The 72089-nt window shown below is 43.2% G+C and overlaps 2 protein-coding genes across 2 annotated transcripts; both read left to right on the forward strand.

The window, feature by feature from the left end:
* Positions 1 to 13231: 13231 nt before the first annotated feature.
* Positions 13232 to 18586, forward strand: ACTC1 (actin alpha cardiac muscle 1). Its single transcript, XM_043920624.1, has 7 exons — positions 13232 to 13412; positions 13989 to 14139; positions 15266 to 15590; positions 16283 to 16444; positions 16570 to 16761; positions 17540 to 17721; positions 18261 to 18586. The coding sequence occupies exons 2-7, from the start codon at positions 14011 to 14013 to the stop codon at positions 18402 to 18404; spliced, it is 1134 nt and encodes a 377-aa protein (XP_043776559.1). The 5' UTR covers positions 13232 to 13412; positions 13989 to 14010; the 3' UTR covers positions 18405 to 18586.
* A 30165-nt stretch (positions 18587 to 48751) lies between these two features.
* GJD2 (gap junction protein delta 2) lies at positions 48752 to 51866 on the forward strand. Its single transcript, XM_043920486.1, has 2 exons — positions 48752 to 49277; positions 50288 to 51866. Exons 1-2 carry the CDS (start codon positions 49207 to 49209, stop codon positions 51180 to 51182), a joined length of 966 nt encoding a protein of 321 aa, XP_043776421.1. The 5' UTR covers positions 48752 to 49206; the 3' UTR covers positions 51183 to 51866.
* Positions 51867 to 72089: the final 20223 nt, after the last annotated feature.

The raw sequence follows: 72089 nt of genomic DNA on the forward strand, positions 1-72089 counted from the left end.
TCAGACTGAATCAAAAACTGAAAACACTGGATTTTAGGGAGTGTACCTTGTGTTTTATTTTCAGCACTTTTATATTTTGAGATAATTGTAGATTCATATGCAACTATAGAAACAATCCAGAGATCCTGTATACCCTTCATTCAGACATAACTATGAAACCCTTCATTCTTGTATAACTATGAAACCATATCATAGCTAAGAAACGGGCACCGATGCAATCCATCAACAGCATTCAAATATCACCAGTTTTAGTTTTACATGCACTCATGTGTGTGTCTATGTGTGTATTTGTTGTTGTTTCCTCACTAAGTCATGTCCAATTCTTTTGCAACCTCCAGGGACTGTAGCCTGCCAGGCTCCTCTGTCCATGGGAATTCCCAGGCAAGAATACTGAAGTGGGTTGTCTTTTCCTTCTCCGGGGCATCTTTTCAACCCAGGGATTGAACCTGCCTCTCCTACATTGGCAGGGGGATTTTTTAACACTGAACCACCTGGGAAGAGCATGTGTATATTCAGTGCTATGTAATTTTATCACACGCAGAGATTCACATGGCCACCAAAACACAGAACAGTTCCCTCACAAGTATCCCTCATGCCTTCCTGATGACACCACCCTGGTGGGAGAATAGGAGCACTGCCTGTTGATAACAGGCAGGAAAAATTAGATCAGCTCCCAGATCATCCTACAATACCACCAGGCAAGAGAATTAGAGTACCACCACCTGCCTCTGCAGAGATGGGGCGGGGAGAAAGATCCACTCCCCATCCTGCCCCACTGAAATGAAGGGATATCAGGATGCAATTTCCTCAGTGTTTGGCTGGAGTGGGGTAGGTATTGCCGCAAAGGTTTTCCACTGTGAGGCCTCTCTTTTGTTGATTCCTTGACCAGAGCCCTGATGACTCAGATGGTAAAGAATCTGCCTGCAAAGCAGGAGACCTGGGTTTGATCCCTGGGTTGGAAAGATCCCCTGGTCTACCCACTCCAGTATTCTTGCCTGGGAAATCCCATGAATAGAGGAGCCTGGCAGGCTACAGTGCCTGGGCTCTCAAAAGAGTCAGACACAGCTCAGTGACTAAACAACAACTGCAGAGCTTTACTTCATGCTTCCTTTATCTGTGCCCATTGGCAGTTCCAGGATGGAGGCCACTAGAGTTCCTGTCTGGGGTCTATGGAAGGCGATAGGGGAAACTACAGAACTCATCACTGTCCCAAGGTCCCTATGAGTCCACCTCTTCTTTCCTCCTTTGAGTCTTCCTCTGTTTGCTTATTATATAATGTCAATAGTTATAAGAGGGAGGACCTGGGAGGAATAGTATGCTTTACCTTGGCCAGAACTAGAAGTCAGATCTATACTTGATTTTTTTTAAAGTCTTTATTGAATTTGTTACAATATTGCTTCTGTTTGATGCTTTGGTTTTTCAACTACAAAGCGTGTGGGATCTTAGCTTCCTGATCAGGGACGGAATCTGCACTCCCTGCATTGAAAGGCAAAGTCTTAACCACTGGACCACCAGGGAAGACCCTTGATTTTTAAGAGGAATAAATATTAATAGATAACAGGTATGTTGATACCAACAATTATTTCATATAAGCGACTTCTCATGGTTCCAGTTTTAGTTAAGCTCAATATTCCCCATGTGTCATATATATTATGCCATAGTATTTAACAAGAAGCATTTTCAAAATGAGACTATTCTATAAATAACTCCTGAAACATCAAAGAAAATTAAATTATTTTCTCTGTAGTTTTGTGTAGGTGTACTTAGATGAGTTTAATTCTCCAAACAATGGTTGTTTTCCACTTAACAAGAAACTCAGTACCTAACCAATTTAACTAAAAGAGATTTTATTGCACATGGAAAACTTGGAGCAAAGTGAGATAATTGACCAAATATGAGGACAGTTTTAAAAATAGCATTACTGGAGAAAAAGATCCTAAACAACACTCAGAGATGCAATATCTTTCTTCAAGTATGTGGAGGCTATTATGTAGAAATCTCCACTGGCTAAGCAAGACAAAAGCATTGATTGAATCAACAATCTCTTGATTTTAATGGCTAACCCCATTTAGCCACAAAATTGGACTCTTCCTCTTGTTCATGTCTATATTTGCAAAATAAGCATCATTCTTTTGATCTTGCTTAGTTAGAAATAATGCTTTTTCAAATCAGAGGGTTTATTCATTTAAAATATTTTGCTCAGTGACTTGCAAAATGACAGGCTAAGAACACATCTGAGCTTCCACATAGGTGAAAGCAAGCCTGAATCTCTCAGAGAAATTATTTGAAGCCCTTTGTTCAAAATCAGTCACTGAGAACTGAATATCTTCTTGGTTGATGCTGAGAATTTAAATAGTATTCAGAGACACTAGGAGGGTAAAAGATACTTTATTAGGAATGACACAAACTCTGAGAAGAGGGTACCAAATTTTCCTAGCATGACACTTTTTTTGGATAAAAGGTATATTGCCACACATCAGTCTCAGAGTAGTGACATTATGAAATGTTATCAGGCCCTTCTACTCCCACAAATATCTGAGGAAATAAAGAGCATTAGTTCATTCTTAGCCACTGCCCAACTCCAACCTTTTTAAAAATTTATTTTTTAAAATTGAAGTATAGTTGATCTACAATATTGTGTTAGTTTTAGAGGTATGGCAAAAAGATATAGTTATACACATATTCATCTTCAGATTCTTTTCCTTTATAAGTTATTACAAAGTATTGAATACAGATTCCGGTGCTATAATACAGTAGGTCCTTGTTTTTCTATTTTATATATAGTAGTGTGTATATGTTAATCCCAAATGCCTAATTTATCCCTCTCTGTCACCCTTTCCCCTTTGGTAACCTTACATTTGTTTTCTATGTTTGTGAGTCTATTTCTGTTTTGTGTATAACACCAACTTTCAAACAATTCTGTCTGTGTGATTGTGGCTAAAGCAGATGCTTTGGGAAGGTGTGCTGGGTCTCTCTACAGCAACCTTTTTATGAAATAGAGGAAACAGGAGCAAAAAGATCTGTACTCAGAGTCTCTCAGATTCACACAAATATGTTCCAGGTAAGCAAGTAGGCAAGCCTAACATTTAAGCTTTCATATTTTCCAGGCAGATCAAAGAACACTCTTGAGTACACAAAGATATAAACTATGAAACAATATTTTAGGATCTTTTCTTTAGGCCTGAGGGCCTTCCCTGGTGGCTCAGTGATAAAGAAGGTAAAGAACCTGCCTGTCAATGCAGGAGACCTGGGTTCAATCCCGACCCCCCTGGAGAAAGAAATGGCAATCCATTCCAGTACACTTGCCTGGAGAATCCCATGGACAGCAGAGCCTGGCGGGCTACAGTCCATGGGATTGCAAAGAGTTGGACACCATTTAGTGACTAAAGAACAGTAACTTCAGATCTGAAGTGTGGGTACTTCTAGAACATTGGAGCAGTTCTAATAAACATTTTCTGCCTCTTAGGCTCACTTTTGCCATTTCCATTACCATTCTGGGGTGCACATTCCTGAGCAGGACAAGATGAGCACAATTTACCTAAATTTTTCCACTGCCCAGTGTGAAAGCAAAGCATCACAGTATATACAATGCATTTCTGATTTATCATTTTTCATTTCCTACTCAGACAGAAACTAATGGGGAGGGTGGAGGGGACATAGGTCTGTACTCCCACCACCATCTCCCCACTCATTTCCCTCTTTTTCCACCACCACCTTTGTCAATCCTTGAGTGAACACAGAAGGAACTGGTTGTGCCTGTCTAAGGGATCCTTTTCTGCACCCTCAGGAGTAGGGCTCTGAGCAGAGGACACAGAGAGAAGATAGCTATACCCACAATGGAGAGGGGAGCTCAGCATAAATCTACAGATGTTGAGCTACAAAGTTATATAGCAACTGTGAACTCCCTGGAAAACAGCATATTTAAATAGAGTTTACAAAAGGGGTAACTGAACAGAGGGCATCCTTCCTGTTCACCCATAAAGAATATTTTCACTTGAGGGCTGTCTAGTCCTTGCAAGTGTTTCTTGGGTGACGTGATACTTTATGTGGTAACACCCTGTGGGTCATGCTCAAGATTGTTCTGATCACTTTTCAAAGTCACATCAGGGCTCAATGGTGGATTCTTTTCTCATCTCTCAAAGCCTGGCTCGTCTCTCTGAAATGCCATATGCGTGGAGACCTCGTTATGTGTGTGAGTGCCAGCATCTTCACTCAAGTAACAGCTCAAGGAGACTTTTCAACTGTGTTTTTAATTGAGTTGGCCAAAAAGTTCATGCATTTAGTGAATACATTGTTCAATAAAGTTCTTGGCAAAAATAAAGAGTATGTCTTTTATTTGTACTTAAAACCGAACAAATTTTTGGTCAGTCCAACATTTTGGAGGAACAACCTCAGTTTCCTATCTCTGGTGAACACAGGCTTTAGGCAAAGCCTTTATTTTTATTACTTTTTAATTTATGAAATTAAGTTAGAGGCTATAAAGAGAAGAGGAGTTGGTTATTTGTAGTCCTAAGAAGAGTTTGGAAATATTGATCATAATGTAGCTATAAATATGTTCCCTAAAAACAACTGTTTCCAGACTCTTCACAGAAGGACAAAGCCTTCAGCAGTATAGTTACACAGTTTAGTTTTATGTTTATGATAGACTCCTCTTTTTAGACTGTAATTTTGAAACAGTTCAACAGCTGGGTTGACAATGAAAACCCACCCTTGAAAATATAAAAGTGAAACATAGAATCTGTAATCCTAAGGGCAGAGCCTGTTCCCAGTTTGGCATTCTTTGGTTCCAGCTGTTGACCAGAGATAATTTAGATTAATATAGTAAAACCAAAAAATGCTTTTAATGCAAATTCCTTGCATTGCTTGTTTCTCTTTAAAGAGCAAGTGGACATTCTTACAAACGACCAGAATAGGAGGAATAGATATGGAAGCCAAGGCCTCATGAATTTTATGTCACATTTAATTTTATTTTAGGGAAGTTAAAATGGAGGGCTTTAAAAACCCAACCAGACATGTCATTTTCTTTGTCCTTCTCTGTTCAGTGTTTCCTAGTTTACCACAATAGGCACTTATTATTTTTATAGTGAGGGGAAGGTTATTTTAAATTGCTAAGTAGATTTACCATGATATTAAGAGCAAAATAAAAAAGATACAAACTCTCATAGGCAAAAGGTGTTTTCATGAAGCATATATGCTTGTATTTGGAAGGAAGAAACCAGCAGACATATGCAAGATATCTTGGATTCTTAGTTACTTGATCACCCCAATTTCAATTTCAAACATTCCCTCCATGGTCCCATGAGTTCATTTTTATTTATTTATCCATTCATCTTTTGCTATCTCTCATAAAAGATGCATGGCAGCTTACAAAGATAGATGGACATAGAAAATTTAAAGGTGGAAGAAAAAGAAAATGAAAAATAGAGGTGGGTGCACAAGACAGAACATAGTGGACAACTGGGCCACAAGTGTAGTTTTCTGAGGTTTTTCTTGTGCAGTGCTTAGTTGCTCAGTCATGTCCAACTCTTGGTGACCCCATGGACAGAGTCCATTCTCCAGGCAAGAATACTGGAGTGGGTGGCCATGCCCTCCTCCATGGGATCTTCCCAACCCAGGGATCAACCCAGGTCTCCCACACTGCAGGCGGATTCTTTACCATCTGAGTCACCAAGTCACCAAGCCCAAGATTACTGGGGTGGGTAGCCTATCCCTTCTCCAGTGGATCTTCCCGACCCAGGAATCAAACTGGGATCTCCTGCATTGCAGGGGGATTCTTTACCAGCTGAGCTTCCAGGGAAGCCCTGAGGGTTTTCTTGGCCACTACCAAAAGAAAAATCTGATCGGTCACTAGATTCAGGATCTACAGGATCAAAACACACCAGTTACTTGGTAGAAATCCTTTGTTCTTGGTACAAGAACCAGACAGTAAATTCTTCTAAGAGGCTCATAAAGAAGACCGTACTTTATGTATTATTGCTGATTTGCGTTGTTTAAGGCAGAAACCAACACAACATGGTAGAGCAATTTTCCTCCAATTAAAAAATAAATAAAAAAGAAGAATGCCCATGACGACATCCTTGCATCCTTGTAATAGACGTGTGACTTGTTTCCTACACAGCCTCTGCATGTAGGCTGCTGCTGCTGCTGCTGCTAAGTCGCTTCAGTCGTGTCCGACTCTGTGCGACCCCATAGACGGCAGCCCACCAGGCTCCGCCGTCCCTGGGATTTTCCAGGCAAGAACGCTGGAGTGGGTTGCCATTTCCCTCTCCAATGCATGAAAGTGAAAAGTGAAAGTGAAATCTCTCAGTCGTGTCTGACTCTTAGCGACCCCATGGACTGCAGCCTACCAGGCTCCTCTGTCCATGGGGTTTTCCAGGCAAGAGTACTGGAGTGGGGTGCCATTGCCTTCTCTGTCATATAGGCTAGTAACACCATATTAAAGAGCAGGTCTGTAAAAATGGATTCTGCAGCTAGCAGTCAGTCCAGCTTCACCTAGAAGCTTACAATGTTGATCATGTACACATATGAAGTCTCAGTATAGTGCATGGACCCAGTATGTACTTTAAAAATGTTAGCAATTAGTCTCACTGCTACTTCTGTTGCATGTCAGATGTGTGCCTATTTTTTAAAAAATTTTATTTGCAGTATAGGTGATTTACAATGTTGTGTTAGTTTCAGGTGTATAGTAAAGTGAATCTGTTATACATATACACGTATGTGTTAGAGAGCATTGAGTAGAGCTCTTTGTGCTATAAAGTTCTTATTAGTTACCTATTTTATATATAGTAGTGTGTTTATGTCAATTCCAGTCTCCCAATTTATTCCTCCCCTACTTATCCCCTGATAACTATAAGTCTGTTTTCTATATCTGTGACTCTATTTCTGTTTTGTATATAAGTTCATTCATACCCTATTTTTAAGATTCCACATATAAGCAATATCATAGGATATTTGTCTGTGTCTGACTTGTTTCACTCAATATGACAATCTCTAGATCATCCATGTTGCTGCAAATGGCACCATTTCATTCCTTTTGATGGCTGAGTAATATTCCATCGTATATGTACCACATCTTCTTGATAGATGTGAGTGTTGGACCATAAATAAAGCTGAGCACCAAAGAATTGATGCTTTTGAATTATGGTGTTTGAGAAGACTCTTGAGAGTCCCTTACACAGCAAGGAGATCAAACCAGTCAATCCTAAAGGAAATAAACCCTGAATATTCATTGGGAGGACTGATGCTGAAGCTGATGCTCTAATACTTTGACCACCTGATGCAAAGAACTGACTCATTGGAAAAGACCCTGATGCTGGGAAAGATTGAAGACAGGAGAAGGGGATGACAGAGGATGAGATGGTTGGATGGCATCACCAACTCCATGGACATGAGCAAGCTTCAAGAGCTGGTGATGGACAGAGAAGTTTGGTGTGCTGCAGTCCACGGGGTTGCAAAGAGTTGGACATGACTGAGCAACTAAACTGATGGATCACATCTTCTTTCTCCATTCCTGTACTGATGGATATTTAGGTTGCTGCCATGTTCTGGCTATTGTAAATAGTGCTGTAATGAACACTGGGGTGCATGTGTTTTTGAATTACAGCTTACTCTGAGTATATGCCCAGGAGTGGGATTTCTGGGTCATATGGTAGTTCTATTTTTATGTTTTAAGGAGCCTTCATACTGTTCTGCATAGTAACTATACCAATTTACAATCCTACCCAATTGTGCCTGCTTTTGACAAGGCAGAGATGGACTCCACACACACAGCTGAGGGAATGTGGCTGGCAGAAGGATGGCTGAGATCACAGCTCTCACCTCCCACACAGACCCCCTAGCTCTTGTGTGATCTCAAAACTTAGGCTTGGGTTTGGGTGATGCCACATTTGGGCTCTCTGGGGGAAGACAGGATTGCTCCAGGTAACACTTGAAAAGTCGAAACTCCATAAATAGTTACTGCCAGTGTGGGGAGGGAGCCAAATCTGAGCTAAGAGGAATACCTTCCAAGCAGAAACCTGCGAGCTTCAGCACTTCATTCTAGAAGGATTCAAACTCCTTTTAAGGAATTCAGATGAGAAATCCTTTGTGATTTCCCAGGAGAGAAGAGAGTAAAGATTTGGCTTTTCAAGCATTAGTCCCAGGTGACTCAGACCCAGAAGGATGCCCTTCTACATGATGCTCCTCTTCCCTCTTCCTCCTCGTCTTTTCTCTAAATCTCATTAAATGGTTCATCACAGTTGCTCCTATCATGTCAGAAGGCAGTGACTGCCAGAATCTGCCTAGAACAGAATCCATTTGGAGTTGAAATACCCTCCCCCTGGGTTAATCTTCTCGGCGGTTGCATGTAGAACATGGGGCAGCATGTGGCGGAGATTAGGCATGCCCTGGTATTGAATTCTGAGCGCCAGGATGTGTGGGGGCCTGCATCCCTCACAGCACGTCACTTTCCTCTTTTAATGAAAACTGAAGCCCAGCTCCTGCCAGAGGGCAGGGGGAGTGAACAAATGTGTAGGAAAAGAAAATAGAAATGGTTAGGAAGGGTGGCTCCCTGACCCCTGGTCTGGGCTAGAAAAAGCACCTCCCCACACTGCCTCCTAGCACGTGGAATGCAGGAGTGGCTACAGGAGGAGCTAGGAGAGCTCCTGGGGAGGAATTAAGTGTGGCTCAGTCTGTTTCTGGCTTCTCTGTAAATACTGTGACACCTCCGAATGGAGGAACAGCTGAGATAAGTGACTGCTAATCCCCCAGTGCCGGGAGGAGGCCGGCCGCTCCCTTACAGATCCCAGCAGATGGTGGATGAAACAGGCTTCCCTCGAGGCAAGGGCAGCGGGAACTGTCCCACCTTCTGTTCCTTCAGCCAGCCCTGCACGTCTCCCTCATGGCCTGTCCCTGCCCAGAAGGGCCTTGCTGGCCCTCGAGAGCCTGGGGACATGCTCAAGTTTGGCTTTTGCCATCCCACGGGGATGTTCAAGGTCAGCCAAGCTGGATTCAGGCCAGTGCTGGCAGCTTGGGCAGTCTTCAGCACAGCTCCTCGGGCCTGGGGAAGAAGAGCCAGTCAGTGCCTGCAAGTTTCTCTGAGAAGTACCTGGAGAATAGGGGTGGTGACTTATTTAAAATGCAGATTCACTCTTCCCGGGTGAAATCTGGGAATCTCCACTGCTATTAGGCAGTCCAGGTAATTTGGCTACAAGTGGTTGCAGCATTCCATTTGAAGAAAACAGCAGTCTGAGTGGACTGATTGGCGTTTGAGGTGGTGGTTAGGATCAGGGAGTGGTCTGGTGCCTAGATTTGAAGCCTCACTCTTCCATTTGCTCACCCACGTGACCTTGGGCAAAGCAGGCACAACAATGGTTCTCTACCATGTAAAAGACAGTCTTTCTCAAACTGCAGGGCACAGTCATTCCTGGATTTTGAAGTCAATTTAGTCACAAGTTGCATCAAAAACTGGGAGTTTGGCTGGCTGCACAGTAATGTGAATGTACTTAACACTACTGAACTGTGCAATTTTAGAGGGTTAAAGTGGTACATTTTGTGGTATGTATATTTTACCAAAATTTTTTTAAAAGTCCAGAATGCACCACAAAAGGTAAGTCACTTTTCTATACTTAAGTAGACACTATCAATTTTTAAATTAAATGAATCCCTGAAAAATGGTGTCAAAGGAAAATCAGTCTTGGAATCTTATATTCCCATCGACTTAAATTTTAAAATATATAAAAATAGGGTTTAAAGTTTTAAAATGTGGAAATTGAACAGTATTACAATGAACAAAGATCGAACCATCATGTCTTGAATGGGAAAAAGTGTTCTCACCATAAATATAATGAACAAGAAAATATGTTTTGTTCTAAATGGGAAAACATGAAATTGTTTTTTAAACATTTTAAGGGTGATGATTATGAAACTGGTTTCAGTACTCCACCGACCTACTCCAGGGCAGACTGATCCCTAGGTGGGTGGGCTGGAATTGGTGTTCTGAGCCCTGAAAGTATTTACAAAGGATTCAGAAATAACCATGGTGTTTGGTGATCTGCTAGACTTTCCAGGGGTTCCTTTTACACAAATAGCAGTGAATGGGGGAATGTGCCCTCAGCCACTCCCAAGGAGAAACTGTTTCTTTCACACAAATGGTCATGAACTTCAGTCCTACTCTACTTTAAAAATAATGAAATATTTCCTCAGGAAGCCTTTCTCTGAACTCTTTTTTTGATGGGGGAAGCATACCACGAGGCATGCAGAACTTTCCCTGTCCAGGAATTGAACCCTCACCCTCTGAAGTGGAAGTCTGTAGTCTTAACCACTGGACTACCAGGGAAGTCTTGAACCCTCTTTTCTTTTTTTTTTTTTTCCATTTATTTTTATTAGTTGGAGGCTAATTACTTTACAATATTGTAGTGGTTTTTGCCATACATTGACATGAATCAGCCATGGATTTACATGTATTCCCCATCTCGATCCCCACTCCCACCTCCCTCTCCACCCGATCCCTCTGGGTCTTCCCAGTGCACCAGGCCCGAGCACTTGTCTCATGCATCCAGCCTGGGCTGGTGATCTGTTTCACCCTTGATAATATACATGTTTCGATGCTGTTCTCTCGAAACATCCCACCCTTGCCTTCTCCCACAGAGTCCAAAAGTCTGTTCTGTACATCTGTGTCTCTTTTTCTGTTTTGCATATAGGGTTATCGTTACCATCTTTCTAAATTCCATATATATGCGTTAGTATACTGTATTGGTCTTTATCTTTCTGGCTTACTTCACTCTGTATAAGGGCTCCAGTTTCATCCATCTCATTAGAACTGATTCAAATGAATTCTTTTTAATAGCTGAGTAGTATTCCATGGTGTATATGTACCACAGCTTCCTTATCCATTCGTCTGCTGATGGACATCTATGTTGCTTCCATGTCCTGGTTATTATAAACAGTGCTGCGATGAACACTGGGGTGCACGTGTCTCTTTCAGATCTGGTTTCCTCAGTGTGTATGCCCAGAAGTGGGATTGCTGGGTCATATGGCAACTGAACCCTCTTTTGAATCTCCCTTTTTGTGACTATCCCAGTGATTCTCTCCCTGTCCTTCCCAGCATGTACCATAAATAACTGCCTCTGTCTCCTTTGCAGTTGCTCTGCTTTATTGCTCACATTTCCCAGTGACAAGCACAGTTCTTGTCCCAAAAATATTTGCTGAATCGATAAGTGAATGAAATTGACCCAAAATTTCAAAAGTGAGAACTACAGCTGCCTGTGTCATTATTACTGAATTGTAATAGTTCTTCTATGTGGCTTATATCACTTGTCTCTAATTATTACTATAGCTAGTAGCCCCTGCCGGAAAAGAGTTGTATCCTTTTGCAAAGGGTAAAATTGGGGCTTAGGACAGTGAAGTGATTTGCCCAAGAGCAAAACAGGTAGTAAGTGATAGAGGCAAGGGTCAAACCCAGGGATGTTGGGCTGTATCACTAGTTGCATTTCTGCTTTTTCTTGGTTCTTCTGCATCTGCCTGAGCCCAAGCAGCTCTGCTCTTTGCCTCCTGTCTATGGGCATTTTCACTGAAAAAGGCTTACCACATGGCAGAATGAGCCCAGCTGGCATGACCCTCACCTGGCTCCATCACCCAGCCGCCCTCAGGCTTTCTTCTCCAGACCAACCCAAACATGGTTGGGGAGCTCAGAGGGGAGGACCCAGCATTCCCCAGTCTGGACAAGTATCTAATCAGCAGGCCTCCTTAGCATATCAATCCAAGACCACTCCAGAGATGGATGCCTGTGCCCAGTTTTCTATTTTTAACTGGTGTGAACAGGAGGAAAAACACAAGCATTAAAAATCAAAGTGCCGGTCAAGAACTGAGAATACAGGGCAGGCCAGGGCAAACCAGGGATCTGTGTCCTTCTTCTATCTCTCTGTTCCTTTCTCCCCTCCTTGCTTCATGTCATCCCTTTCTTCAAAATCCCAAGATCCTCCACAAAGGAGCTGATTATTTATACCTGGGCTTTTTACACGTCGACATACATATGAATCAACTAAGCATCTTGCTAGAAAGCAGCCTCTGCTTCAGTAGTTTTGGGGTGGGGCCTGAGACTCTGCTTTTCTAATTCATGCCTGGTTATGATGATATCTCTGTGGTATGTTCATAGGGTTGAAGTTGCTGTTATCTTCTTGACAAGAATAGTTCTCTTTCAGTCTTATCTTCACCTGGAGTAAAGGCTTTGGCCCTCAGTTTATGGACGTTCCCCTGTGTGCGTGTATTAGGCACTTAGTGGTGTCCGACTCTTTGGGACCCCATGGACTGTAGCCTGCTAGGCTCCTCTGTCCATGGAATCTCCCAGCAAGAATACTGGAGTGGGCTGCCATTCCCTTCTCCAGGGGATCTTCCCAACCCAGGGATTGAACCCAGGTCTCCTGTATTGCAGGCCAACTCTTTACCACCTGAGCCACCAGGGAAACCCTCATCCACAAGCTAATGGACAAGCAGCCTTTGGTATTTGTTCTTTCATTCACTTTGACAACAAGAAGTCCTTTTCTGGCCTAAAGACAAGAGTCTGAGTTTGAGCAAAACCCTGGAGACATGGAGGAGAGCCCCCTTATGTCTGGGCCGGGGTACACCTGCTCTGTCCCCCAGCAAGACTGGGCAAGCTCTGTCTGGTCTCTTCCCTAACCAGCCCCTGGAACCAAGCATAAATCGCGGACCAAGGTGGCCTTGGTTAATCTCGGCTTTCTGCCACAGAAGAGTACAGATCTCTGAGCTGTCATGCAGGTTGGTGGGGACTAGCCCAGGAGGGTGTTCTGCACCACGCGCCCCTTTTCTGGCCCCCAATTGTGCTGCTGGGGTGCAGTTAGGGTGCATGAGGATTCCCAGGGCTCCGCTCCTCCAGCTCCCAGAGCGGGAGGATGAGAAGTTGCCGTCACTCCCCCGCTGCCCTGGCCCAGCTGTCAGGACCCCTCAGCAGAGGGCAGGGCGCCAAGCCTTCCCACTCGTATGTGGCTGATTGTCTCTGAGGCTGGCGGGGCTGCGGAGGAACCAGCCCGGGCACACCCAGGGAGCACCCCCACCCAGGAAGGGGGAGGGGGTGGCTGGCGTCACTCAGTCTTCCCCTGCCCCCTACTCTTCCCGGTCTGCGCCTCCCTACCTCCCTATTTGGCCATCCCCCTGGTTGCCCCCTCCCCTTCCTTACATGGTCTGGGGGCCCCCTGGCCGATACTCTCCCCTGCCCTTGGCTCCATGAATGGCCTCGGCGCTCCTCAGTGGTGCGAAGGCGACCAAATAAGGCAAGGTGGCCGACCGGGCCCCCCACCCCTGCCCCCGATCGCTCCAACTGACCCCGTCCATCAGGGCGCTATAAAGCCGCGCGCCGCGCGCGGGGCACCAGCGCCTGCCGCCGCCTGAGCGACCGAGCCGAGCCCGCCCCGCGGACAGTGAGTCGGCGCCGCCCGCCTCCGCGCCTCCCTCCGCCCCGCGCCCGGAGCGAGTGCCCAGCGCTCCCGCCGCTCCATCACTTTTCTTCTTTTTTCCTTAGGACCAAACTTTCCCTTTGGCTCTCTAACTTCTTTTGCCCAGGGTCTAGATCTTCACAGGAGAAGGGCTCGCAGAGGGGAAGCCTTGCGCCCCATGGGGGGTCCCTGTGGTCTTGTCCTTTTCTCTCCCCCGGGGCTGGAGCATGGATGGGAGTGTGGGTGAAGCCGTAGTGGGGTCCCAGTTTGTGAAAGGGAGCAAGTGTGAAGGGCTGGGGAGGACCTTCTAAGGGATGACTGTCCCTTTTGCCCTGGGGCAGAGGGTGAGCCTGCTGGCCGCGGAGCCTGCACGGGTCCCCGCCCCCCTGCTCCGCAGCTGCTTCTCACTTTTTCTGCCCCAGGGGAAGGGAGATGGCAGGCGCCCCCCGCCCCCTGTCTCCTGTCCGCGGAACCCCCTCTGCCCTGTGCCCTCCGGGGGAGCCGACCAGGCCAGCTCCGCAGACGCTGAACTTGGGCCGCCTTGCTCTGCTCTCCCCGCAGACCCCGCTGAAGCTGTGCCAAGATGTGCGACGACGAGGAGACCACCGCCCTGGTGTGCGACAACGGTTCCGGGCTGGTGAAGGCCGGCTTCGCGGGCGACGACGCGCCCCGCGCGGTCTTCCCTTCCATCGTGGGCCGCCCGCGCCACCAGGTAAGCTTCAGCCCGCTGCGCAGTCCCAGCCCCATTGCACACCCCTCTCCTGCCACCTCTTCAGCCCAGCAACCGAGGAGATGTCTCACTTGGCCCTCCTGTCTCGTGAACTCTTTAGGTCAGATAGGAAAAGATGAATTAGCTTCAAATCCGAGCTGACAAGTAACTTACACCCGCCAACATACCAGGAAATGTGCATTCCACTCTCCCACCCCAGTCCACTTCAAGGACACAGCTCGCCAAGGGTCCAGCTCGCTGGTGTGAAAAGCCAGCAGCATCTCTCTTTCAGTCTTCTCTTCCTCCTATACATTTCACCTTACTCCTTGGCCTTTTTTTTTTCAGTCCGGTTCAGAACTCATAATATTACAACTCCTCCCAGCCAACCAGGGGCCAAGCCACATTGCTCCCTCTTGTTCACAGCCAGTTTATAGGGCTCCCCAAAGATGTGACCTATCTTCTTCCTGGCTATTGCATTTTTAGAAGCCAGGCGTGACAGAGGCAGTAAGTGCATAGTGATAGTAACATACCACCTTGTTTATTAGAAGAGACACCACGCTCTCTGGCTGTGCCACAATGCCTGGTCAGACAGACTGCCAGGGAGGAGAGCAGTATTCCTCAGTGTGGGTGACCATGGGTACTCCAGGACACTCTGGGCAGGCTGGATTTCACAGACACAATGATAATGGCCTATCTGTCCTTCTTTTTAGGTTCACTTGATGAATGTAAAAATCTTTTCTGAGGAGACATGCAATGTGTCATTAATGCAGTCATTCCACAGTGTAGTCATTTATATTCCAGTTGACATAGGTGATAAGCTTAATAATTTCATGAAGATATTATAACAATTTAAAAATGAGATGACGCTCTGCTTCTTCAGTGAAATAGCTTCATTCCTCTTCACCTCCAGTTATATTCTAAACAATAGAATTACGCCTCCTGAGGGTGGGGTGGGGAAAAGGTACAAGACTGATTTTAAATGATATTTCTGAATTGGGGTAAACTATTGTTTATTATTTCTGGTATTATAAGATGCCCCTTGAATTGGGCAGTTAGACAAATTAATTAGGCATTGAATATATTCCTAACATGGAGGAAGCTTGATTTTCTAATCTCTTTCTTCTTGCAGGGAGTCATGGTGGGTATGGGTCAGAAGGATTCCTATGTAGGTGATGAAGCTCAGAGCAAGCGAGGTATCCTGACTCTCAAGTACCCCATTGAACATGGCATCATCACCAACTGGGATGACATGGAGAAGATCTGGCACCATACCTTCTACAATGAGCTCCGTGTAGCCCCGGAGGAGCACCCCACTCTGCTCACTGAGGCCCCACTGAACCCCAAGGCCAACCGTGAGAAGATGACTCAGATCATGTTTGAGACCTTCAACGTCCCCGCCATGTATGTGGCCATCCAGGCGGTGCTCTCCCTGTATGCTTCTGGCCGTACCACAGGTGTGTTTGGATTGTAAGGTGTGCGATTGTGAGATAGTCTCTGGTTAATTACACTCCCAAGTCACTGACCTTGCTGTGAATCAGTTTCCCCAATGAAAAAAGAATGATCTCTTTCCTCACACTCCCTGGGAAGGTGTCTGTGCCGAGAGAGAGGTAACAAGAGTACCCTGAGCACACTTATTTCTAAGAGCGGAAAGAATATGGAGTTAGAGCCTTTCCTTGCCTAAAATAGGTGATGTCAGATATTGAGGCTCTGCACAAACTAATAACCTGGAATGTAGCAGTTGTTGGTATGTGTTCACATTATCCCAGCCCCTGGGCAAACATCGCCAGTAGAGACGAACCCAGAGAGAATCTACATTCCTTACAAAGTCTGAGTCAAAAAAGAGAGAAACGTGTTAGTTAGATGTGAGGGAAAACAAAAAACAAAAAACATACCTGGATGCTTGCATAATGTGCAAATGACTGGTAAGAGGGATGGTCATTTGAAAGTCTCCTGGGGAAATTCTTCTACCACAATATTTAAAGAATGAGCTGTCGCTGGCTTTAGTCTTAGCATGCATTATACTCATTTTATCTGGATCTTTGCCCAGTGCTAGTATCTCTTAGCCAAGAGTGGAAGTAGGCTTTGACATGGCGAAAGCAGTGGTGTCCTCAGAGATTTACCTTGTTTTTGCCTATTCCTCTGACAGGCATTGTTCTGGACTCTGGGGATGGTGTGACCCACAACGTCCCCATCTATGAGGGCTATGCTTTGCCCCACGCCATCATGCGTCTGGATCTAGCTGGCCGGGATCTCACGGATTACCTCATGAAGATCCTCACTGAGCGTGGCTACTCCTTTGTCACCACCGGTGAGTCTGTGTGTGTTTCATCTGCCACAGTAGGTGTCTGGTTTTCTCCACCAGTGAACCCACCTACCTCTCCAAAGCTGATGTCATCCTTCAGAGCTTCCCTGTGACCCCTTTTATTTCTGCAGCTGAACGTGAGATTGTTCGTGACATTAAAGAGAAGCTGTGCTATGTCGCTCTGGATTTTGAGAATGAAATGGCTACGGCTGCTTCTTCCTCCTCCCTGGAGAAGAGCTATGAACTGCCTGATGGCCAAGTCATCACTATTGGCAACGAGCGCTTCCGCTGCCCTGAGACGCTCTTCCAGCCCTCCTTCATTGGTGAGTTGTATGGTCTGGTGCAGACACACAGCTTGGGGCTTCCAGAGAAAAATCTATTATAATCAACAATGATTAAGGGGCCCTTGTGTTGAAAGTAGTCACAGCTTGGAGACCCACACAGTTCAGCCTCAAGTCCCGATGGTTTTTGCAGGGATGGCCATTCCTCTTCTGCAGCAATGATATGATAAAGGATGACTTCATCGTATCACACTGGCTTCATCTTGAAACAAGGAATGAGATAGAGTAGTAACTGAATAATCCATATCTGCAAGGAAGAGACGATGACTCAAGAGTGCTGACTTATTCTGGTAGATTCCATCACCAAGTAGCTAGACCTTACTTCCAAGTCACTCATTATTAAGTGTGACAACAATCCTACTTATAGTAATAACTGGACACTCACATCTTTCCTAGGCAGGGATTTCCAAGAGGAAGCTTGTCAGTATCTTATTTCAGTCCATAAATAAGATGGCATTCATTTCACATGAATGTGTGTCTCATGCTTTTCTATTACATCTCCATAGGTCTGATGGGTACAGCGAGTGTTCCCTCTAAACAGGTGCTAAAAGCAGTTGTTTGGTCTTGGCAGTCTGTTTTAAATTACTCTCAGCACTTTTAAGACACCTGTTCCACAAAACTCTGCAGTGTATCTTATAGAGGAACATATGTTTCAGGGACAAATGGCAACAGTTTACCAACACAGAGGAGTCTTGTTATCTTACCTCCACCCTGGCCCCATGGCCTTAATGCACTGTGACTTTTTAAAACTTGTTCATAGGTATGGAATCTGCTGGCATCCATGAAACGACTTACAACAGCATCATGAAATGTGACATTGATATTCGCAAGGATCTGTATGCCAACAATGTCTTATCTGGAGGTACCACCATGTACCCTGGTATTGCTGATCGCATGCAAAAGGAAATCACTGCTCTGGCTCCCAGCACTATGAAAATCAAGGTAAAGAACTTCTGTGGTGGGGTGGGGGGAAACCAAGGCAGGTCTCCATAGACCAAGCAGAATTCCTAACTCCTTTCCCCTCACACAAATAGCTTCCTGTCTCACAGAAACCTTTTGCTTTTATTGCACCTTTTCTGATTTTTCTGGCACTTTTCCCAAGATAGGAGATTTTAAAACACTTTAAAGCAGTGGATAAAAATAAATCTTTGAGGAAAAAAATCTAAACCTTTGAACACATTTTAAAAGACCCCAACTTTCAGGCTAGGCTTCACCATGCCTATAGCTTATTGTCACATTATTCTCTGGTTCGGAGAAGTAGGGAACTTCTAGAGTCTTTAATCATGGAAATGATGAAATAAAGAAAATGCATTCGTCTTGAGTCAACCATATTCATTTGTAGGATTACTGGGATTGTTCATTTGTATCACATTACAGTGACTTGATCACCAGTGTATTTTCTGTGAATCTCCTCACCATGTTGCTTACTCTGTTGCTTGGAACCTCAGAGTTCACTGGCAGCTTTTGCTTTCCTTCTGCAGATTATTGCTCCCCCTGAGCGTAAGTACTCTGTCTGGATTGGGGGCTCCATCCTGGCCTCCCTGTCCACCTTCCAGCAGATGTGGATCAGCAAGCAAGAATATGATGAGGCAGGCCCCTCCATCGTCCACCGCAAGTGCTTCTAAGGTGCCTTCTCTCTTAGTCTACATTACATTCAGGATGATGGTATGATGCTTTTTGGAGTCTTCTGAACCACCCTCCCTCATCTCTCATCAATCATTGTACAGTTTGTTTACACACGTGCAATTTATTTGTGCTTCTAATATTTATTGCTTTATAAATAAACCAGACCAGGACTTGCAACCTACAAAAGCAAGCATTTCTTATTTCTGTTTGGGGTCTGGGGAAGGAGTGGGATGGGGCCAGTGTTTGCTTACTCAGTCTGTGAGCTCATATACTGATGGCCTTGACACCATGAGCTTTGTAATATCGCAGCACCACATCAGTTCATCAGTGTGACTTTCAGCTGGGAGTTACAATATTAAGTTTTGATTTTACCCTTTGGGACAGAATCATGAAGATAATTTATACCTGAAAAGCAGATTAGGTTTTCAGTTCAGTTCAGTCGCTCAGTCATGTCTGACTCTTTGCCACCCCATGGACTGCAGCATGCCAGGCTTCCCTGTCCATCACCAACTCCCAGAGCTTGCTCAAACTCATGTCCATCGAGTTGGTGATGCCATCCAACCATCTCATCCTTTGTCAGTTCATCAGTGTGATTAGGTTTAGGTCCACATAAGTGAAAAATGGATTGGAGAATACAGTCTGTGAAGATTAGTTTCTATGATAACACTGAAAATTGCGGTTTTAGCACATGTTCCAGTTATTTTTGTGACTTTGCCAAAGCCACATAGATATTGGTAATGAGAAAGTCAAAGGTTATTTTAAATAGATTAGTATAAATGCTCAATTCACAGCCTCTTCAGTTGTCTTCCTGAGGGCCATGCATGTTAACAGTGAAACAGTGAGGTCAGCTGACAGAAAAGCCCAGCCATACCCCATTCCAAATACTCCCTAAGCAAATCAAGACCACTGTGAATGTTCAAAACAAGTGTGAGGATGGGGAATTCTCTGGAGGTCCAGCAGTTAGGACTCTGAACTTTTACTGCTGTGGGTTCAGTCCTTGGAAATAAGATCACACAAGCCACATGGTGTGGGCAAAAAGAAACACAGAAAGAAATGTGAGGAAACAGGCAGCAGACACCTCTGCCTAACCAGTGGCTAAACTGGGGGACGGACATCTTCAGGCTCTTCAGGTCTTTGAAATCTTGGGATCTTGGGTTGAGTAGAGTGAAGTCCTGAGTGGTTAAGGAGGGCAGAAAGGCACAATATTCCCTTCACTCTGTGCTGTATTCTTTGCAAAAGACTTTGGGGATAGCACCTCTATCATACTCTGTCCTTGAGGGGTTCACATACACATGACTCAGAAGCTCCCAGTGTATGTGGTTTGGGAGGCTTCAAGGAAATGGACATATGTGTATGGGTCTTGAAAGGTGGTTAAGAATTAAAGAGGTGGGATGAGGAGGGAGAAAGCTTCAGCAGGAGACAGGGCAGAAGCCATCATACAAAGCACAAGGCAGGCTGGTGGGAACTGATGAATTTTAGGTCATCAGTTTGGAAAGGTAGATTTCAACCTGATTGCAGAGCTTTAAAAATTTTAACTTTCAACTTAATTGTTGATGAACTGTTAGGCCATTTGTATATGTGTGTGTATTTCCACTCAGTCGTGTCTGACTCTTTGCAACCCATGGACTGTAGCCCACCAGGCTCCTCTGTCCATGGAATTTTCCAGGCAAGAATATTGGATTGGGTTGTCATGCCCTTCTCCAAGGGATCTTCCCAACCCAGGAATCGAACCCAAGTGTCTTACGTCTCCTGCATTGGCAGGCGGATTCCTTACCACTAGTGCTACCTGGGAAGCCATGTAAGACCAATTGAATGAAGTTAATTAAACTTTTACCTATTGATGAGAGAATTACAACACAGATTAAGCAATGGGTGCAATGTTATATGGGCTTCCAGGTGGTGCTAGTGGTAAAGAACCACCTGCCCATTCGGGAGACATAAGAGACACAGGTTTGATGCCTGGGTCGGAAAGATCCCCTAGAGTTGGAGATGGCAGCTTACTCCAGTATTCTTGCCTGGAGAATCCCATGGTCGGAAAGACCCCCTAGAGTGGGAGATGGCAGCTTACTACAGTATCCTTGCCTGGAGAATCCCATGGATAGAGAAGCCTGGTGACCTACAGTCCATGGGTTGCAAAGAGCCAGACAAAACTGAGTGCACATGTCCCCCACCCCCACCCCCCCCACACACACACAATATATAGCTTGTTTGTGGAATACCCAAGTCAGGAACTCAGATTTTTTGACATCCAATCTAAAGATTCTTCTACAACAATCTTTTCTAACTTAGTCATAGTTTATTAAAAGTAACCACATTCTATCACACACCCTTTTGAGAGTCTGGGTTCAAAATTCGGAGTATTTATAGCTCATCAGGCAGTCTTAATAAGTTCCCAATGTCATTATCATTCCAGGTAGTAATTATGTCTTTATGTTCATTCATTCATAAAGACATCTCTTGACCCTTGATTTTGGGCCGGGCACAGTAGTAGGTGTGGGGGACACAAAGATGGAGGAGAGCACGTTGGCTGTGCTTAGAGCTCCATATTTGGCACAGCTAAATGGAAGTCTTTCTTTGCATTAGGGTTAAAGAAAAAATTAATTAGTGACATTTACATAAGATACCATTAACTTTCCTGTAGATTTTCTTTTCTTCCCCCAACTATTTCTTGTAGCACAGATAAATTGATTTAAAAGCTAAGTATCAGCCAGATACAGGTTTGGAGCATGTATGGGGAGACGATTTAGCCAGTCTCTGTGTCTCTTTTTTCTCAAATTTAATACATTGTAAATTATGAATTTTATTCTCTAAATATAGTATTAATACTTTAGGTTTAGGCAACTGGCTTCTGTATCACCAGTGGTTCTTTCTATGTGTGAATGTAAGTGGAATGGGTATTGTTTCTGCTTAAAAGTGGAAGTTTTTGGAATCAGTTTCTGATATTTGTAGCAAAAGTGGAAAGTACACAGGTTCTTGTTGAATTTTGAGGCTTCCTCAAAATTGCTTAATAGGGTGTAAGATATTAGAAAACTGACTCTTCTAATAATCATGCTTAAGAAAGGTATTAAGGCAATAGGATTTTTCTTAAGGCCACCCTCACATGTGTAAATTGAAATGTCTACAGTAAATAGATCTTGGTTAAGATGCAATGTAAAACAACCCATATTGATCATGATATTTTTCTCAGTTTAAAATGAAAGAAGTACTTTGATTTATTTCTAAGATCCTAAAACACTATGTCTTTATTTTCCTTAACAATGGTCACTTCTTAGCAATGGTTATTATGTAGATGTGCTTAAATCATTAGAGTGTAGAGTTAGAAAAGGATAATAACTGAAGAAAATGGAACAGAGAGGTAGGATCGGTTTAAATCATTAGAGTGTAGAGTTAGAAAAGGATAATAACTGAAGAAAATGGAACAGAGAGGTAGGATCGGTTTACTATACCCTGAGCCTAATACAATGTCCGGAGAAGGCATTGGCATTCCACTCCAGTACTCTTGCTTGGAAAATCCCATGGATGGAGGAGCCTGGTGGGCTGCAGTCTATGGGGTCGCACAGAGTTGGACAGGACTGAAGTGACTTAGCAGCAGCAGCAGCAGCAATACAATATCAGCCTAAAACTGGGTCTCCACCTTTTTCTCCACTTCTTCTATGGAATCTGTTAGGGCCTGAATTATGTATGCCACTCCCACCCCACTCCAACCTCTGCCACAATTGCAATTCATATGTTGAAACCCCAACCTCCGCAATGTGACTGTATTTGGAGACAGGACCTTTAAGGAGTCATTAAGGTTAAATGAGATATAAAGGTGGGGCCCTAATCCAACAGGCCTGGTGTTCTTATAAAAAGATGAGCCACCTGGAGTGTGCCCATATGCAGGAAAGGGCAGGTGAGGACACAGCAAGAAGGTGACTGTTTGCAAGCCACAGTGCAAAAAGAAAGAACACAGGATCCCTACACCTTTGTTCTTTATCTCTAACCCCTAACATCAAGCCCCAACTTGATTCTCCTAGATTCCCTATGGAGGGGAAACACAGTTCTTGAAGCCTGAGCCTACTGTGTTCTCTCCTTTACTGGTTTGAGGATTAAAGCCATTTTTCTATTTCCTCCAAACTGTCTCCATATTTTCTTACTTGGCTCTGGTGGGCAGAGAAAGCCAAGATTTTGGTGGCAACAGTCTCTCTAGACTCCACTGTGGCCTGGGGATCCAGAAACCCAACAATCTCTATAAGACCTAATTAGCCAGGTGTTGAAAAGGAAATAAAAAGTCAGACTCATTTTATGATTAAAATTACATAAATACTATAAATATTTCCTAGGAACTAATAGGTAGGGAAGAAATTTCAGGTCTTTTAGGCCTGAAATAGCCAAAGTTGTCTATATTCAACTTGAGCTCTTCCAGGCTCATTATAGAAGGAATCTCTCCTTCAGGCAGAGCTTGGCCATTGCTATGGCAACCAAGCTCATACTAGGAAGAAGGGGGAAAATGCAGAAGTCTGCCTCTGGTCACTGGTGAACTGATGCTAGAAGATAATTCCTGAAATTCACTCATCAGCTCTGCATGCAACAGATGTAATCAATCTTCCTCTGAGGCTCAATGGTAAAGAATCCCCTGCCATTGCAGGAGACTGGGGTTCAATCCCTGGGTTGGGAAGATCCCTTGGAGATGGAAATGGTAACCCTCTCCAGTATTCTTGCTGGGAAATCCCATGGACAGAGGAGCCTGAGGGGCTAGGGTCTATAGGGTTGCAAGAGTCAGACACGACTTAGCAACTAAACAGCAACAACAAAGATTGACTAGTGGGATAAAGAGCTTCAGTCAAGCATAGCTCTCTTGAGTCCTCTGATCCTGGGCCCTCTCTCCCACCAGGGAAAGGGAGATGAGTCAGAAGAGATGTAAGCAGGGGTGGTCTGCAGTTCCTCCACGGCATTGTTTGCTAATTGCTCTGCACTGTTTTACTGCAGCTTCCTTGGGAATCAGTGTTGGGGAACAGCTGCTGCTGCTGCTGCTGCTAAGTCACTTCAGTCGTGTCTGACTCTGTGCGACCCCATAGACGGCAGCCCACCAGGCTCCCCCCTCCCTGGGATTCTCCAGGCAAGAACACTGGAGTGGATTGCCATTTCCTTCTCCAATGTGTGAAAGTGGAAAGTGAAAGTGAAGTCACTCAGTCCTGTCCGACTTGTAGTGACCCCATGGACTGCAGCCCACCAGGCTCCTCCGTCCACGGGATTTTCTAGGCAAGAGTACTGGAGTGGGTTGCCATTGCCTTCTCCTTATTCTACCCTACTTCATTACAAAAGAATTGCCAGGTGGTATACCTATGACAAAAGTATTACTCACAGTATCCAAAAGGTGAAAGTGAACCAAGAGGACAATGATGAAAGAATGTACTAAAATGTGTACACACACACACATTAGAGTATTGTTTTGTTGTTTAGTAGCCAAGTCGTATCTGACTCCTTTGCTCCTTTCTGGACTGCAATGCAGCCTGCCAGGCTCCTCTGTCCATGGGATTTTCCATGCAAGAACACTGGAGTGGGTTGGCAGAGAGAAAACAGACCCAAGGGAAGAGTGCTGTAAAGCTGAACTAAAATGTGGCATCAATAGTAGATGAGAAGTGAACTCTGGAATCAAGGTAAGCAAGAGATTAAGTCAACAAGCTTAGTGCTAAACACAGAAAGATGATTTGAAGAACTCTGGAAATACTACTGGATGGTGACATCATATTGGGTAGGATATGATAGAGCAGGCAACGTGTGGGAAATTTAAAAGCAAACCTGCCTTAGGCAAAATACTGAAATTTTCCCAAGGCATCTTTAACTCTAGGATCTACCCTTTGGACTTCTTTTCTAGTGCCTTCGACCAAGGCTGGCCACCCAGGAAATTCGTCCTACTACTCACATGGTGATGACACTTGCCTGACCTTTATATGCAGTCCTCAAAAGCAGGCTATGCTAGTTAACATATTAGTTACCTAGTTACCTAATCTGTTCCTGGGGAAAAGTTAGAACATATATTCCCACTAGAAAACACACTCATAATTTTACAATAATTTTTGATGTTGCATGGGCTTTCAGTCAAAAAAGATTTGAATGCAAATCCTAGTTCTGCTATTGACTAGCTGCCAACTAGTTAAGTAAATTAATTACCTAAACTCTCTAAACTTTAGAACAGAAGGACTAACTAAAATCATGGTCCGCGAGTTGTCATGGGAATGTAATGGTATCATGCATTTAAGACACTAAACACAGTGCCCATCAGGAGGGCATTTGGGCTCCAGATAAACAGCAACAAGGTTTACTTCCCTCTCTCCCCTTTATTTTGTTTCTAGCATAGATTTTGGAGGCTTGGGTTGGGTGGTAGACAGGGAGTGAGCTGTAAATGTCTCTTTACACTGCAGTAGTTTCTCTATTTGTTGCTGTTTTGTCGCTCAGTCATGTCCAACTCTTGTGACCCCATGAACTGGAGCCTGCCAGGTTCCTCTGCCCATGGGATTCTCCAGGCAAGAATACTGGAGTGGGTTACCATGCCCTCCTCCAAGGGATCTTCCCGACCCAGGGATCGAACCCACGTCTCTTACATCTCCTGCGTTGACAGGTGGGTTCTTTACCACTAGTGCCATCTGGGAAGCCTGTGTTTCCCGGTAAGATCTTTTAATTCTATTGCTTAGAACTTTTCTTCATTCCTCTGACCTCCAGACTAGCTCCTGTATCTTTGAAACTCAGATCCAAAATTGCCCATATACTCATGTATCCGTTTTGGAAAACATATCATCAGTCATAGAGAGAGCATGGGGGTCAGGGGGTGTCTCTTCAGTGTTTTCATAGTGCCCTGTTTCTGACTCTACAAAGCATTTACAGCACATGACTACAAAGCTGGTGCACTTGTGAATCTCCTTAGACTGTAAGCTCAGGGGAGAGATCTATGTTATTAACGTGTGTGTGTGTGTTAGTCATTCAGTCGAGTCCAACTCTGCGAACCACTGTCTGGAGCCAGTCAGGCTCCTCTGTCTGTGAAATTCCCCAGGCAAGAATACTGGGGTGGATTGCCATTCCCTTCTCCAGAGGATCTTCCCAACCCAGGGATTGAACCTGGGTCTCCTGCATTGCAAGCAGATTCTTTACCATCTGAACCACCAGGGAAGTCCATGTTACTCACATGAGTATCCAGTCCTATGTACTCAAACAGGGATTGTTGATGATAAGACATTAAAGTTCTATTCATTAAAGACATTGAAAGTTTCTTTGATTTACACACTGCTCTGGGCTGCTCATCCTAATTAACCAAAAAATGTGATGATATTTTCTTTTTTGTAGTAAACTACGAATTTGGCTCTGTGCCCTCATCCTTGCCTTTGCATAAGGAAGAAATTACTCCATTCCCAGAGCTTATCAGGAGGCTGGCCAGACAGTTTTATCCCCTGAACAACTGCAAATAGAAAGCAAGAGGGGTCAGTCTCTGGCAGTGTGATGGTGGGTTGAAATGTCCTTTGACCCCAAACCTTTGGGGAAATATTTTCATCTCTAGCACCAGATACATGGTGCATATTCTTCCTTTGTTCCTCGCTACTGACTAGTTCCTACAAGCTATAAGAAGTCAGTGTTAGTCGCTAAGCCATGTCCAACTCTTTGCAACCCCATGAACTGTGTAGCCCACCAGGCTCCTCTGTCCATGGGATTCTCCAGGCAAGAGTACTAGAGTGGGTAGCCATTCCCTTTTCCAGGGGAATCTTCCTGACTCAGGGACGGAATCTGTGTCTCACACGTTGCAGGCAGATTCTTTACTGTCTGAGCCACCAAGGGACCCACTTATGGTGGCTCCAGTGGCTAAGTCCCCACAGCTGTTAGACCAGCCAGAGTGGATGAGAAAGCAGGCAGCTGCAGTGCGGTAGCAGCCTCCCACTGCCCTTCCCAACCCTCTTCCCGAACAATTGCTTGTACACGCTCTTCTGCAGCCAGTGGGTGTCCTTAGCAAGGAAAGCAGATATACAGGATGTACTTATGTTTTGTTGAACTAGGTTGGGTTAAAAACTTAGCTTATGTAGTGGGAATCCTTACTGCTTCCTGGAGGGAAGTAGACATGGCTTCTTCTTTTGGGAGGCAGCTTTTTATCTTTGCGCTTCTCACCTGAGACCAGAGCAACTTGACCTCACCAATAGGTTGGGTGCCTAAAATAATGATGAGGATACTAATGTTAATATTTAACAATGACTGAGCCCTTACCTGTGTCCTCCACTGCACTAAACCCTTCAAATCTATTATCTAATTTAACCAAACAATGAATTACTATCCCCCTCCACTTTCATGCATTGGAGAAGGAAATGGCAACCCACTCCAGTGTTCTTGCCTGGAGAATCCCAGGGACGGGGGAACCTGGCGGGTACCGTCTCTGGGGTTGCAAAGAGTCAGACACGACTGAAGTGACTTAGCAGCAGCAGCAGCAGCCCCACCCTTTTTGATGAAAATGAGAGCTGAAGAGGCTATTTGCCTTAGGTCAGGCTGCTGGTAAGTGGCGGAGCCGAGAATCAGCACTCTTGGGGCGCGGCTCCACGCTCCCTGTCAGCAGGCCAGAGGGTCTCAGTATCCGTGAGGATAGCTGGAAACCAGAGGACAACTTCTCTCAGCATGTGGTCAGATACTGGTCCAGTAAGGAGTTTCTGAGTTCCAGTCATACTCTATGTCAGAAAGGATTTTTTTTTTCTTTTTTTACAAAGGAGTTTTAAGGAGAAGGGGAAAAAATGGTGGGATGAACTGAGAGAGTAGCAGAGACATATATACACTACCACATGTAAAACAGATAGTGAGTGGGAAGCAGCTTTAAAAAACAAGGAGCTCAGCTCAGGGCTCTGTGATAACCTAGAGGGGTGGGGATGTGGGAGGTAGGCTCAAGAGGGAGAAGATATAGGTATATACTTACAGCTGATTCACATTGTTGTACAAAAGGAACTAATACAACATTGTAAAGCAACTATCCTCCAATTAAAAAAACATAACTTGTCAAACAGTTTAAATCTGGTTAGGGGAATTGATTGTTTGATTGACTAGTTGACTAGATCAACGTATACTCATTGAGATCCTTCTACTGGGTGCTGGGGACAAAACAGACATGGCCACTGTCCTCACGTGGCTTACAGTAGAGTGGTCCAGGGCGCATGTGTGTGTGCTGTGGGGGGAGGGGAGACAAGCAATAGATAAATCTTCAAATACGCAGATACGCAGATAGAACGTGATCTCAGCCCATGGAAGGAATAACAGAGTGCAGTGAAAGGAGATTCTAGTTGAGAGGAGGGTTTTACTTAGATAAGGCTATCAGGAAAAGCCTCTTTGAAAAGGTAACATTACATCTGAGAACTGAAGAAGGGACAAAGCAAGCAGGGAAAACAGCACCTGCAATGACCCGGGTGTAGGAAACTCTATCATGTTCAAAGATGTGGGAGAACCCAAGAGGATGGATAGTGATGGGGGGCTGTGGGGAGTGGGGTAAGTGATGCTAGAGAGGTGATCCAAACATCCATCAAGGACTTCCCTGGTGGTCCACTGGCCAAGACTCCATGCTCCTAATGCAGGGGGCCCAGGTTTGATCCCTGGTCAGGGAACTAGATCCCACAAGCTGCAACTAAGAGTTCACAGGCCACATCTAAAGATCTTGCAAGCAGCAAATTAAAAAAAGAAAAAAGGATCTTGCATGCCATAATTAAGACCTGGCACAGCCAAATAATAAAAGAACACCCATCATACAGGGCCTTTAACTACGCCAAAAGTTTAGATTCCAAGTGTAAAACAATGATTCTAAAAGGTTTAAAACATGGAATTAGGAAACATATATTTTAAAAGCTTGTTCTAGGTACCATAGGAGACAGGATTTGAGAAGCAAGAATAGAGACAAGTAAACCACTGGGAAGCTCTTTGATGCAGCTGGGATATTGTGGGTCTCGGACCCAGAGGAAGCTGTGAAGATGGAGATCAGTGTGGACAGAGTCCAGATGGATCTCCTAAGAAGCAATAACAGGATGTACTAGTGGGCTGGAGAGGGCCAGGCAAAAAGAGAGTGCCACGGAGGCTGCCCAGGCTGTGGCCTTGAGTGGACAATGCGTCTTCAGGGAAATTAAGATTTCAAGGTAATTCAAATGCAGTTTCAGCCCAGCATTGGAAAGGAAGGTTTTGCTCTCTCAAACCTCAAAAATGGGATTTGCTCTGGGTCTTGGAGCTGTTTTCTGGGAGAAAGGGAGGACGACTGAATGAGCAGGGAGTGGTTTTGGGGACAGGGAGGTGGAGAACTGAGCAGGGGGTGTGTGTTGGGATACAGGTGGATTGGGACCTGATAGGATGAGGGCCACAGCACGGATCTTACAGACACAGGTGGGCTGTGTTCTTGCCTGTAACACACAAATGATGATAGAGCTGTCCTTTGAAGTTGCTGGTATGGGATAAAGGCAGTACTATGCTCAGGCCTTGGCACATACTGGGAGTTTAATTAATGCTCAATAATTATAGTTATTGACATTGTTGTATTTGTATATATTTATATTTGGCACATATAATATATATTTTATGTTAATATACATGCATATGTATGTGTGTGTGTGTGTGTTGTAGAAGAACTGAAAGACAAATGTAGGAATTCAAATTTGATAAGAAGGTGTATGTGGTTCTGCTGGTGACACTTCCTAAGAGGTGGTTCATTGAATGATATTTGAATTCTGGCAGCTGGGCCCAGAGCAGTCTAGTGATTAGAGAAACTTACTGAACCACCCAATAGTCCAAGAGCAACTAGAGAGCACATATTCCAAAGACTGAGACTGTGGAGTTAGATTCTTCTTCATCTATCAAAGAGGAGACTGACCTAAAGAGCTTCAAGAAGTCAGGAAAGTATGGCTTCATGATACAGGATATAAAGAGCTTGATTAACAATCACCATGGCCTTACATTATAGGAACTGTTAAGAAAATCTAAATTGGCTTCCTGAATTCTCAGTGCAGGAAGAACTTTTTATACACTTCTGAGTCTCCTCTCAAGTTGAAGGAATTTATTTTAGAACTGTTTAAATCCTACAGCAAAGGGCAACCATATTCTCTTTTATACCAGCTACCCTAGAGTGTCAGTTCCATTGTGTTCTAATAACTGGTTTGATTTTAATACATAAAAGGAAACTCCAGCACTGAAATACAGTATGAGGATTCCAGTCTTTAAAAAGAAAAGTGTAGGTTGGTAGGGAAAAGGGATTCAGTAGGAAGAATTCGATTAGTGTTTACTCCAAACATAAATCTTAACTTGGAGAATATAAAGTATAAAAGTATGCCTCCAAACTCTGAGAATAAAGTACGATACTAGGAATCAAAAATCTACTGTAATGCTCACTTGCTGAATTGAAGCCTCCATCAGCCTGGGTCCTCACAAGATTAGAATGAGCAGCGCCCCCTGCAGACTGAAAGCATGAGTAAGACACGAACTGTTAAGGTAACCACTGAGATGGTGCTTGTACCATTGCACAACTCAGCTAGTTCTGACTGTTATCACCAGCTTTTCACTCACCTCTGGAAGATTTCACTTTGCTCTGGGGCTCTGAGGTGATTTAATGCCAGCTGAACAACACATTTCGAATAACAAATGTAATCCTGGATGGTTTTTATTTCAGTCGGGATGGCTGTTCATGGTGTCCAAAGTGCCACACTTGTCAGAAATGAGTTTAGTATTGGGTAATTTTATTCCACGTTTGGAGGGAGGGCATGGAATTTTGTTTTTCTTTGGCATGTGAATGAAATAGAAAATGTATCTGAAATTACCCCACATACCTCTTGTTGGTTCAACATGTGAGTAGGAGGCTAAAAATGAAGAGTTTCATCCAGGTTACTTTGCTTAATCTATGTTTAAAGTTTGCACCTGAACTGGCCTCATCATGGAATTATAAAATCTTATTGTTTCAAAATATCATTTGCATATACAATTCACTAAGATTTGGACATGCCTGAGCGACTGAACAACAAAAAATATACAATTCAACTGTTTTTTAGTAGTTTCACACGTAAGTGTTTCCATGGCCATAGCCAACTTTAGAATGTTTTCATCACCTTAAGAAGACTCAGTACTAAAAAATAAAAAGGGAAAAGAGAAGAAAAGAAAGATGCCTCAGACTCTATAGCTCTTACTCCATTGTAGCCCACCCCTCTGCTCTCGCCTCCGCAAGGAATTAGTGGGATGGTCTGCTTGCCAGGGGAGAGTAAAATTAGGATTCTTGTCTTAATAAAGTCCTCTATTACAAGAGACATAAAAGAATGATCAGGGTTTTTGCTCATGTGATTCTTTTTGCATCAGCCTCTTTCCTCCTGGTGGCCAAGAACCTCCTCTGCAGAGAAGCCTTCTTGAGACACCCTTCTCAGTTGCACTCCTGCTTCACGTCCACTCTTTGCTTGTTTTATATCCCATATTATGTTTGTTTCAGCTTAACTTGATTAACGTGTAATTTAAATAAAATAAAATGTGCTATTGTAAGCATGCAATTCATTTTGCCAAATGCTTATAATCCAGTAACCACCCCAATCAAAATATAGTACATTCCATCAGCCCCTAAATTCCCTCTCCTGCTCCAGATTTAACCCTCTCCGTCTCAACTCCAGAGAACCCTTTTTGTCACGATAGATTAGTTTTGTCTGTTCTCAAACTTCATAATAATCATAATTTAAATTGTTCATTTCTTTTCAGTTTCTACAACTAGATCTTTTTATACAATTCTTTTTTATTGAAGCATAGTTGATTTACAATGTGTTAGTTTCAAGTGTATAGCAAGGTGATTCAGATATATATATATGTATATATACACACATATATATATTCTTAAATATATATATTCTTTTTCAGATCCTTTCCCCTTATAATTTATTACAAAATTTTAAGTATAGTTATCTGTGCTACATAGTAGGTCCTCGTTGATCATCTATTTTTTTCTATAAATTGATATTAGAATATAGTTGCTTTACAACATAGATTAGTTTTTTACCCATAATTTTCTAGCACAAGGCCAGACTATGCCAGAATGAATAAATGCCAAATCATTCTATTTACCAGCTTTAACTTAAAAAATTGAAGCAGCTAAATATTTGAGAGTAACAGTGAGGATTAGATTGCAAGGGTTAGGAGCAGGAGTCTTATTCATCTTGTCTGCTTTCTTTCTTTCCCTGCCTTTCCCCTTTTCATCACAACAATGACAAAGGAAGCCTCAGATGGGAGAGAAAGCTGTGTCAGGAGTCACATTCCTTTGCCTTTGGGCAAAATGTATTACCATTTTGAATGAACAGGTAGAAATAGTTTCATTCGTTTTGTGACTTTCAGCTTTGAGCTTTCAACTTCCTTGATGATGACATTTTAAATCTGCGCCCTTGGTAAGATAGGAGATTCACTCAAATGGTATCTCAGTTTCTGAAAATACAGCTGAGATTTGTGTTCTATCAGCAAAATCATAGCAGCTCTGTTAATTTTTGGCAAGATATTTCTCTCACTACAATGTAATCAAGCCTCATCACATACCTGTAGCTGGCCTCGCTCACGCACAGGAGAGGAAGGGGTCATGTTCAGCATCTCTTCCTCAGAGGCGGGAGCTGAAGTAGAGACTCTCCTAAGAGCTGCTTTTCCTTGCTTCTTTGCGTGCATTCATTTCCGGTTTGGCAGTGTGTGCATCCCCCTTCAGCCCAAGTTCTAAATCTCTTTCTCTCTCACTATCTAGGACACATGAGAATTAACCTACTCATGTAGATTACAGGGCCCCAGCCCTCATTAACCTTAATATTTATTGAAAGAAATACAGCTTTTGCAGTAGGAGAAGTGAAAATGCCCTTCCTTTCAGCCTGAATAGTGGCACCAGTGTGAGCCAAGGAGACGGGCTTTTTAGGTGGTAGTTCAACCCACACACGCATTTGCGTCCAGTCATTGACAATTTCTCATGGGTGATATTTCTGGATTTGTGGGCACCTTGATACAGCATTGTAAAATTGCAGCCCTGAGGTGATTTTGGAGTAGCTCATGGTGCTATCTATTCTGTATTTTCTTTGTGTCCTTCGAATTATCAATTCTGTCCTGAAATTCTCATCTTCCTTCCCAGTGGGTACTCAACTGGTACCTACTGCAGGACTGAAGAGCTGACATTTCTCTCTTAAACACTGTAGTCAGTGTTCCCTTGACCTCTTCTCTTCCAGACATCAGGTGCTCTGTCTGTCCCCTGCTCGCCGGGCCTGACCTTTGCTTTAATGAGATTTGAGTGCTGAGTAGATCTTAGCCATGTCATCATCCCTCCTCTATGGAAGATGCCGCATTTGTTGATGACCCTTGAGTTTGGGGAAGACAGTAATCATTTGGGGATGGAGAAGGGGCAAGAGGGGACAGGATATAAATTCATAACCCAGACAAGGTTAGAGGGATGCTGGGGATGGGCTTGAACCTCAGAGAAGGCAAAACCAGGAAACAGGTGGAATGAAAAGCTGTTCAGAGCAGTCCAGGCCATGACCTCTGGCTAGCAGTCCAGTTTCTGGAATCAAATAGAGAAGTTGGGCAATGGGCTGATGTACAAAGAAGTGGGGTCTTGTGAAACTCTTTCATTTCTAAGCCCGATGACACCAGAAGAGGGTCAGGCTTTCCCAAGAACACTGGGCAAATTTTCATTCATTCTCTTCCATTGCTCCCACTTTTCTCTTGATTTAGGCCAACAGGAAAATATTGAATTGCCTCCAGAACGATCTAATACCATTTAGAACTGTATTCTTCAAACTGTGAATCAAGATCTATTAAATGAGTTTTGAATCAGTTGAGTAGGTTTCAGCTAGCACACACACACAAAACAAGCAGGGCAGAGAACAGAAAATATCAGAGTGACAGTAAATAATATTTTGTGAAACTGTTTTAGTCTCTAGGTATATGTATTAAGTTGTAATATGGAATGTATTTTGTGGATCATGGTAAAAAAAAGTTTAAAATCAATGGTTTATAATGATCAATTTTCATATATTATTAAAAAACTTTTTATTAGAAAAATATAGATAAATAATAACAATAGCAAATATACCTAAAATAGCAATATAGTAAGATAGACCCTGTACATCATCATCTAGTTTCCAAATTGTCTTTTGTAGATAGTACAATTCTATTTATTTCCTTCAGTAATTTAAAAAAGTTTTTTCTCCACCCTACTAAATTCAGGGGAGATTTTGGGTAGAACTGAAGTTATTCTTCCTAAAGGTTCAAGCTGTGAATATTTCAAGTCAATTGGGAGCCTTCCTGAGAGGCTACAGGAAATTACTGTGGAAAATGAGTTTGGAAGAAAAACTGAGGCAAATCTCACAGATGCTGCTTGTACCCAGGGTTCTGTGCATTTTCTAGAGGGAGTCAGTGATGTCTCCTGGTTTAGTTCAATGTTCTCCTTTGTCCCCAGCCCCCTTACAGAATAGAGAAAAGTAGAGGTGGGTGGGACTGGAGAACACTCAGTCCAACTTTTGTGTCTTAAGGATGAAAAAACTGCACTCTAGGAGTGGGAACTGGGTTATTACACAAGAGAGCCTCTCATCTCAAGGCCCTTATCCCCCATGCCAGGAGCCATGTATATTTCAGATACAATGAAAAGTTTTTTTTTTTTTATACTCAGCCTTAACCCCCTTCTCTGTTTTTCCTCCAATCTCCTGAAATGGGTTCTTACTCTTCTAATCCATGAATCAGTACTCTTTATACATTTGCCAACTATCCATATACCTACTAAAATATCCATGTAGAAAGTATAGGCTATTGCTTCCTGTGTTTTACATTTATACAAATGGAGTTATAGTCTACTTACTATACAGCATCTTGCTTTTTTCACTCAATATTTAGTTTTTGAAATCTATCTTTGTTGAGATATATAGATCAATTTCATTCATTTTTCACTTCTGAGTATTATGCCGTGAGATGAATAAATCACATTTTGATACTTCTATCACTGAATTTTGTGTTTTTCACTTACTGTTTTTTGTTTTGCTTTATTTCCTTTTCTTCTTTAACTGACAGTTATGGGTTGAATGTATCTTCACAAAATTCATATGTTGAAGCCTTTAACTTCACTGTGATTGAGGCTGGGCCTTTGTGAATAATTAGAGTTAGATGAGCTCATGAGAGTGGGACCTTTATGATAAGATTGACTCAGACAGTAAAGATTCTTTAATCTGCCTGCAATGCAGGAGACACCAGTTCAATTCCTAGGTCAGGAAGTTTCTCTTCAGAAGGAAATGACAACCCATTCAAGTATTATTGCCCACAAATCCCATGGACAGAGGAGCCTGGTGACTACAGTCCATGGGATTGCAAAGAATCAGACATGACTGAGTGATTAACACTTTCACTTTCAAGAAGAGACAACAGAAATCTTGCTTTCTCTTTTCTCTATTTGAGGACATGGCAAGAAGGTGGCCATCTGCAATTCCAGGAATGCAGGAAAAGATCCCTCAGAGAAATCAGCTGGCATCTTGATCTTAGACTTTCAAAAACTGTGAGAAAATACATTTCCGTTGTTTAAGACTAAAACACTGACCTCTACTGAGTTGATGTTTTCTCTACTAGTCTGGAAGTTTTTACATTCCATTTCTATTCTTTCTTAAATTTTCCCTAGAATTTTTAATATACATTAAAATAAACACAACCTAAAATTAATTTATATGTCTCTCCTATTATGTGCTCATTCTTAGTCACTCAACTGTGTCCGACTCTTTGAAACCCCGTGGACTGTAGCCCACCAGGCTCCTCTGGCCCCGGAATTTTCCAGGCAAGAATACTGGAGTGGGTTGTAATGCTCTCCTCCAGGGATCTTCCCAACCCAGGGATCAAATCCAGGTCTCCCGCATTTCAGGCAGTTTCTTTACCATCTGAGCCACCAGGGAAGACCCTCCCGCCTTGATTTATCCCCGTTCTGCCGGCATTAACAGTGGATACTTACCTTTATAAGCAAAACTATCTTTCTTTTTTCATATTTTTTTTTCTAATACCCTGCTCTGGGTTTAATTTTTTTCTTGACTGATAGTCCTTCACTATTCTTTCAGTGCAGATGTGTGTATCAGAAACTCCTTCATTCTTTGTCTGAAAAAAATATTTTGCTCTCCCTCTTTAAGATAGTCGGTCATAAAGGCAAAGAAAAATAACTGCAAGGTAGTGCTTATATCTGAATGGAAAAACCACTGGCAGTTTTCTTCAGTTACTTGCGCATTCTAATTTTTCTAGGTTGAATATTTGTGTAATTTCTCAAAAGTTAAAAAGTACACACCAAGATGCAGTAGGATGTGAAAATCCTTTGATTGATGCCTCACCCAATCAATGCCAAATCTTCAAGTATTCTGATCCTGTTTCTGCAAGATTTTCTTCAGGAGAACTATTGAAGGTGATACTGTTGCCATGGCACCATAGAAGTCGTCCCCAGAGATATTGAAATGGAGGAGTCTCCTCATTCTAGGCTCAGGTTTCAGCTGCTCTGGGCTGCTTTTATTTGCATACCTTCAATGCAAATGTGCCTTTAATCTTGCTTTCTACTTGACATTAGAAATTCTTCTTCACAGTGATGGAATTTAATGTCTGTCTTCATGCAAGACTTGAAGCTAGAGTGTAAAAGAACTCAGACCAGCACCCACTATACCTGGAAAGTGTGGCTACATGCCCTCTGCTTTCAAAGTAGCTTTTTGTTTGTTTGTTTTTAATGCAAATGATGCTCCATTTGGCCTTGAGAGCAGCATCTGTGCATGAGATGGAAATCCAGAGCACAATCCAGGTCCTCTCCAAAGTCACCAAATTTCAAAGGACAATAGTGAAAATTAGATTTCTAGAGAGCAACACATCTTGAGTGACCTTGAGCTAAGATCATTTGCCAGCTGCTCAAGGAGCTGGTCAGCTGGAGAAATCTGAATTCTTTTCACACAGAACTTCAGCTAGTCAATTAGTCCACACTGCTATTTTATTTTTAGTAAATTATGTTTGGATTCTTGTTTTCTCTTGGGTTTAGGTTTAAAAAAATGTTTTTTCCTGGCTCCTATCACACTGCATCCTGCAGATTAAATGGGCTCCAAATTAGCTTCTCCTCATATTTAGTCAGTAGATTTATTTAAGAAAGAAACCACATGCATTTACTTTCATTTGCTCTCTGTCCCTTCGGAAGTCTCACTAATAAGATACTAACAGGACTTTTAAGAAGTCATAGTCTATAAAGGCAAAGAGAATAGGAAACTGGAAAGCAGATACATAGTGATAATAATTAAGCTCAGATATAGAAAAAGCTGAGCAACAAGTATTTTGCTTAGTAGAAACCCACCTCTGCCCCCAGTGAAGATTTAGAAACTGGGCATGAAGGGGAGGTAAGAATGTAGCTAAAATCAGGATGATTGCTTAAAAATCTATTTAAGAAACTAAAATTCTGTTTCCATTTCCCCTTTCATACAGCCAAGTAACTCCCTTTCCTTCACCCTAGAAGAAAACGGGATGCTTAGCCTCTGGAGGGGGGTTCTCTGGATTGGGGGAACAGTGGGTATAGTTGATGATAAAGAGACAATGTTGTCAACAGAGTGATTGCCCACCAACTGTTAAAACCATAAGCCCACCACTCCTGGTTTTTGGAATCCTGGAAGACTGGGCTATCCCCACCAGGCAGGGGGCTGGTAGGTTCTTATCTGCAGAATCTAACCAGACCAAGAGGAAAAAAAAACAAAACAAAACAATCAGGAATTTTCCTAACTAATTGGTCCAATGAGATACTCTATATTAGGATTTCTCAAACAAAACTAGACATTCAGGACAGGGAAACTCTTTGTTGCGGAGGCAGTCCTGGGCATTACAGGGTGTTTAAGAGCATCCCTGGCCTCCACCCACCACAGGCTAAAAGCACCATCTGCACTCAAGCCCACAGCAGGCCCAACTCATGCACTTGGTCTTCCATCACTTCCTTAGTGATTCATTCACTTTCCAATGTGAGCTGACGATCAAAAGTCAGAAGACACCTGGAGAGGAAAGCCTCTGATGTGAAATATGGACATGAAAACAATGGAAATGTTTTTCCACTGGAGGACGGTGCATTGAGGAAGTGCACAGAGATCTGCAGGGATGGAATGCAGACGTTGTGTGGGAAGAGGACAGGCCTTTAAACTAGAGAGGCGGGCACAGAGCAGATCTGAGGAACTCGCGTGGGTTTGTGTATGGTCAGGCCGCTAAGACGGCTGTCCTCTTGCTCTCTGTACATCCCCTACTTGACCAGTGCCTTCTTCACCTGCACCCTATTCACGTGAACGTGTTTACCCCCAGCTCCAGCGAGCGATTGTTCTAATCCTTAGGCCAGGATGGTTCTACCAGCTAATTTATTAAAGGGAAATATTTGCCCTTGTGATGACTGTTAATCTGAGGGGCTGTGCAGGTTTCCCTGACCCAGCTGCTGGTTTCCTTGGTAACAGATAAACCAACCTGAGGTCATGCTACGTGCTCAGATGCTTCCGTAGTGTCCGACTCTTTGTGATGCTACAGACTGTAGCCCGCCAGTCTCCTCTGTCCATAGGATTCTCCAGGCAAGGATACTGGAGTGGGTTGCCGTGCCCTCCTCCAGGGGATCTTCTTAACCCAGAGATCGAACTTGCATCTCTTATGTCTCTTGCACTGGCAGGCAGTTCTCTACCACTAGCGCCAGTTGGTAAGCCCAACCTGAAGTCAAGTCCTGCTAACAACAGGGGCTTCACTCTCTCCAAGGAGTGAAGACTGTTGTCACGTCCCGCCTGCATTTGCCATAACTGGTGGGGTGTCATCCAGGACTATTTCAGACATGTGAAATCCCCTCTCTGATGCACCACTTAGGTCACCATCACCACATCCAGGCTTTTTCTTTGGACTTGAGGCTGGGTGATTGCAAGGCTTGCAGGCCTACAGGGTGGAACCCAAGAGTTTGCTAAAAAGTCTGACCTACCCAGAAGGCCACAAGAAGCACTGTAGAACTGTCAGTAAGTTGGGTTGTTACTGTAATAATATTCCCAGTAAACACACGTTGAGTGAAAGGTTAATCTATCCACTATGACCTATCCATTCACCAAAAAGCTACGCAGTCTCTCACCTCGTATTATCAACACACAAACTTGACAGTGTGAACCGCAACATATTTCAAAGTAGCTCCTCTGTACACTACTTGGAAGGTCCCACATATGCTTCACAGCATGCCCCCAGTACACAGAATATTTCAGGAACTTGCTTGATGTTATTTGCTCTGGAGCTGGCAAATATGTGTATGAATATTTTCAGAGATGGCAAACTCACACTTCGAAACCTTCTAACTTGAATGCTGAAGAAGCAGAAGGAACCTGAATTCCAGCTCACAGCTGGCAAGAAACTCTATATGATGCAGGTGCAAATCATTTTGTCTCCCTCTTTTAAATTTCACTTATTAAAGTATGTATTTTAGAAGCTACTAGTGAAAATAAACTGGGTAATCAAAGTGGCTCTTATACCTTGTAGTATAAAACAAGGGGTGGTTTTTCAAATAATGAGGGTTTTCTTACATGTTAACAAGGGGAAGATTCAAGCACGTTACATTTATTGTGCACTTTTATTATTACCTCAGCTCCACCTCAGACCATCAGGCATTAGATCCTGGAGGCTGGGGTCCCTTGTCTTAGATCATTTCACTGAGAGCAGATGGGCTTAGATACTGGAGGCGCTTCCTTGGTATAGCCACCCAGTCCCATAGGAAGGCAGGCAAATGCATATGGGTGTTACTGAGTGTAGCCCATCAGCAGTGGTGGTGTGGTCACTGGTTTTCCTGCATCCAGCCTTGCCCAGCCCCTCCAAACTATTCTGTCCACGATGCAAACAGACTGAGCTTTCAAAAACAAGCCTAATTATGTCAGTCTCCTCTTAAGCCTTCAAAAGCGGCACATTATTTTTATGGAAAAAGGCAACTGCTTTGCCCTGGCCTGTTACCCTGACCTGTGGGTCTTTCTTGGTGGCTCAGAGAGTAAGCAATCTGTCTGCAATGCAGGAGACCTGGGTTCGATCCCTGGGTCGGGAAGATCCCCTGGAGAAGGAAATGGCAACCCACTCCAGTCTTCTTGCTTGGGAAATCCCATGGACAAAGGAGCCTGGCGGGCCACAGTAGACGGGATCACAAAGAATCGGACATGCCAGAGTAACTAACAACAACCTTACTCTGGCCAAAAGAATCGGACATGCCAGAGTAACTAACAACAACCTTACTGTGGCCTGTAAGGCTCTGCTTGATCAGGTTCCTGCCAGTTTCCCCCGCCTCCCCACTCCCCAGCCTCTTGCTCCCTGAACCACCATGTTAGCTCTTGCAGTTCCTTGAACATGCTACTTTTCTCCCGCTCCAGGGCCTGTTCACTCCTGTTCCCCCAGCTCAGAAGCAACTCTTTCACCCTTTGCACTTGCTTTACTCCTCCTCCTTTAGATCTCAGCTATGGAATACCTTTTACCCCTACCCTTTACCACAAAGTAGGTCAGCCCCTCCCTGCTCCATTCTTTTTTTTAAAAATTATTTATTTATTTGACTATTTGAGATCTTCATTGAGGCACTCAGGATCTTCATTGCTATGCTCCAGCTCAGATGTTCTGTGGCCTGTAGGATCTTAGTTCCCCAATCAGGGATTGAACCTGTGTCCTAAGCATTGCAAGGTGGATTCTTAACCACTGGACCACCAGGGAAGTCCCCCTGCCCCATTCTTTACTCAGGGCTACAGATCTATCTCAGAGTTATCCACCAATAGCACTTAGCTCAATTGTAAAATTATACACTAGTATTTGAGATTATTTGATTAATTAGTTTGTCTCTCCTAATAAACTTTAAATTCCATGAGGTCAAAGTCCATGTTGTTCTACTCACTTTTGTATCCCCCTGGCACAGAGCAGGAAATGAATAAATCTTCACTCAAATGACAGAGCCAAGAGTCTATGTGCAAATAAAAAAAAAGAATCTATGTGCAAAGATGAAATGTAATGGGTTGGTAGAATTTGGTTGTAGCATAGCATATATTGCTACATGGTAGATACACTTGCATCTCTGTCAATTTTTAAAATGTATGTTCTAGGAAGGTAAAGGGGCAGGCGAGGACATGACTAGTTAATACAGAATGAAGTGAAAAGTAAAAGTGTTAGTCGCTCAGTCAGGTCCAACTCTTTGCGACCCCATGGACTGCAGTCTAGCAGGTTTTTCTGTTCATGGAATTCTCCAGGCAAGAATACTGGAATGACTAGTCATCCAGAGGATCTTCCCAACACAGGCATCAACCTTGAGTCTCCTGCATTGCGGGCAGATTCTTTACTGACTGAGCCACCAGACAAGCCCAATAAAGAGTGAGTAGCATGTTAATTAATCCATTCATTCACATTTCATTCATTTTTGTTCATTCTGATGTCACAAGATGGAAAGACTTCCTTTTTATTTGAACAGTTGGCACTCTGATTTCCCTTTGGAAAAGAACTGTCTTGATTGCAACAACACAAAAGACTACAGTAAGTATTCAGGTTAAGTTGGTCCCCCCACTCTCCACAACCTGCAACCCTTTCCTCCTCAACTGAGAAGGCAAAAACATAGAGTCCAGGCATGTGACTTTCTGACCATCTGTACTGTTGCAGAGACAAAGCCTAAACAAACTAAGAAAAAGTTATTAACTTAGCTCTGAGGTGATCCTTCTTGTGTACCAAATGTCACAAGTTGGTTATTAATATGAACTATATGATGGACATTTATAAACAGAGACTAATAACAAGTAGTTTATGCTTTTCACTGAAATACCTATATCACAGATACCAGGCAGCAAAATTAAAAGTTTATTGAAAGCACAATGTTATTTGATTTATACTCTTACCTTAATGGAAGACCATGTCACCTCTGCCTGAAGTAGAAAGAATAACTTAATTACTGACATCATGACAGAAGCAGTGATGCTGGAGAAAACACACAGACTCTTCTTGTGCTCTGAATAAAAGATGTAATCGGATGCAATCATTTCATTAATACACACATGGCTCTCTAATGGGAAGACAGGGGACCAGATGGCCAGGGATGGACTGAGATGAAATGAGATGGGTGCCTGCAGTTTAGCAACTAACTACTTAGCCTGTGTGGATTATACTAAGTCCTTACAGAACCACAGGAACACATTTTCAGAATGAAATTCTGGCTTTGTCTCCAGAAGCACCATTCCCAGCACAAGGAGAAAGCCCATCTTACGGGATTCCTACAGGGCTGCTGTGTATAAGTCGTTGATGGTGGTTATAATTGCACTAGTGCGCTAGTGCTCAAACTTAACTGCATGTTAGAATCACCTGTAGAGTTCTTTAAAAAAAATATACCAATACTTGGAGCTTATCTCCAGAGATGCTGGTTTAATTGGTTTGGGGTCCAGCCCAGGCACTGGAACTTTTCAAAGCTCCCCAGGTGATTCAAAGGTGCAGTAAAATTTAAGAACTACTGCATTAATGTAATTCCTGTATTTATACAAGTAGGCCCACTTCATAGATCAATAAAAGAAGCCAGTGCTTGCATAGTATGATTTGGGACAGCACAGAACATCTCTGGCCCTCAAAGAGCTATTCTCTCCTTCAGTGTTTGGAAAACTCCCTAGAAAAATTCATTTCTTTGAATGAAAGCTTTGCAACTTAAATGAGGATAATTCCTCTGAGAAGGATAATACATTAAGTGGTTATCAGTTATTAACACCCTGGTGTGCCTGTTTATCGGATTACTTTCCTTAATGGTGGGGGAATCAGGGGGCAGGGAATGAGTGAAGCATGATGGTGGGAAGCTCAAAGGTCAATAGGATGTGGTTTCAAGGTGAGTTCCATTGCTGGGGGATATGACCAAAGGCAATCTATAGGCAAGGGGGAAGGATGAGTTTAGACCAAAAAGATAAATCTTTGTGTGAGATTCTGAAGGTCAGAGAAGACTGTGAACCAAATCCAATGGACAAGTGGGAGAGTTGCTCTTGACAAACCCTTGGCTGACTATCCAAACACTGCAACCAGGGAGCTGAACATGTCAGTGGCAAGAAAGTAGAAGCCCCTTTCCAGTCTCGCCCATCTCCAGAAACAGGAGGCTCTCTGGACCAGACTTGGACATTCAAGAGGGATCAGAAGGCAGGTAGATTGACAAGAACTGGAACATCACAAAGGCCTCTGGGTTGATCATGCCTGAGTTGCCAGAATTCAGACAAAAATGGGAACTGGCTAAATTTCAGGAGGTCAAGATACCAGGCAGCCAGGAGCATCCATGCATGATTGATTGAAGAACCTTGAAAATCAGCTCCAGGTCTTAGAGAGGATTCCTTTGGGGACAAATATCAATTCAGCATAATTATCTTGGCTGTAGATATGAGGCAACAGGATGAATCCAGCTTTTAGCAGCATACTCTGATGTGGCAAAAGTGCAGGAAGGGCGTCTATGGGAACTAACATATATTCTCTCAGCTTAACGATTCTGTCCAGGGTAGGTCCTACCCATGTGCATTTCCCCTACAATTTCCTCATCTCTTCTATACAGACTGGAAAGGTACTCAGCAGGAAGCCCAGCTATATCCCTTGTGACAGGGACTCTATCTGGACCATGACAATGACAGTATAAAGAGGAGGATGTTCACCACCCAGGCAGGCTCGTCTGCACTGTAGCTGAATGACTTTTCAACAGCGTTGACTTAAAAGAAATCTCTTCCTGCAGGTTTAATGAGCCCCCCTGGGAAGTTCCTGATGTGAATGGGGATCACGACTTGACATAAACATGAAAGATTATGTGTCAGCAGGCCTGATTTGATTCTTAATGAGTGTTAATTTATTTGCTGTGATTTCACACATCTGCTTTGGCCACAATGTCATATTACATTAATCCCTGAGCTATTACTACACATACTATATTTTCTATACACAAGGTAGGGAATGGGAAATTTGTACATGTGATGTTTCTTAAAGGGATACACACCCTTTAATTCAAAGGACTAGCAGGCAGATGTTCGATGTCCCCACTATTTGGATATACAATCTCTTGAGGCTAAAACATAACTTGGCGTTTGTGTCCGTGACATTGCAGAATAGTTTCCATGGTAACAGGCTCAGGGGAATCCTAAGGTACACAGTAAGCTACCATATTTAGGGTTACTTATGATTGGTGGATCGGACAGTTCTATTTCTGTACGGAATATTATTCTCTATTACTTTGTCTGGACAATAAAAACCAAAAGGTGTGTCCCTAAACATTTAAGCCAGGGCTTAAACAGAGGGAAGGAAACATACACAAAAGAGGAGAAAAATCACTTTGTGGTATAAAAAGAGTCTGTTTAACCTGCCACTTATGTTCTTTCAAGTCTCACAAGACAGGTTGGGTTTGTTCTGTCAGAAGACAAATTTGATGGTTTCATTAGTAAACAGATGTATGTAGGCCACTGGGGGAGATAAAGCTCAGCTAATCCTAGCTGTTTGTGAATGAAATGTGGAGGACTTTAACACAGAGAACAATCCCAAACCGAATGCAGTCCCTCACAAATCCCAGAGGCTACAGATGCTGGCGCTTCCCAGAGGCTGTGTATCCAGAACTGAGATCAGCTTTCCGAGGCTGCCTCTCGGATGCTGAAGCCCAAATCTTGCACACTCAGCAGCATTTTCTGGGTTAGTTCAGTGGGTGTTGGGATCACAGTGAGTAAAAGCAGCACAAAGGTGAGAGCAGGGGGCTAGTGGTCAGCAAGAAAGCTTTTTAGTGAGGGGTCTGGCTGCCCTAAGTGTGTGGGATTTTCACTGAACAAAGGGAGCTTCTTTCTTTTCTTGATATGAATGTAATCTCTAGTTGTGCAGGAGCCAGGATCCGCCTCTGTTCAAAGGACATGCAGTTTTCCCAGGTTTACGGTAAGAGAGAGCCAGAATAGCTACCCTACTCCTCCAACAAACTTTAAGTTTCCACAATGCTAGTTTCCACAACACTATGGAAAGCGCTGTGAGGTATAATGCATGCCCTCTGCTCTCCAAGAATTTATGATCCAGGAGGGGACAGATCAGTGGATTCACTATCATTCTTATACCTTACAAAGTTCCTAGGGGGTTTCATTTACCAAGTATTTGAAGCTACTAAGCTAAGCTACTAAGCTACTATACCTGGGAATCTGAGTTGAAAAGAGAATGAAACTAGATGAAGGTGGTCAAAAGCTACAGACCTCCAACTGTAAGATAAAAGTACTAGGGATATAATGTACCTGATCAATTTAATTAACACTGCTGTATGTAATATATGAAAGTTGTTTAAGAGAGTAAATCCTAAGAGTTCCCATCACCAGGAATAAATTGTTTCTATTTCCTTTATTTTGTATCTATATGAGATGACGGATGTTCACTAAACTTGTGAAAACTATTTCATGATGTATGTAAAGTCAAATCATTATGCTCTACACCTTAAATTTATACAGAGCTGTATGTCAATTATATTTGTAAAAAACTAGAAGAAAAAGAATAAAATTCTAAGCATATATAAGGATAAGAGCAAATCCAGATATATCCATGTAGAAAATTGGATTATTCTTGGTAACTCTTCATTTCCACCCTGTATTAGAATATTTAACTAGGCCCTTTGCTATGTGTCTTTACAGTTTTTTTTCTCACTAGACATGGAGAGTCTTTCCCTGACCTACCAAGGGAAATTTCTGCTTGGAAAGACCTAGCTTCAGAAAGCCAACAATCCAGGTATTATTTTACTTTAGATGCTTGCAGGTGGTTATGTCCCCATGACCCAAACCATGTTTAATTTCTTCTTCTTTCTTAAAAGTCCCCTTTTTTCATCTTTTGAAATTATTTGTTCCTCCTCTCTAGGACCCTTAAATAGTACTTTGTTCATAGCTTTTTCCTTAACTACTTGCATGACTTTAGGTACCTAATCTTTGGATCACTTTTAACATCTATCAGAGCTACTGGTGAGAACTTGTTAAAAATGTAGGTACCTAAACCTCACTTCTATAGATTTTAATTTATCAGATGTGGGAGAGGACCTCAGCATCTGTATTTGTATTGAGTATCCTTAGACGGGCTAAGATACACCAAAGTTTATTCGTCAAGTTCTGTTTTTTTCATGCAAAGCTATTATTTTAATAGAGTAGAATGAGTTTTAAAGAAGAATTAAAGAACTTCCCAGCTGTCTTAAAAAGGGATCTTCAATCAGATGGGAATAGAGTCAGAATCCAGTGGGTTGAGACAATGTACAGAGGAAACAGAGATTCCCAGCTCTATATAGAAACTTTTCATATAATTTCAGCACAACCAGGACAATTTATTAATTAAGAGTATTGGGCTCAAAAAAAAAAAGAAATATATAAAAAAAGAATGAAATGTTATTTGCATTGACAGGGATACACTTGGAGGACTTTATGCTAAGTGAAATAAATCAGAGAAAGATATACTGTATGACAGGGGTCCCCAACCTCTGGGACCTAATGCCTGATGATCTGAGGTGGAGCTGATGTAATAATAATATAAATGAAGTGCACAGTAAATGGAATGCCCTTGAATCATCCTGAAACCAACCTCTCCCACCCCACTCTGTCCATGGAAAAACTGTCTTCCACAAAACTGCTCTCTGGTGCCAAAAAGGTTGGAGACCGCTGCTGTATGATATCACTTACGTGTGGAATCTAAAAAATACAACAGACTAGTGAGTATAATGTAAAAAGAGACAGATTCACAGGTACAGAGAACAAGTTAGTGGTTACCAATAGGGAGTGGGGAAATGGGATAAGAGATTAAGAGGTACAAACTATTAGATATAAAATAAATTATAAAGATATGCTGTACAACAAGCAATGTAGTCAATATTTTATAGTAACTATAAAGGAAGTATAATCTTTAAAAATTGTGAATCATTATATCATATACCTGTAATGTATATATTGTATATCAACTATATGTCAAAAAAATTTTTTAAGGTTAAAAAAAGGAAAAAAAGCATAGTAATGTAAAATATTATTTAAAAAAAAAGAGTTCATTTTTTCAAGGTGTAGTGGGGAGAATAAGGTTTTTATCTAAAAGCAAGCTACTGAATCTAATAAATGAGTCTTTAAAAAATACAGATTCTGTATATAGGTGTTTCTGTGTGTTTACACACGTCATGTATACATGCGTGCTCATGCATTAAATCTATATGTCATGTTAATGTAATTTTAAAACAATTAATTAAATGATAAGCAATTTAGTCATAGCCCAGTACTTCAAAACTGCACTGTGAGAATGTTTGAAATGTCTTTCCTGTGATCTATGTCTTTAGGATCACCATCTTAAAGGGTTTGGGAAAGCCACATGTATAGAACATAATGATTTTGAATCATGCAGCCTAATTTTGGGGCATTTAAATATGTGAAACAGATTTCCTTAGGGACTTTCTCATTCATTCACTCCTTGTCTGAGACCCTTCATCCCAAAGAGTCTGCTAGGGAAGGAGGAACTACAGGGAGCTAGAGCCAAAGGGAGCAGACCGAAGTCCGAGCAAACACCAAGTCTGAGTTGGGGGTCACCATTCCATCTGGAGGCAGATTAGGTAACAGGCTATCCAACCACTCCCATCTTTGTTTCTCTTCTCTGCCCTGCGGGAAATAAGGGCACTTGCCATAGCCCTAATGTTCCATTTTTACCCTACACCTTTCTCCATTTTCAGTGGACTCTTCCCTCCGTTGCATTGAAAACCAACTTCCTTGGTCTAAAGGTGTCAGGTCTAGGGGAGATCTCACTGATCCCTCTCTCACTGAAGCTTAGGTTGTGCCTTTAAATGTCATTTTATGTAGAGGTGCACTGTGAGTAGACTCAAGCCCGTGCCCTGTACCCAATTCTTCCCAGTCTCTGGGCCACCAACAAGCCAACTAACTTGTGTGGTCACAAACTGAAGGCTCATCATGATGTAGCTTATATAATACATACATAATATGTGCGATGATTCCTGTGGATAATTAAGGCAGCATTACCTGCCTAGAAGGGAGCTAGCAGCTCTTTCACAGCTGTGTTTTCTAAAAGGGTGACAACCACTTACTGAGCTTTTCATACCCAATATGAAAGAGTCTCTACTACGTCCCCTCATACCTAGCTCTGTGCAGGCTCGCTCAGTCACTCAGTCCTGTTGGGCTCTTTGTGACCCCACGGATTGTAGCCCACCAGTCTCCTCTGTCTGTGAAATTCTCCAGGCAAGAAATAGTGGAGTAGGTTGCCATTTCCTTCTCCCCAGAGACTGAACTCACATCTCCCGCGACTTCTGCATTGGCCGGCAAGGCAGATTCTTTACCCCTTAAGCCACCTGGGAAGCCCCTCCTAATACTGACCCCTGAGCTAATTAGTATCAGTGTGATTGTCTTCATTTTCTAGCTACCAATTAAGCAGTTGCTCCAGAGAGGACTGTCAGCAATATGTAAATTTAAAAACAGAAGCCAGGAGCTGCTGGTTGACAGTATAGAAAGCCGAGGTTGGAAAACAAAAGTGATGGTGGAGTGAGATTGTGAGTGGCCGTTCTAGCTAGTTGAATACTGAGCTTCCTTACGATCCGATTAGCTCACAGTTTACCCGAGAAGTACCCATTCCTCCAAATAAATAAGTAAAAGATAGATATAGAATAGCAGAGCGTCTGGGTTTGCGCTGGGGAAGCGAGTCCTTTAACCATGGCCACCCACTCGCTCAAACTAGGCACCTATTTGGTAGAGAGTCTTGTGCTCAAACCCCCATCCTCAGAGACAGCTTCACTCCTACTTTTAAGCTTCAGCCTAAATGGACACTCATCGAGCTTTCCTCATTCCTGTATCGGATTCACGATGGCACCGACCGCAGACTCACTCTTAAGCCACGCAGTCCTCTCTTATGAGAGACTGAAAACGTCCTATTGTTGCCCCCGCTCTCCTTTCCCCAACCAGCATCTCCATTTAGAGAGGGAATTTCAGTTGCATCACCAAACACAAAAAGCAAAAGGTGAGGGATGCAGGGAGAGACGCCAAACTCCCTACTCACACCCCTCCCCACTCACCCACGCGTCGGCTCCCGGCTCCCCCTCCTCCTGCCCCGGGTTGGCGGTCAGGTGAGGTTACCTGGGCGCCCCGAGAAGCCTCGAGGGGCGCTGCGATCCTTCCTCTCGAAGTCGCCCCACTCCCCACCGGGCCCCCAAGACTCTGGCCCCTTCTCCCCCTGCGCGCGTCCCCTGCCCCTCGGGCTCCGGCGCGCAGCGACAGCCGCACGCAGCGCTCGGCTCCCCTCCGCCGACCTGGCGTGACGCAGGCGGAGACTACTTAAGGCCGGATTAGAGGCGGCGGCCGCGGATTGCCGAGCCCTGCAACCGGCTCCGCGCGCTCCGCCCCGGCTTCGCAGGCGGCAGCGCGGGAGCGCCCGGTGCCCGCTGAAGTGCCAGGCGCGGGGATTGGTGCCCGGACCTTTCCTCGGCCCCTAACCCCCGGGAGTGAGTGACGCTCAAACACCTCGCTCGGGCGGGCGAGAGCTCGCGGACCTGCACGCGGCCACCCTCGCTCCGCCCCGCCCCTCGCCCGGCCGTCCCCCGGCTCCAGACCCTACCCCCGGACGGCGCCCGAGGTTCGTGCCCGCTCTCCGGACCGCGCCAGCTGCCCATCAGTTGGACGCGCTTGGGTTTCCTTCCCCATTTCCCCTGTTTTAAGTACAATAAAAGGGAGAGGGGGATCTTGGATTTTTAAACAATTTTGATTCTTTAACCGGGGGGCATTTCGCTCCCAGTCGGGAGGTGCGGCCCGGGGAGGGGCCCGAAGCGGGAAGGTGCCCGGTGCTGCCCAGTCTTTGTCTGCTGCCTCCGGATGCACAGCGATGGGGGAATGGACCATCTTGGAGAGGCTGCTGGAAGCCGCGGTGCAGCAGCACTCCACTATGATCGGGAGGTAAGGGCGACGAGCCGGCCATCAGCGGGCCCCGTCGGGCGGCCCCCGGGAGTCCTTTCTAACGTCCAGACCGAGCCCCAGCAGCCCTCAGACCCTCCTCTGCCTCCTTCCCATCATCCTTGGTCCTTGCGCCTGTGTTCCCAGCATTGAGGGATTGCCTGACGCCCAGGGATGCCCCCCTCCTCCAGCTGCTCCTCATCAGGAATCCATCCCTTCCCTATGAAGCACCACCGGGGGATTCACTTTTCTTCCATTAGCAAAGGAGTTATTGGCTCAGTCGTGGTACCCCCACTCTCCAGAGTCAGAGCCAATCTTCATCCGGTTCCCTAAATAGAATCTACAAAGAAGGCAGGATTGTATTTGGACAGAGAAGGGCAAATGGGGAGATGGATTTGCTCTTCCGAGCAGATATATCTTTCCCCAACCAATATTTAACAAGCTAAACTGATTTGCCTGTTAAGACCTACAGTGCCAGAAACCCACACACCCAGTTGACATATTTTGTCTCTATATATACTATATATATTTGTGTTTATATGTGTATATATAGTTATAACTATCTGTTTATGTAAAGCTTAAGTTCAATATTCATATTGAGAATAAACTAAATATCCAGTTGGAGTGCTTACATTTACATACTCTGTGTGTAGACTTTGTATTTGCTGTATTCAGCTATTCCATGTGCATTTGCCATATCCAGAGAGCAGTTATATTTTGTGCCTCTCTACATTCCATGTATACAGATGAAATCGATCTGTTGCAAATACACCATGTCCAGTGTATGGAAATGCACATGCTTAAGATCCCTGTAGTATGAAGTGTTCCCAGCCTACCAACACCCAACAGAGAGGGAAGAGACCTAAATGTTTGCTGAATTCCCAGTTCAGGACCACTCTGGATGGATAGCTCCCCAGTCAAGGACAGAGCTGGGAACTGAGCAATAGGGCTCTTCTACTGAGTCAGTGACTCAACCCTTGAGAACCTCTCTCCCTCCTTTTCCCCCTGCTCAGGATCCTCTTGACTGTGGTGGTGATCTTCCGGATCCTCATTGTGGCCATTGTGGGGGAGACGGTGTACGATGATGAGCAGACCATGTTTGTATGCAACACACTGCAGCCCGGCTGTAACCAGGCCTGCTATGACCGCGCCTTCCCCATCTCCCACATACGTTACTGGGTCTTCCAGATCATAATGGTGTGTACCCCCAGTCTCTGCTTCATCACTTACTCTGTGCACCAGTCTGCCAAGCAACGAGAACGCCGCTACTCAACTGTCTTCCTGGCTCTGGACAGAGATCCTCCTGAGTCCATGGGGGGTCCTGGAGGAACTGGGGGTGGGGGCAGCGGTGGTGGCAAACGAGAAGATAAGAAGTTGCAAAATGCCATTGTCAATGGAGTGCTACAGAACACAGAAAACACGAGCAAGGAGACGGAGCCAGATTGTTTAGAGGTGAAGGAGCTGACCCCACACCCGTCAGGGTTGCGCACTGCAGCTCGATCCAAGCTCCGAAGGCAGGAAGGCATCTCCCGCTTCTACATTATCCAAGTGGTATTCCGAAATGCCCTGGAGATTGGGTTTCTGGTGGGCCAGTACTTTCTCTATGGCTTCAGTGTCCCGGGGTTGTATGAATGTGACCGCTACCCCTGTATCAAGGAGGTGGAATGTTATGTGTCCCGGCCTACTGAGAAGACTGTTTTTCTAGTGTTCATGTTTGCGGTGAGCGGCATCTGTGTTGTGCTCAACCTGGCTGAACTCAACCACCTGGGATGGCGCAAGATCAAGCTGGCTGTGCGGGGAGCCCAGGCCAAGAGAAAGTCAGTCTATGAGATCCGCAACAAGGACCTGCCCCGGGTCAGCGTTCCCAACTTCGGCAGGACTCAGTCCAGTGACTCTGCCTATGTGTGAAAGGGCAGGTTTGGGGAAGGCCTAGGGGGTGACAAGAAGCCCCAAGGCAGATGGCTATGGAGGGTGGCTCTATCTGCCCTCATTTATGTGACTGTCATCACTGAGATATAGAATAAGGCTGGTTAAGAGAAGATCTTGCATCAATTGGAGAGGAGAGAAAGTAGGACCGTTACCACATCACACCGCTGGTTCCAGAGACAGCTGGACAGAGTGACGAGATGGATGAGTTGGACTCCTTTGGGCCCTTTTCTTTTGTGGTCCAGTTTGATCCTGATCATAGTGGACTCGAACAGCTCCCAAGTAGGACTTAGCTCTGCTAAGCTCTGTATTCTGGTGAATGGCATGAGTCAACTATTTTACTGTTACAAAATTTGTGACCTATCTCAACACATCCCTTCATCCTGGGCTGCAGGACAAACATCCTTGAGGCATCCTTCATGTACCTATCCCATCAGCATGCCCCTCTCCCTCAACCCGGGACAGCATGCCAGCTTTCTCCTCAATCTGGCCTTACAGTAGACCTAATATGGTTTATCTGCAAGCTAGAGGGAATTCTGTGGGGTGCTTTTTAGAGAATGGCCATGGCATAGGTTTGTATCACAGCCCCATCTGATTGGCCCTTAGTCATTATGAAAACCTTAGGAATGTCTCAATATTTCCAGTTTTCTAACTCAAACTGCACTGGTGCTGTTTATTAGGGGCAGGGGTTGGGTGGGAGGGAGGGGATTGCAATATGCAACTATTAACAGTCCTATGGGATGGTTGTTGCACTGTTAGGCATGTGGTTATGAGCTTTGGGATATTTCTGCCTTCCAGATTGTGGACTTTGGACAGCATTAAAAATATTTTTGTTGATATTGTTAATATCAAGGGTGTCTACCCAAGCCACAGAATCTCTAACTGGTGTATTTCATTCATTTTCTTATATAGTTTTGTCGTGCAACACAGCTGCACTTCATTTTGCCATGGTTTGAATTTACCTGTGTGCTCACACCAGAGACCTTAATCAGCCCATGTCAATCCTGATTTATTATTTTATCAGTTATTTTTGAAACACATACAATCACTGGTTTAAGAAACCTGAAACTAAACCCTATTGGCTAACACGCGTTTACGGATACTTATTTGAGACATATACATATACCAAAGGTTCAAAAATCTGTTGCTTTGGACTGTGAATATGTTTCCTTCTCTTTGCTCTTATTTAATTAAGTGCCATACTGTACCTTTCATATCCACTGTTTGTTTAGTTAAAGCATTGGCCAAGAGTAATATTTGGATAATGTGCTTTTATGAAGCCCTCCATTTCCTTTGCATTATCATTATAATTTTTGGTTTAGATAACAACTGAAGATATGTTTAAAATAAAGTTCTTGCCTTTTTTTTTTAATGGGAAGAAGAGTCTGCAATTTTATGTTTTGATTTGGATTCTATTTATTTAAATGTATGTTCAAAAATGTTTTGTTACATATTTAAAAATCAGAACTGTGAGGGTAGGAAGTGATGGATGGTTGAATAGTACTTGGGGGATGACTGATAACGTCCAGTCACTAACAGATGAGACAAGACTGGTACATTTTGTGAAAGTTTAGAAGACTGTGACGAGGTATTCAAATAGTGATGTTTACTAACTCCTTTCCATTTTAGTCCAAGATTTCTCTGCTTGTCTAAGGATATGTCTTGTAATAAAATGTCAATGCTACAACATATTAGTTTATTCCAGGAGTGGAATTATTTTTCCCATTTTCCCATACTTTCCTGCTCTCACCTGTCACAATTGGCAGCAGGCCGTGCTCCCTGTGCTGGTCTATTCGAGACCTGATGTTTAAATGATGCTAATCCAGTAGTCAAACAGAACCTTCTAGACCAGCACTGTCCAATATAACTTGGTGTCATGATGGAAACTTCTGTTATTTTTGGTGCTTAATACGACAATTGACTATTGAGCTCTTAAAATGTCACTAGTACAATTGAATAACTGAATTTCTAATTTTATTTGATTTTAATTAATTTAAATAACCATATATGGTTAGTTGCTACTGTATCATAAAGCACAATTATAGACTTTTAATCAAGCACTTCTTATTGGGTTCTTCCAAAAGAGGTTAATCCTTTGCTTATGTGTCCTAAGATATTACTTTTTAGCAACACATTTTACTAACATATTTGGCATTTTTCTTTCTTTTTTAGTTTCTTTTAAAAAAAACCCAAAAGCTTCTTATTTTATATTGGAGTATAGTTGATAAACAGTGTTTGTGACAGTTTCAGGTGTACAACAAAGTGATTCAGTTATAGATATACACATATCTGTTCATGTTTGGCATTTTCTGTCTACATGAATTAATGGTCCCATTAGTTCAGTAAACTAATGTTCTTCCCCAGTTCTTAAATGCTATTCACCTTCTAATTCCAATATGCCCTTCATCTGAATATTGCAAAGTAATGTGAAATTTCTTGGATGATTGTTTTTCAAACACGATTGTTGCGTCCTTTAACTATGACAGTGTGGATGCCAATTTTAGAATGAAAATCTGTTTATTTCAATCTATAGGTTTCCATCTGCAGTATAAATAGGCAGTTGAAAAGGACTATTCTTGAGTAAAGAAACAGATCCTCCTCTGTTTTGTGTTTGGTGAGCTAAAAATGTTTTAAGATGCCTCCCAGAGATGGAGGAAGAGTGTTGCTTGAGAGCTCCTAGCATATGCTTGGGTGTGAAAGAAGTAGGAAGCTGTGTGGAAAACAAGGGCTGTTGTATTTATGCCACAATGTGAGATTGGGAGAACGGTAGTGTTTCCTGGTAGAAATGCATCCCGTATCAGTGGAGCCCTTTGATGTTTCCAAACACCTGCAAACGCAAGATTAATTCACTTGTTGGTAGTGGAGAAGGGAACACACCTTCCTCTCGGCTTGTAGAGTCATTCCTCAGATTTACTAATATGTGTCAGTCTGATTCTTTTGCTTTCTATTTAATGAAGGAGATACACTGATGATTTGATGGTTCACATAGCTATGTGATGGGTATGATCTTAATCTGTACTTTTGAGAGGACAGCACCAATCTCTTCTTATAAATTTAAGAGCCCTATAGTGAAGCACAGGGCTTCCCTGATAGCTCAGTTGTTAAAGAGTCTGCCTGCAATGCAGGAGACCTTGTTTGATTCCTGGATCGAGAAGATCCACTGGAGAAGGGATAAACTACCCACTCCAGTATTCTTGGGCTTCCCTCATGGCTCAGCTGGTAAAGAATCTGCTTTCAATGCAGGAGACCTGGGTTCAATCCCTGGGTTGGGAAGATCCCCTGGAGAAGGGAACGGCTACCCACTCCAGTCTTCTGGCCCGGAGAATCCCATGGACTGTATAGTCCATGGGATCACAGAGAGTTGGACATGACTGAGAGACTTTCACACACTCACTAGTGAACCACAGGCCCTTTTGACCTATGTGTGCATAATGTGTGTGTGTGTGTATGTGTGTGTGTGTGTGTGTGTGTGTGCGCGCGCGTGCGTGCGTGCACGTGCATGTTGGTGGGGGGGGGGTGGGTGCTAAGGCATAAACTGAGTCTAAAAGTTTGAAGAATAGCCTGGAGAGACTGAAGTTACTTAGCCTGGGGAAAGGAAAGCCTAAAGTACAAAATTTGTCATTTTTAAGTCCTCAAATATTTAAAGGGTTAAAAAGTATAGGGGATAACAGCTGTACTTGCTGACCTCTGAGAGCAGAGGAAAAAGACTGGATTCAAAATCAAGGGTGTAGAAAATTAATAAAGTACCAGAAAGAACATGGTTTCTCTTTCACCTCTGCTTTTCTTTCTTTTATTTTTAATGCTATTTCTTCTGCTGGGAATACCTGTCCCACCACCTCCTTTAACTAGGTGTGTTCCTCTTCACTCCCTAAAAGTCGGTTTGACTCTCTGCTCACACAGGAACCTATGCTAAACTCTCCTCCAGGCTGGCTTAGTGTGCCTGTGCTGAGCTCCGTAAAAGTCTCTCTGTCCCTTACTGCTTGGAGGTGAGATGTTTCTAGATCAGTGCGTGGGTCCTTGAGGCTAGGAACTGTGCCTTACCCACTGTAACCACATGTGACATTTGTTATCATCACTACATCTACTACAAGAGACATGGACGCCTCAGTGTTCCATCTGGCGACAGTCTTACAGACTCAGTGTATGGAAGCTAAAAGTACCTTACGAACACATTAAGTCAAACTCTTTATTATATGGCTGAGAAAACTGAAAGATCTACAATTAGGACACTGAGCTTCTTGGAAAATGATGTAACCGTTCATCTTGGAGAATTGTAATATTTAGGAAATCAATATTTATGTTGGTTTTACTTACTTCGTGTTTTACAAAGTGTATTCATCTGCTTGGGGTGCCGTAACAAAATATCATGAATGGGACGGCTTGAAAAAGAGGAATTTGTCTTCTTACCACTCTGCAATCTGCAAGTCGAAGATCAAGGTGCTGGCAGGATTAGTTTCTTCTGAGGCTTTTGCTGGTTTTGCAGATGGTCACCTTCTCTCTGTGCCCTCCCATGGTCACCCCTCTGTCCATGTGCATTCTTAGTGTCTCTCTGTGTGTCTTAATCTGCTCTTCTTATGAGGACATGAGTCACATTGAATTAGGGCCGACCCTAATGGCCTCCTTTTAACATAATCACTTCTTGAAAGACCTTGTCTTTAAATACAGTCACATTTTGATACAAGGGACACAGTTTAGCCCATAATACTAAATATTTTCAAACCTCTAGGTACCCTTATGCTTGGGGGTGGTTACATAATTTACTGTACAAAGTGGGTTATATTTGAGAATAAAAGGGGCAGAATATCTAATTGAATGGAACACCAGACCTGTGAGTGTAAATTGGATCTGTCCTTAAGCAAACCAAGTTGTGTGGCTGCTTTACTTAAGACAATCAACGATCATTGAGGTCTTGCTCCAGGGTCTGGAACCCTGGAAATAATGAAACCTAAGTCTCAGCTCTTGAGAAGGGCTATGAACTGCTGTCAGACAGAGATAAAAATATATGTCAGTAATAATCAGGTGGCACTAGTGGTAAAGAACCTGCTTGCCAATGCAGGAGACATAAGAGTTGTGGGTTCAATCCCTGGGTCAGGAAGATTCCCTGGAGGAGCGCATGGCAACCCACTCCAGTATTCTTGCCTAGAGAACCCCATGGACAAAAGAGCCTGGTGGCTACAGTCCAAGTGTCTCGAAGAGTTGGACATGACTGATGCGACTTAGCACTCAATAATGGGAAAATAATATTTTTAAAATGCATATGTCTTTGCCCTCCAGACAGCCTAACTTGGACTCTCTGATGCTGTAGCCTGGGCATTTCTTTCCCTATTTCTAGGGGATCAAATGTGTAGTCAGGATGGAGGGCCACGACGTCAGAGACATACATTAGCATAAAATAATGAGAATCAAATATTTGGAGAAGTTAGGAAAGGAGGAGAAGAGAAGTGTGAAGTTCTCAATGCTGCCCTTGCTTATGTCATGTGAAAAGCTAGTGATGAGAAGCTCTAGGTAGAGGACTCACAGCAATTCTCAGAGCTTTAAGAGTAGAAAGAGTGGCCTTGGCGATAAGAGAGGCTAACCGAGGATAGAGCCTGGAGTGAATGGAGGAGGAGAGGTCCAGTTTAAGGGCTGATAGGGCAAGTTGCAAAGTGGTTTCATAAAGTTCAAGGAGGTGGAATCTCAAGGAAGAAGGTCTGTTCTGAGTATTCAACTTATAGTAAGCATTCAGTTAGATTAAAACGCTAAATTGAAGCTAGTGAAAGCCTCCAAACCATCCACTAAACTTGGTGAGTGAGTGGGAAGTAAGAAAACAGTGAGCACAGACTGTCCTTTGTTTTGGATACTTCTAGACCTCCTTCGGTTTCATTGAAACAGTTAAAGTCAGAGTAGGTGAGCAGAAAATTATCCATCCCATCCCAGCCAGGGCTCTGAGACTCAATCAGGCATGGCAAGCCAGCTTTGTGACTGCTCAAATCTTACATTCATTTAGGAGATCGTGATACACCAGGTTATAATGTACTTTAGCTCAAACAGACCTGGTGGAACCCAGCCTAAATGAATATTGTGGCTAAAAGGTATTTAGTGGTTCTTGGCATCTTAGGGTCTTGGGGGATGTAAGCAAGGACAGTGTATAAATATAGAGGCCTCTGGGAATTCCCTGGCTGTGGCTAGGACTCCACGCTTTTTCTGCAGGGGGCATGAGTTTGATCCTGGTTGGGGAATTAAGATCCCACATGGTGTGTGCCATGGCCAAAATAATTTAATTTAATTTAACTTAAAATACCAAAGAAAGAAAAAATAGAGGACTCTGAGAGGATTTTTGTTGTAGCTCAGTTGCTAAGTCGTCTCCGACTCTGCGACCGCATGGACTGGACCATGCCAGGCTTCCCTGTCTTTCACTATCTTCTGGAGTTTGCTCAAACTTATGTCCACTGAGTTGGTGATGCCACCCAACCATCTCATTCTCTACCACTCCCTTTTTCTCCTGCCCTCACTCTTTCCCAGCATCAGGGTCTTTTCCAATGAGTCAGCTGTTTGCATCAGGTGGCCAAAGTATTGGAGCTTCAGCTTCAGCATCAGTCCTTTCAACAAATACTCAGGATTGATTTCCTTTAGGATTGACTTGTTTGATCTCCTTGCAGTCCAAGGGACTCTCAAGAGTCTTCTCTGGCACCACAGTTTGAAAGCATCAATTCTTTGGCCCTCAGCCTTCTTTATGGTTCAACTCTCCCATCTGTACATGACTACTGGAAAAACCATAGCTTTGATTATATAGACCTTTGTCTGAGAGGATACTGGTACCAAATGTCCATGGACCACTTGCTGTTGTGAATCAGATCCTTGGTTCACCCAGGCCAGTATTCTAAGTCTCTAGCAGCTGGGGCAAACCCAGTTCTGAGAAATGGGCCAGTTCTGTCTGACTCCAAAGACTAGGATGCTCTCTAAACTAGATCTATATAACTCAAAAAAAATAAAGGACTTATCATCTATAACTACACCCCAGCTCCCCAGTCCCTAATCCCTTCCTTGAAAGTCTCAGTTCCTCCCAACATCAAGCAATAGAAAGTCATTCAATTCAATTCAGTGCTTTTTTGAATGCCAATGATATGCAAGGGCTTGGATTAGGTATTAAAGGAAATTTACAGACAGGTGTGATGCCCTCCCTGCCCTCACAGGTCCTACAGTCTGAGGGGAATAAAACAAGTTCATAAAGAATATGAAGTGCCATGTCCAAGGCTCAAAGTTTTCTGAGATCTAAGAAGGAAGCCATCACTCCAGTGTGTGTGTTTGTTGAAGGTGGGAAGCAGGTACAGAAAACATCACCAACAAAGTGGTATGGAGTTGGGTCTCCTTGAAGAATAAAGGAGATATGGACCAACATAACCATTCATCTCTCAAGTAGGGCTAGTGGTAAAGAACCTGCCTGCCAGTGCAGGAGAGAAAAGAGACAAGGGTTCTATCCCTGGGTCGGGAAGATACCCTGAAGTAGGAAATGGCAATCCACCCCACTATTCTTGGCTGGAAAATTCCATGGACAAGAGGAGCCTGGCAGGCTACAGTCAATTGGGCCACAGAGTCAGACATGGCTGAGCACACACAGAACACACCAGCACACTGGGACGTCGTGGAGAACTGGGAGATTTTTGTTTTGTTTGGAGTTCACAGAGAGAAGCGCTGGGAAGTGACTTTGGAAGGTGAGGAGAGTGGACCACATGGTGTATTCGGCAAAGAAATCTGCACTGAGCTGGGGAGAAATGTGAAGAAACACCTTTCAACAAAGCCCCTTCATGCCATCATTTTGAGTACACTTAGGTCCCCGGGCATCAGCCACACTGTCCCTTTCTGACCATGCAGAAATTCCATCTCAGGATCAGCCTTGATTTGGAAAACACATTTCAATCTCAACAGTAACGGATTGGAGCAAATATCCAGGGTGAAGGTTGGGGATTTGGCAGCATGGCCCCATTAACATTAGTGGGAGTTAGTCGGCTAAATCCTAGACACTGAACAGAATCCTCATGTTTATTCACCAGGATGACCTTTCTGCTGTAAATTGATACAATATTTCAGAATCACTTAGAACCGATTAAGCTTTGTAGCATCTCCTAAAAGGGAAATCTTTTTGAAAATTGCTGTTCAGTGCGCTGAAACGTCTGTATTTGTGGGCAACTCTGACCAGCAGGAACATATGGGCACCTAAATATAGAATTGGTGAATTTTGATACCTCTGAGACAGTTGATCTGGGGAACTTTGTTGTACCTGTCTCCGGCTAGGGGCCAAGTTTTTGCAAATGATTGCTTTCTCCAAAAAGCTTCTTTTTTGCATAATTTTCTATTTTCTTGCCTTCATATTTTTTATTTTCCTAAATATAATAAAAGAAAAAATTCTGAAGGTTTTTTATTATGAAATTCTGATCTCAATAATAGCAAAGATGTATTAAACATTTCCTCCTTAACTCTCACCACAGTGCTGGAAGAAGAGTGCTAAGTATGAGTACATCCATTTTTCAGATGAGGAAACCAAAATATGTAGATGTTAAGTCAATTTCCTAGGACATATAGCTAGTCCAAGGCTATGTTTAGACTTCAGCCCATGCAATGCAACCTTGAAGCCAAGTTTTAACACTTCTTGACCTTGCCATCAAGAAAGCTCTGCAGGGTGAGGTCTCAGGAAACCTGACGCATTGGTCTGCTACCTTGCTCTCAGTACATTTTTCAATGGGACATTTCTCCTTCCCGCCAAGAATGTTCTTTTCTTGGTATGTCTCAGTGCAACGTGAGACTGTGATGTTTTGCAAGGCATTGCCACATCATAGTCACCTTTGTTTCTGCGGTTCCCGGTACAGATAGAGCAAGACTTCATACATGTCTACTGATTGGATAAATAAATAAAAATATAGACTTACAGGACCTTGAGGTAGGATGAGAAAGGTCATTCTGTTCACTCCTTCATTTTATAGAGACAACTTAGATCCAGAGAGAAAGCCTGAATAAAAAGCTCCAGGTTAGAGAGATGTTGAGGCAGGGTGGGATTAAGAAGTAGCTCATCAAATTGTCAGGAAAAAGCATCCTGGGTGGACAAAGGTTGCTAGCAGTGACTGGCAGTGTCAGAGGTCCTCTGATTCCTAGTCCAGATCTCTCCAACCACAGGTCATGGGGACCATGAGTTGGCAATGGTGTTGCAGAACCATGAACCATTGTCTTGGTTAAGTACATGGCTTATCCAGCTTGTAGGCACCATATTCCTGAGCTTAGTCCACGTCAGAGGATTAACTCAAGGTCACAGACTCATGGCCTTGACCCCCAGTTATGCACATGAGTGTGTGTCTATCTCTGGGAACACTTTGGGCAACTTCACACCCCCTACTCTGAGAAACCATGTTCTTGAACATTTCTTCCAGAACTCCCGGTAGTATGTGTGTGTGTGGGTGGGTGGGGAGCGTTCACAGATGGAACTCAGGCTTCCCTAGCTAGGAGAAGACCCCTGACTCTCACCCATCCTAACTGCAGCTTCTCTCAGATTTTTCTCTGTTTCTTCCAGGAGCCAATGAATGACCAGTGCTGCATGCTCATTAGCTAGTGTTTCCCAGTTCTGTGTAGAAGCTTCTCTCTCTGTCCCATTTTTTTTCCATCACTATGCTTTGCCTGAAGCCAGGCACTCAGGGACTTCCCTTGTGGTCCAGTGGTTAAGACTTCACCTTCCAATGTTGGAGAGCTGGAATCCCACATGCCTCACAGCCGAAACAAAAACAAAACATAAGACAGAAGCAATGTAGTGGCAAATTCAGTAAAAACTTTGAAGATGGCCCACATAAAAAATCTTTAAAAATAAAAGGTACTCAGAAAATCATCATTTTTTCACATGTATAGTAAATGTAATGTTTATACAAGTTCAGCTCTGACCTAGGTACTAAGGATACAGAAGACATGTCAGAGAAACCAAAGGAAGTAGCTTGGGGCTGGTCTTTCTTTATAAGAAAAAAAAATCAGAGGTGAGAGACATCCGATCACAATGGAAAAGAGCATGAGCGTTAGAGTTCCAGGATCTTCCTCTAGAGAAGCAAACAGACTATATGCATCTGAAAACATAAAGGCAAGTCTTTTTTTTATTAAAATATTTAAGAATATAACCTCAAATGATGCTGTAGGCCAAAGATAACTTGGTAAACTGGGCGTAGAGGTATTCTTTCTCCTTTTCCAAAAACTAAAGTCAAATTTTAAGATCAGCGACTGATTTTCTTCTGTTATAAGAACTGTAATAGTGATACTAATGACCATGATACAATCATGATAGTGATAATAAACATTTGAGTGGCTGCATTTTCTCACTTCTTCCTTGTGTATTGTCTTATTTGGTCTTTGCAGCCCCTGTCCAGAAGTGGGCAGAGTACAGAACAGGTGGTACTTGTTTCTCCTTAAAGGAACAAAATCTTAGAACTTCAGTTATTGTGGTTTGTCCAAAACCACAGTTAGTTTTAATATGGTAGGACAGAGCCCTTTTCTCTGCCTTGTAATCTGATACAGTCAAATGTTGACTAGTCAAATGCTAAACTTTAGGTTGCCAAGAGAGATATCTAGAAATAATAGGAAGGAAATGGATATATTCTTAGAAAGTGGCTTCCTACATTTCTAAAGAAGCTGCAAGGAAATGTGGCGGGCCAATCTTTAGGGAAGGACGTTGTCTTGGTCTCCTGGGAACTGCAATTCTTTAAGGAGTGTTAGAACTGAATCTTTCTGGACCCTGGACTGCAAACCAGAGAAATTGAAGTGAGAATCCTGGCAAGTCAGCCAGATCTGACATGGGTTCTTCCTCTTATCTATTTTCCTTGATTCCAGAGATGAAAGAGGAAATAAAGAGCAGCACTTTTTCTTTTCAAAAACACACTGCACTTATTTCTTCTAATTGTCAAAATAATACAAATTCAGGGCAGAGAGAAGCACAACAAAAACATTTTGATACTCAAAGAGAATCATCGTCTGTCCTTTGGTATAAGACTTCTGTTCAGTAGCTAGAGAGATGGGTGCACATAAGTTCTTGGATATGGGGTTCCTAGAGATAGCATCACAGGGTCCATACTGTTTTGTAGGCTTTTTTCCACTTAGAAATAGCTAGCCAATATTTTTCCCATATCAAATACCTTTAAAACAAACTTTTGATTAGTGGATACATGTTTTGTAATAGGATGGTACCACAATTTACTTGGACAATTTCCTAGTTTTGGACATTGTAACAACAATTCCCTTGGAACAATTGTTCAACAATTGTAACAACAATTGTCCCTTGGACAATTCCCTAGGTTGTTACCAGTTGTCTCTTGGAGAAGGCAATGGCACCCCACTCCAGTACTCTTGCCTTGAAAATCCCTTGGAAGGAGGAGCCTGGTGGGCTGCAGTCCATGGGGTCGCAAAGAGTGGACACGACTGAGCGACTTCACTTTCACTTTTCACTTTCATGCATTGGAGAAGGAAATGGCAACCCACTCCACTGTTCTTGCCTGGAGAAGCCCGGGGACGGGGGAGCCTGGTGGGCTGCCGTCTCTGGGGTCGCACAGGGTCGGACACGACTGAAGCGACTTAGCGGCAGCAGCAGCTGTCTCTGTCATGCACAATAGTGGGGTAAATGTGCACACACTTCCTAGATTGCTTCTTCAGGATAACTGGACTACAGAGCAGGCATTTAACATTTAAGAGACGTGATCAAACCTACGTCTCTTATGTCTCCTGTGTTGGCAGGCAGGTTCTTTACCATTTGTGTCACCTGGGATGTGTTAATACTGGGAGCTAACCCTTTAAATCAGAGATCCTCAACCTCTGGAATGTAATGCCTGATCATCTGAGATGGAGCTGATGTAATAATAGCAGAAATATAGTGCACAATAAATATAATGCACTTGAATTATTATGAAACTGTCCCCTCATCCCCAGGTCTGTGGAAAAATTGTCTTCCACAAAACCGGTCACTGGTGCCAAAAAGGTTGGAGACGGCTGCTCTAAATGTATGTTAGTCACTCAGTCATATCTGACTCTTGGCAACCCCATGGACTATATAGCCCACTAGGCTCCTCTTTCCATGGAATTCTTCAGGCAAGAATATTGGAGTGGGATGCCATTCCCTTTTGCAGGGGATCTTCCTGATCCAGGGACTGAACCCGGGTCTCCCACATTGCAGGCAGATTCTTTACGATCTGAGCCACCATACTCTCAGCTGCTCTTAAATACAAGACGTCAGTACTGAGACTCTGGGAGGCTGTGACTCCCGAGTTTGAGACAAATATAAGGTTGAGGAAGGGCATAATGCCCAGCCAGGTCAGGGAAGCAAATTGGAGTATCCATAAAAGGATGGCGAAGTTGTGAGTGAGAAAACAACAGATAGAATTAAATCCTGAAGGCCAGCTCACACACTGGGTCATGAAGCAGTCTTGGGTAAAAGAATCATAGTTTGGAAGCCATCGCTGAGTGATTAAAACCTAGCTGGTGAATCCAAATGAAGGGGTGAAGCCCTAGCTCCTGGCCGCAAAGGCGGCACTCCACTCAGCCACCAAGGTTTCCCACGCCTCCTCTCAGGCCTATGTTTTGGCTAGAACCCAACTGGGCAAATGGAGGAGATGGAGATTTGATAAGGGAACAAGTGTCAAGACTTACACGTTACATATCTGGGGATAAAGCAGGCTAGAAAGGGCACATAATATAACCAGTCCTTATTAAAAGGAAAACTTATTTCCAAAGGAACCCTTTTTCTTTATCAAATCACTCTGGAATTCATTTAAATGAAGGTGCACTTGATAAAAATAGCAGTTTCCTTCTTTGTGCCTGGGTGCTAATGAGCTCGACAGGCATTGATTCTTCACTTTGATAAATTCTCTCTCCTCAGCACACCTCTTTCTGGCGCTCCTAGGGTCCCAGGGTGTTGAGATGAGAGTGGCTGATACTTGAAAATACTTTCCTAGGTGAGAAAATACAATGACGTAATGACTTCTTTTTTAAGGAATGAAGGAAAAAGGGAGGTGAGTGGTGGGTAGAAAAAGTATTGTTTTAAAAAAATTGAAAGTCAAACTAACTTCACTTGTCTGCATGCTTTGTGTGTGGGGGTAGATTTCATATCTAGCATGTGCTAGGGGGCTTTCTGGGGTCAAAGAATAATAATAAATGAGGAATATATAGGAGAATAACAGGTAGCTGACAAGTAGTGGCAAGCACAAGCTTTAGAGTCAAATGCCCTACAAATATAATAGTGACTTGCAATTTAGTAGCGTCCCATGACCGTCTTTGATTAATAGTGACACATTCTTTCTATGGGCTTCCCTTGGGGCTCAGCTGGTAAAGAATCTGCCTTCAATGTGGGAGACCTGGGTTCGATCCCTGGGTTGGGAAGATTCCCTGGAGAAGAGAAAGGCTAACCACTCCAGTATTCTGGCCTGGAGCATTCCATGAACTGTATAGTCCATGGGGTCACAAAGAGTTGGACATGACTGAGAGACTTTCACATTCATTCTATAAGTATTTACTGAGGCACAGCTGTGGATCAGACACTGAATTAGCTTCACGACTCTCACTTTATAGTTGTGGGATCTGGGCCAGTTACTTAACCTTGCTAAACCTCAGTTTCCAGGTCTGTGAAATGGAAATAATAAAGTCATCTATCTGATTGGTTATTGGGAGTGACAAATTTGATTATGTTTATAAAGAACTCTTTTCATTGCTTGATACCCATTAAGTACTTAAAATGTTATTGATTTATTATAATAATGTTTATCACTATTAATGAAACTACGTGATTGGATGTGAACATTGGTATCTGGAGTTCATCACAGCCCTATCTGAAGAGGATACTGAAAAAGGAGAAAAGAAATATAGAAAGAGGGATCTGGCAAGGACATCAGCTTCTTCTCATTCTTCTCATTCCACAGTGTGTCTCAGGCCAATGCCATGACTCCTAGAGTCAATGTGACGGGAGGAGCAGGTGGTGTGTAGGGAGCATTTAATGCAATCCAACTTTGACACCAAAGAAGGTGGGCCACACTGCCAAGACATGGGGCTCCTTACTGAAGGAGTAGTGAAAAAGCGATATGGAGGATCTGGAAATGCCTTTTTATTTACCTAGAAGTCTGCTTTGTTGCAAGATCTAAATAAGCAGCTTCTGTTTGTGTAGACTTTTATATTATCCTACAAGATGTTATCATCAACATTCTCCAATGAACCTCTGTCAGCAGCCTTGTAAGACAGAGTGGAAAATACCCTGTCTTACAGATGAGAAAATGAGGTTTAGAGACACTTATTCTTTTTTTTTTTTTTTTTTTGTGCTGGGATATGGCCAATTAACACTGTTGTGGTAGTTTCAGCTGGACAGCCAAGGGACTCAGCCATACATATACATGTATGCATTAGAGACACTTATTCTTTAATACCAAACAGTGAGGCTCAGAGTCAGGATTGAATCAAAGCTGCTCAAAACCCAAACTTCCTGTTACTAGAATGTTCTGCTATTCCTAATACTGACCCCTTTACAGTTTATGTGAATATTTATCCTCTTCTGAGGCTTTCTCTGGGCAGAGGGAAGCTTAGTTTAACCTTGGCCAGACAAGAACATGATAAAATTAGCACAACTTTTGCAGACATCGCAAAGCATGTAGAACAAAGTCTAAAGCCATAGAGAAATTTGAGCATTATTGTTATACTTATTATCCATGGCCTTGATCTTGGCTTTTGTTGAGGCACTACTCATGGACTCATTTATTGAATTAATAGATGTGAAGCTTTTATGAACAGTGCCTGGCATATAACAGGTCCTCAATGAACTCCTGTATTGTTGCATAATAAATTTTATTTTGTTTATTGAATGCTTATTAGGAATTTTACATGTAATAATTAACTTAGTAACCAAAACAACCCAATGAGTCCATTTTAGAGAAGAGGAAGCTGAGGCCCAGAAAGGTTACAAAGCAGTAAGTGTGGTGTGAACTCATTTTTGGCTGTTTATATTTGCATGTAGAGAAGTCAGCAAGGAATTTGCCTGTCCTTGCTCATGCTTGTGATGCTGAGTCTTGTCCAACTCTTTGTGACCCCATGGACTGTAGCCTGCCAGGCTCCTCTGTCTATGGAATTTTCCAGGCAAGAATACTTGAGTGGGTTCTTCCTGACCCAGGGATCAAACTTGGGTCTCCTGCATTTCCTGCACTGGCAGATGGGTTCTTTATCACTAGCACCACCTGGGAAGTCCCACTGTTCCTGAGTGATAGAGAAATTTAAATTTAATTCCATGTACAGATTTTCCACAAAAATTTTTGTGGAAATTTGATATGTAGTGTGATATGATATGACTGTGATATATTTAATTTTGAAATCTTCAAGAATTTTTACTTACTGCATTTAGAGAAAAGTATGAAGTTTAACACCGTCTGGTCTTCTGTGGCTTTTGTCAGTTGTTTATTCATGCGGTCTTCTTAAAATACTCAGATTAAATATGCCACCAACATCCAGCCTAGGCCCTGACTGACACAAACATCCATTCTATGTTGTACTAATGCAGTGTCCTTGTGAGAATGGTATTTTTAGACCCAGTTTACAGGTGGAAAAACTGAGGTAAGAGGTTATCTTGCCCAAGGCTACAAGGAGAGAATGGGTATGTGCTAAGTCAATTCAGTCACATCTGACTCTTTGTGACTCCGTGGACTGTAGCCAGTGAACAGGTTCCTTTGTCCATTGGATTTTCCAGCAAAAATGCTGGAGTAGGTTGCCATTCCCTCCTCCAGGGGATTTTTCTGATGCGGGGATCAAACCCAAGTCTCCTGCGTCTCCTGCATTGCAGGAGGATTCTTTACCAACTGAGCCAACAGAGAGAGGGTACCTCATTACAAAGCCTTTTGCTGGTTTTGTCTTTACCAGAATCCTACAATGGGCTTAAGGGAACAGTAGTAGGAGATGGAAGGGCAGAGGTAAAAGCGCAAGTCACTGACAGGTACAGAGAGGAAGGCTCTCGGTTGAAGTTACCCTCCCACTGAAGATCTTAGGATTCTGACACTGTGTGTGGGCTAGTTGGGTGGAGTAAGGGGTAAGGTCAGGGAGGCAGTGAACAGCTGTGAAGGTGGAATCTATATTGAAAGTGCCCTGGTAAAATTGCTAGATGTTTGGGATGTTGGAGGGGGGGGAAATATTTGTAAGAGATACCCTACAAATACTTGAGAAATTCTAAAGATGTCTCAGCCCCTGTCAGACTTTGCCCCAAACAGTTGCATTGTGGGTAGATTTTCTCATAGGCCTGCTCTCCACCCTCCCTCTCTCCTTCCTTCCTTTTTTCTCTCTGTTCATAATTTTATGGGGCCTCCATCTTTTCTCTCTTGTTGGAGGAGCAGATTTTTTTAAGTTCTTTCACTCCAAGGATGAAGTTTTAAAATTACTATTTCTTAAGAAAAAGAAAAACACCTTAGAAAAAGAAAAATGTTTGACCCCAAAGAAGATATTACTGGTGATGGAATTTCAGGTGTCAATGAAGGTCTTTTTAAGCAGGAATTTTCTAGCTCACTCAAACAATACCACAGGGGGCTCTCCTGCTTTTATTTTTTTATTTTATTCAAGTACAGTTAATTTATAGTGTTGTGTTAATTACTGCTATACATCTAAGTGACTCAGTTATATATATATATAAAACCATGAAAGAATGCATGTATATATGTGTGTATGTGCGTACATATATACATGCATTCTTTTTAATATTCTTTTCCATTATGGTTTACCATGGAACATTGAATACAGTGCCCTGTGTGATGCAGTAGGACCTTGTTGTTTATCCATTCTATATATGATATTTTTCATCTGCTAATCCCAAACTCCCATTTCATCCCTCCCTCAGCACCTCACCCCCACAAGGCAACCACAAGTCTATTCTCTGTGTCTATGAGTCTGTTTCATAAATAAGTTCATTCATGTCATATTTTAGATTCCACATATAAGTGATATCATATGGCATTTATCTTTCTGACTTACTTCACTTAGTATAATAATCTCTAGGTCCATCTATGTTGCTGCAAATGGCATTAGTTCATTCTTTTCTATGGCTGAGTAGTATTCCATTTTATGTACACACCCTATCTTCTTGATCTACTCATCTGTGGATGAAAATTTAGGTTGTTTCCATGTCTTGGCTAATGTGAATAGTGTTGCTGCTGGGAAAGGGGGATCCTTCCAGGGCCTGAGAGGGGGCTCTTCTCTAACACTTAGAAATGGATTGTCGGAGGAGACATATGTGCTGACAAAGCAGGAAAACTTCCATGTAGCCCACAGTCTCAGGTTTTATGGTAATTGGGTTAGTTTCTGGGTTGCCTCTGGCCAATCATTCTGACTCAGCATCCTTCTGGTGGCAAGCGCATCTCTCAGCCACCATGAGGATTTCTGGGAGGTTGGCAAGGTGTACTGTCTCTTCCCTCCTGTGGGCTGGCATGCCCCCTCCTTTCAGCCCCTCCTGAATTCTCCTGGTTAGCTTTCTACTGGCAGCACCTCCTGCTTTATTGGGACCTCCTGTTGTGAGACAACTCAGGCAAGTTGTTATCATCATGCCTGGCCAAGGGGGGTGGTTTCGGTCAACAACTCTGTAACTGTGCTATGAACATCAGGATGCATGTATCTTTTTGAATTATAAGTTTTGTCTGGATATATGCCCAGAAGTGGGATTGCTGGATCATATGGCAACTCTATATTTAGTGTTTTGAAGAACTTCTATACTGTTTTCCAGAGTGGGTGTACCAATTTACATTCCCACCCACAGTGTAGGAGGTCCTCCTACTTTTTATCAGCCATTCAGCACTCTCATAGACTCACAGGCTCCCGGGGGGGCAGTGGTATTGTATGCAGTTGGTCCAGCCTCTTCTCAGATATTTGAATCCCCTATACAGCATCCCTTCTCAGTGGCTGCTCACATCTGCTGGTGAGGAACTGGTTTCATTCAAGAGAGTCCATTCTGTGTTCTGGCACCTATGATTGCTTCAGAGTTCTTCCTTGTGTTGAACTGAAATCTCCTGCCCTTTCAGACAAGAGCCCAAGAGAAAAGGTGTTTGTTTTCTCGTCTCTGGTTTCTTCCCATTCAGACTCACTCACATGGTTCACTGCCAGGAGTGGAGTTAATAGCTGCAAGCTTTCTGCTGGAGAAAATTGTTATTGTGATGGTGCCTGATACAATGTGCTCAGGAGGGAGGAGAGATGCTTGGAGTTGAGGGTTTGGAATTGGAAAAGGGAGGGCATAGAGGTATGTTGGAACATCGGAGGATGTACACACTAGATTCAATGGTCATCTCTCTTTGCCAGGAATACAAATATTTCATTCTGAGAAAAATAGAGATAATGAAATTCAAGTAGCAAGAGCATAATTTACCCCACACAGAAGCAGTAATACTTGTAGCAGCTTCACATTCGGAAAAATAGACAAGTTTGTTCATTCAGATCAAGTTGGTACCAGATAACCACAAATTCCATATGTCGCTTTTTCTGTTTGGGTTGCTAGGCACAAGGAACTCATGGGGAGCTTACTAAATATGCCTGACACATTTGCATGTGAACTATAAATATTGATGGATTCTTTTCAGGAGTGACTGTCATTTAGAAATAGATCCTGAATGAAACTTTCTTCCCCAAGAATAAGACCTGGATTTCAGGCTGAAAAAGGCCTGACTGAGTGTGGGAGGCTGGTCTCCCGGGTATGATATTAAACGGTAGTAGAAATGTTAGTCTTTTACAGTTGCATGGCATTGTGAGGGTCTCAAAATGCCTCCCCATTCACAAGCTTATTTGATCTCCTAGCTTTCCTGTGAGATGAGTATTAGGACTGTCATCTGCCTCCATCCCAGGAAAAAAAGTCGTGGGCCCAAAGAGTTGTGATGCACGGGAATCTCCTGAGAATGACTCTAGCTCATCTTGGCAGTTCTGGGGCTGGGCTTCTTAGTGTGGGAAAACACACTCCGCTACCCTGCTGAGTCCAGCCATTTCATTTCTTATCTTGGTTTACTCGTACCCAGCCAGTGGCGCTTACATAAATGTCCTTCTGGCAAGAGGGAGAGAGAGAGAGAGAGAGAAGGGAAACAGCAGCTGTCAGCAGAGTGTCAGGCTGGGGAGCTGCCATCTCATTGAACAAAGCTCCGGTCAGTTCCTGCAGTGTCCTGGGTGCATCTCTAATCGTGGGTGATGGGATTGTCCCCAGGCTCAGGGTTACTCCCTGCCCTTAAAGAGAACAGGGAGAGAGAGTCCTTTAGCTGTTACCAAGGTGTCGCTTGTAAATCATTAACCAGGGCAGAGAGGAACCAGAGCAAGATCAAAACAAATGAATCCTGATCCTGAGGCCCCTCAAGACCTTATCTCAGTGGTAACATTTGAGCATAAATCATACTTGGCTATCACAAACAGGCCATATGTTTAGAAGTGGGGGTGGGGTCTACATTTTGCATTTCTTTTCACTCAAAAGGGTCTTCCAATATGTAGCATTTTCCACTGAGGCTGAAAAAACACCCTCTGGGGTGATGCAATCCACCTTCTTGCTTCTGACAGCACTATAGACCTCTCTACTCTCGACTGGTAATGCTTCTTTGAGTTCAACACCTCTTATTTTTCTGCAGTTCTCCATGGAGGATCACCATACTGTGGACCCCACTCCAAGGCCTCAAACTCTAAAGAGTTCTCTTTTGTCTCTGAGGGCCCCCAGCTTAAAAGGCAATCAAGAAACAAGAGTGGTGAATGTGTATAATGGTTGAAGTTGGTTGATCAGTTCATGTGGGAATCATACTAGTCTGTCTGGTTTATGAGTGTAAAATCTATATAGTACATTTTTTTTTTAAAGACAAATGGACTTGGCAGGATCACAAAGTGGAAGTCTTGACTCAAGCACTGAAATCTGTCTGGTCTGGAATCAAATCCCAGCTCTGTTACTTTCCTGTAGTAATTGGACTTGATGCTTAATTGTCCCAAAACTTCATCTGTAAAATCAGAGAGAGATCAGTTACCCCACCAAGTTTCTCTCAACATTAAACGAGATAATAAAGTTTTATTTTTTCCAGTTTTTTTACAAAGTGAAGTATAGTTACTGTATGGGCTTCCCAAGCGGCACTAGTGGTAAAGAACCTGCCTGCCAATGCAGGAGACAAAGATATGTTGGTTCGATTCCTGGGTTGGGATGATCCCCTGGAGGAGGGCATGGCAACCCACTCTGGTGTCCTTGCCTGGAAAATCCCATGGACAGAGGAGCCTGGCGGGCTACAGTTCATAGGGTCATGAAGAGTCAGACACCACTGAAGCAACTTAGCACGCATGCATAGTTGCTGTACAATATTACATAATTTACAGGTGTACAACATAGTGATTCACAAATTTTAAAGGTTCTATCCCATTAGCTTCTACAAAATACTGGCTGTATCACCTGTATTATATAATACATCATTGTAGCTTATTTATTTTACTCATAATAATTTGTACCTCTTAATCCTCTACCCCTATCTTAATGAGTAGTTTTCTTAACAAGGGACAGAAATCACCCTTAATGAGCTTTTAAAAAGAGAGAATGCAGTATATGGATATAAGGGTATTTTTAAAATTCTAAGATGGGAGTGCAGCTGATTCTCAAGAGTAAATTGAAATCAGGGACTCTGAGGGCATCAGGACCATGTTTGGTCTGACATCTCTGTGACTCTCTGCATGATCCGTCTAATCTTCTCTTTGCTGCAGACCAGCTTTCTGTTAGCCAGTCTGCATAACTGAAAATGTGGCTGCTCATAGCAGCTCTGAGGTTCATATTTTCTCAATTCATTAGCACAACCAGCCTGAGTTTGGATCCCCTGATCTGGATTCCAAGTTTTCTGGGGCTGTCTTTTGTCTAGCTTGAACAAGAAGTCTGCTCCTATACCCAACAAAATGTGGGCT

The sequence above is a fragment of the Cervus elaphus genome, chromosome 12 (assembly GCF_910594005.1).
Source record: "Cervus elaphus chromosome 12, mCerEla1.1, whole genome shotgun sequence".
Lineage (NCBI taxonomy): Eukaryota > Metazoa > Chordata > Mammalia > Artiodactyla > Cervidae > Cervus > Cervus elaphus.

Coding starts and splice junctions, on each gene's coding strand:
- ACTC1 (XM_043920624.1), top strand. CDS start 14,011: ATGTGCGACGACGAGGAGACCACCGCCCTGGTGTGCGACAACGGTTCC. Junction 16,445..16,569: donor CTACTCCTTTGTCACCACCG/GTGAGTCTGTGT, acceptor TTATTTCTGCAG/CTGAACGTGAGATTGTTCGT. Junction 17,722..18,260: donor CCAGCACTATGAAAATCAAG/GTAAAGAACTTC, acceptor TTCCTTCTGCAG/ATTATTGCTCCCCCTGAGCG.
- GJD2 (XM_043920486.1), top strand. CDS start 49,207: ATGGGGGAATGGACCATCTTGGAGAGGCTGCTGGAAGCCGCGGTGCAG. Junction 49,278..50,287: donor CACTCCACTATGATCGGGAG/GTAAGGGCGACG, acceptor CCCCCTGCTCAG/GATCCTCTTGACTGTGGTGG.